Source organism: Microcebus murinus, chromosome 5 (genome assembly GCF_040939455.1).
Source record: "Microcebus murinus isolate Inina chromosome 5, M.murinus_Inina_mat1.0, whole genome shotgun sequence".
Lineage (NCBI taxonomy): Eukaryota > Metazoa > Chordata > Mammalia > Primates > Cheirogaleidae > Microcebus > Microcebus murinus.
Genome location: NC_134108.1, coordinates 29,397,609 through 29,469,154, shown reverse-complemented (window position 1 = coordinate 29,469,154; position 71,546 = coordinate 29,397,609). Strand labels below are relative to the sequence as shown.

The 71,546-nt window shown below is 38.5% G+C and overlaps 3 protein-coding genes and 4 non-coding genes across 9 annotated transcripts in view; 4 read left to right on the top strand and 3 right to left on the bottom strand.

The window, feature by feature from the left end:
• The window catches only part of LOC105855558 (pantetheine hydrolase VNN2), a 17,251-nt gene extending 7,471 nt beyond the window's left edge, over positions 1 to 9,780 (bottom strand). The window contains exons 1-7 of one of the 2 annotated variants that reach the window (XM_012736632.3): positions 9,663 to 9,775; positions 7,965 to 8,153; positions 6,535 to 6,683; positions 3,646 to 3,877; positions 3,391 to 3,521; positions 1,186 to 1,378; positions 179 to 467 (exon numbers count right to left, since the gene is read on the bottom strand). In XM_012736632.3, the coding sequence (XP_012592086.1) occupies positions 179 to 467; positions 1,186 to 1,378; positions 3,391 to 3,521; positions 3,646 to 3,877; positions 6,535 to 6,641 (952 nt within the window). In that variant the 5' untranslated portion in view covers positions 6,642 to 6,683; positions 7,965 to 8,153; positions 9,663 to 9,775. Of the gene's footprint in view, positions 1 to 178; positions 468 to 1,185; positions 1,379 to 3,390; positions 3,522 to 3,645; positions 3,878 to 6,534; positions 6,684 to 7,964; positions 8,154 to 9,662 lie in introns of both variants that reach the window. The other variant, XM_012736631.3, reaches the window with a different exon arrangement.
• An 8,252-nt stretch (positions 9,781 to 18,032) lies between these two features.
• On the bottom strand, positions 18,033 to 45,620 carry SLC18B1 (solute carrier family 18 member B1). 2 transcript variants are annotated; one of them, XM_012736642.2, is made up of 14 exons: positions 45,420 to 45,620; positions 44,225 to 44,364; positions 38,408 to 38,503; positions 38,000 to 38,073; positions 36,170 to 36,317; positions 32,633 to 32,789; positions 27,707 to 27,843; positions 25,294 to 25,395; positions 22,979 to 23,070; positions 21,756 to 21,851; positions 20,512 to 20,586; positions 19,401 to 19,494; positions 19,252 to 19,304; positions 18,033 to 19,027 (listed from the first exon to the last, which is right to left on the bottom strand). In XM_012736642.2, exons 1-14 carry the CDS (start codon positions 45,457 to 45,459, stop codon positions 18,961 to 18,963), a joined length of 1,371 nt encoding a protein of 456 aa, XP_012592096.1. In that variant the 5' UTR covers positions 45,460 to 45,620; the 3' UTR covers positions 18,033 to 18,960. The 2 variants fall into 2 exon arrangements, with proteins under 2 accessions (XP_012592096.1, XP_012592097.1); XM_012736643.2 differs by having other exon boundaries at positions 19,421 to 19,494.
• A 1,593-nt stretch (positions 45,621 to 47,213) lies between these two features.
• Positions 47,214 to 47,373, bottom strand: LOC142871149 (U1 spliceosomal RNA). Its single transcript, XR_012919424.1, has one exon. It is a non-coding gene; the product is annotated as a U1 spliceosomal RNA (small nuclear RNA).
• Positions 47,374 to 57,024: 9,651 nt separating this feature from the next.
• RPS12 (ribosomal protein S12) lies at positions 57,025 to 59,811 on the top strand. Its single transcript, XM_012736644.3, has 6 exons — positions 57,025 to 57,131; positions 57,277 to 57,327; positions 57,478 to 57,594; positions 58,665 to 58,767; positions 59,208 to 59,309; positions 59,719 to 59,811. The coding sequence occupies exons 2-6, from the start codon at positions 57,314 to 57,316 to the stop codon at positions 59,779 to 59,781; spliced, it is 399 nt and encodes a 132-aa protein (XP_012592098.1). The 5' UTR covers positions 57,025 to 57,131; positions 57,277 to 57,313; the 3' UTR covers positions 59,782 to 59,811.
• On the top strand, positions 57,836 to 57,908 carry LOC142871280 (small nucleolar RNA SNORD101). Its single transcript, XR_012919531.1, has one exon. It is a non-coding gene; the product is annotated as a small nucleolar RNA SNORD101 (small nucleolar RNA).
• Positions 59,052 to 59,127, top strand: LOC142871311 (small nucleolar RNA SNORD100). The gene has a single exon (XR_012919561.1). It is a non-coding gene; the product is annotated as a small nucleolar RNA SNORD100 (small nucleolar RNA).
• LOC142871309 (small nucleolar RNA SNORA33) lies at positions 59,464 to 59,593 on the top strand. The gene has a single exon (XR_012919559.1). It is a non-coding gene; the product is annotated as a small nucleolar RNA SNORA33 (small nucleolar RNA).
• Positions 59,812 to 71,546: the final 11,735 nt, after the last annotated feature.

The following is a 71,546-nucleotide window of genomic DNA, read 5'->3' as shown; positions in this document are numbered from 1 at the left end:
TCTTAGTAAAACCATGACTTGTAATCAAGCACTAGCTTTTCTTTTTTTCTGCAAAAACATAGCAAACACAGTGAGGAGGTCCAACAAAGAAGCAAAAATGTAATACAGGGCATATCTGAAGCATTAATTTCTCTGCACTTAGAAATATAAGATGAAACCTATGCTGGTCAAGAATTACCTGTCATATTTTGGCTGACATGATGTATGTTGGCCACAAGAAGATTAACTCTCATGCCCACTGCCCAAGCCGAATGGAATTCGATAGCTGTCAAAAGGGGCAAAACATTCATCCAGGCTGTGGGAAACAGTATGGTGTCCACGTGGAAGTCTTTCACCAGAGTAACGGCAGGATCATGGAAGAGTATATCAAAGCATGTGAAAATGCCAAACCTTCCAAAGGTAGTGTTGAAAGTCACCAACTCCGGCTTTTCAGGGACATCAAACTGAGGCTCAGAGTAGAGGTGGTACTGTAATAAGTGCATAGAATAAAACTAGTAAATGCTTATTTATTGAAGAGGTGACTCATAAACTCCACCCCTCCAAAGTCAGTAACAGATTTGGCTACGGTCAAGAAGGAGGCAGGACAGGCACACTGCCTGTACATCACATGCCCATGTGAAAGGCCAGCCTTTCTCCCCATCCAGAGTAGTATAAAATTATGAGTTAAAGGTTATTCTACTCTTGTTTCAATTCAGAGTTTAAAGCAAAAATTTTTTATGGTTCTAGTTTAAATCTACAAAAGGGTAATTAAATTAACTGGCATAGAAAATGTGTTTCTATGATTTGATACAACTTAACTTATGTGAAACTGAGTCATACAATTTTGAAACATCTTTACACCATTTCAATATTAAATAGTATCCAAATTACAGTCACTTTAGTATCTTTTGCATCAATATTAAAATTACTTTATACACATAGGCATGAACATGGGTGTGTGTGCACACATACACATACACACAAATTATCTCAATCCTGAACCATTACAACACTTTTCTAAGAGATTTCTGTCTACATATTTTTCCAGATTAGTTTAATTTCTAAGATGTCATTTTCTTTATTGTTCACTTACATTAAAAAATCTTTAGTCATGTCATATTACATAGGGAATAAAGCTCCAACTCCTGAACCTCGGCATTGGCTACTCTCATATCAGCCTCCATTTTACACATCCGCCCCCCTCACCTTATGGTAACGCGCCACCAGTTTCCCTTTCGTATCATACACCACATTGGTATTGTATTGGTAGTAGCCATTAGAAGGGCATGTGGAGTTGCGGGAACTACATGGCTTCTTATCCCCAATATTTGCTAAGACATAGATGGAGTTGTTCTTGGCCAGGCAGCTGAGTCTTGCTTGTACTGGTGTATCACCAAATCTAAACCAAATTTTAATTAAAACATTTCAATTTTATTATTATTATTTTTTTTATTTTAGCATATTATGGGGGTACAGTGTTAAGGTTACATATATTGCCCATGCCTCCCTCCCCCCTCGAGTAAGAGCTTCAAGCGTGACCATCTCCCAAATGTTGCACATCTTACTTGTTGTGGTTATATATACCCATCCCCCCTCCCCCCTCCCACCCTCCCAACACCCGATAAATGTTACTCCTATATGTCCACTTAGGTGTTGATCCATTAATACCAATTTGCTGGTGAGTACATGTGGTGCTTAAAACATTTCAATTTTTAAAAAGCATTTTAGTCACTTCATACAGAGACTGTAACAACTTTAAGAGCTTACGTGTAACTGAAGTCAATATAAAAACTACTCATAAAAAGATATTTTAAAATCCATAAATGATACTTAAATTTGATGACTATTTTCAACATATATCTATTGCTCTAGCAATTCATTATTCACTCTCCTGCATCATTAGTTGTATCCTCTCTACTGGAACATTCCATTAGCATGCCTTATGTCATGCTAATTTAAAGACCCCTTATAGGTGGTTCACGCTTATAATCCTAGCACTCTGGGAGGCTGAGGCAGGCGGATCATTTGAGCTCAGGAGTTCAAGACCAGCCTGAGCAAGAGCAAGACCTGCATCTCTACCAAAAATAGAAAAAATTAGCTGATGCCTGTAGTCCCTGCTACTTGGGAGGCTGAGGCAGGAGGATCACTTGAGCCCAAGAGTTGCTGTGAGCAAACCTGATGCCACAGCACTTTAGCTGGGGCAACAGAGTGAGACTGTCTCAAATAAATAAATAAATAAATAAATAAATAAATAAATAAATAAATAAATAAATAAATAAAGGCTCCTATCTTTAAAAAAAAATTAAAATAAAAATCTCTCTTGACCCCACATGGCCTTCCAAACATTGCTTCAGTCCTCAGCTCCCTCTTAGAGCAGAACACCTCAAAAGAGATGTCCATCCTGCTGTCTCTAGTTCCTCCTCTCAAATTCTCTTGTGAAGCACTCCAAATAACTTTCATCTCTAACACCCCAGCTCTTCCTAATGCTAACAACAATCTCCACATCTCACCTGATCTCATCTTAGTTGACTTACCTGCAGCAGTTGACATAGTCAATTACACCCTCCTCCTGGAAACACTTCCCTCCCTTCCTGGGCTCACCTTCTCATTCTCCTACTCCTTCGTTGTTCTCTGACTCCTTCCCTGTTTCCTCCTCATCTCTCCTGAGTCCAGACATTGGAATTTCCTAGTACTCAAGCCCATACCTGTACTCTTCTCTAACTTACTACGTATGCGAAATCATTATGTGTTAAAAACAGTCTATACCCTGTTACCTGATTCCCTATCTCCAGATACACCCTTGTCCTTTCCTGAAATAAATCGTATATGTAACTGCCAGGTTGACATCTTCACATTGACAGTAGCATTTAGATGTTCACTATATATTAGATATTTTATATTAAAAGGTTTCTACATAACCTTCTCTCAGGAAAATTGGCTTTGGGAGCCTAGAGAAATGCAATTTCAAAGCAAAAAGCCTTATGATTCACATGAAAGGACATGATGAGGCTCTTTCTGCCTGGGAAGCAGATTCTGGGACACAGAGACTCTATGAAATTGAAACATAGTCCCTTCAACAGAGACCTTGGAATATTTTCCTAATACAACCAGCTGTCTACTTCAGAAATTAAGTTACAACTTGTATCCATGAGATCCTCTTCCTTTAGCTTTTCTTCCTATAAATGCCTTGTTTACATATTTCCCCAAATTTAATAAAGCTATTCAATCATGAAATATTGTTAAATGGTATCTAAGTAAAAATTTTAAAAATCTAACAAATGCCAAGATAAATATAATCATAACATACCCCACATATATGATAATTCAGGATCACTCATTTTGCTTTGGTGAGCATGCACATTTTAGAGAATTACAGCACTTTTGCACAAACAACTAGGATAGTTTAAATACCTGTAGGGGTTTTGACATGGAATCCAGTTCACCTGAGGGTCTGGGATATCCTCTAGATAAGGGAAAACAGTTTCCCTGGTAAATTTCCATCCATAAAGTGCATCTTCTGGTGTCACAATGATTCGCGCCCCCTGTTCAAAACAAGTAAAATCAAAATTATTTTTCCATGTGCAACATAGATAATTCAACACTCCCATCTTCCACCAGCCCCCATGTCCCTCTCATCAATTATGATTAGCAGAAATAAAAGAATACCTGCTCAGCTGCCAGCTTAATCACTCTCTCCAGAATATCTATATTCCTGTTCATGAGACGCAAGGCATCATCTCGAGAAACAGGTACTTCTGTTTTGTTTGGCAATACAACAGCATGTTCGTACACTGCAGCTATAAAAGTGTCCTGAGTAGCAGCAGGCAGAGTAATTAGGGCAAAAACTGCCGCAGAGGTTAGAAAAGAGGAAGTGATCATGGCCAAGGTGTAGTGATTTCTGAAAGTGAAAATAACATCCACGTAGTATTTACAGAAGGGAGAACATTTACGTAACATACGGCTGCCAGCTGCTGGGCTTGTATTTTATTAATATAATCTTATACCTGACCAATTTTGAGGAGAAAAATGTTGCAGATCAATGAACACAATCAGAAAGTACTATCAGACTTTAATAACATGTACTATTGATAAGATTTAATGTCAAATTTCCAAAAGAAAAAAATCCAAAATTCAAATATAGTACAATCCTACCTTTTATTTACAGAAGATAGTAACTAAATTAACTTTCATGTGAAAAATTATATCACAACAAACATTTCATTTATTAAATTAAAAAATTGTCAATAATTGTTTTGTTCCCCTGAGTGATTTATATCTTGTCTATTTTTAGAAGAGGAGAGAAATATTAAAATATTTGCTACTAAGAGAATGCATCATGGAATAATACTAAGAATTTGCCCAAATCAAGACTCTGACTTACTTATTGCTATTAAAGACTAAGAGTGTGTGCTCCCTAAAAGCTGGAATTCCTGTCTGTGACTAAAGCACTGGTCCCCCAGGACCTGCTCCCTGAGGTTAGGCCAGGGGAGATATGGAGACCTCTGCTCAGAGGCCCCAGGCCTCAAGAAACCCAGCTTGCTTGCTTTTTCTTTCTTTCTTTCTTTCTTTCTTTCTTTCTTTCTTTCTTTCTTTCTTTCTTTCTTTCTTTCTTTCTTTCTTTCTTTCTTTCTTTCTTTCTTTCTTTCTCTCTCTCTTTCTCTCTTTCTCTCTCTCTCTTTCTCTCTCTCTCTTTCTCTCTCTCTCTCTCTTTCTCTCTCTCTCTCTCTTTCTCTCTGTCTTGCTCTCTGTCTTTCTTTCACCCTTCCTTTCTCTCCTCATCCTTCTTCTCCCTCCTTCTCTCTGTCTCTCTCTCTCTCCCCCCCCCCACATACACCCATTCTCTTTCGTCATTCTGTCTTCTATGGGTGTGGAAGGAAGATATCAGGAAAGGGGAAGTGTCTAGGACTAGTGATAATAAAGAGAATCACTGTTGTAAAAAAGATAAGATATAACGTTCATTTTTGTTAGAGGCAAATAACCACAAAAATGAGTTTTAAAACGATAACAACATATATAGTATGTGATCTCTGATGCCCTCCTAGAACATCCATGTTCTCCCTTTCCCAGTCTCAATCCTACCAGGTAAAAGCTTTGTTTTATTTTATCTGGGCCTTTTAGACAGCATAGAGGAGTAGATACAAATATAATCAACAAAATTCATTCTGTGCTTTCCCGCATACTGAGATAATATTTTGTTAAGAATGAGATCTAAGGGCTATAAACAAGATCTGCTCTTATTTTCTGCTTTGAATAGAAGTTTCTATTAAAGGAATAACTTTTCTTACCTCTATAGACTGGAAAACTGAAAATAATTTCAATAAAAATGGTCAAGCCCTTTAGTGGAAAATGTGAAAGGATAGATATTTTTATAAATTTTTAATAGATTGTATAATTGATTATTGGCATATAATTATACCATATATAGAACATATATAATTAGTAAATTACCATGATATTGGCATTTAGTAGATAATGAGCACCTTTAGAGTTTAGAAATCATGTGACCCAAATGCCCTCATATTACAGGATAGGAATCTGAGGCATAGAGAGGCAGTAACTTAAAGCATGACGTGTCACTTCTCACTCTTGCTTCTAGAATCTTTCCCTCATTCCCAAGACATCATGCATGTGTCTGTACTCTGTTGTTTTTTTTTTTTTTTTTGAGACAGAGTCTCGCTTTGTTGTCCAGGCTAGAGTGAGTGCCGTGGCGTCAGCCTAGCTCACAGCAACCTCAAACTCCTGGGCTCAAGCAATCCTCCTGCCTCAGCCTCCCGAGTAGCTGGGACTACAGGCATGCGCCACCATGCCCGGCTAATTTTTATATATATATATATCAGTTGGCCAATTAATTTCTTTCTATTTATAGTAGAGACGGGGTCTTGCTCTTGCTCAGGCTGGTTTTGAACTCCTGACCTTGAGCAATCCGCCCGCCTCGGCCTCCCAAGAGCTAGGATTACAGGCGTGAGCCACCGCACCCGGCCTGTACTCTGTTTTAATGTCTGCATCCAAGTGTCTGAACACCTATGTCTTTTAAAAAACCCAATTCAAAATGACCACCTTGTGGTGGCTCACGCCTGTAATCCTAGCTCTGAGGCTAAGGCGGGCGGATTACTCGAGGTCAGGAGTTCAAAACCAGCCTGAGCAAGAGCAAGACCCCGTCTCTACTATAAATAGAAAGAAATTAATTGGCCAACTGATATATATATATATATATAAAATTAGCCAGGCATGGTGGCACATGCCTGTAGTCCCAGCTACTCGGGAGGGTGAGGCAGTAGGATTGCTTGAGCCCAGGAGTTTGAGGTTGCTGTGAGCTAGGCTGACGCCACGGCACTCACTCTAGCCTGGACAACAAAGTGAGACTCTGTCTCAAAAAAAAAAAAAAAAAAAAAATGATCACCTTAAGAAGAAATTTGCTAAGTGCTAACTGAATATTTGATGCAGTTGATGCCTAGTAAAAAAAACTAAGCTCTTCCATCTCTGCAAGTTTAATTTGGATCATGAACTATCTTCATGTGATTTAATATCACCAATTAGTAACAAATATTTCATTACCTCTTTTGCTTGGAAGTAGTCAGGTCCACAGAGGAAGAATCACTAACAGTGTTTACAAGTTCATGTTGGCAGTAGGAGTGAGGACAAGGATATGTGTCATTCACCATTTAGTATCCCCAAATTTCCAAGATGTTTTTCTCTGTTCATGGCTGTAGAAGATAGAAAGGATGTTGATTAGAGATTATAGATTTGTTTTTGTTTTTCTGTTTTTATTGGCTGTAAGGGAAATGGGGAAATCACTTCAGATGTAAAGTCAAGATAACTAAGTTTCCCTGTTTTTCTTGGTAACATTTCAAAATTGTGTTGCCCTGGAGACGATGAGCTAAAAAAAAAAAAATTCAAAATTGTGTCATTGAAACTGAGAATCTGAGTAACAAAGGAAATTGCATCAGAAGTTAGTAAATGAAGCAGCAATTTAAATATATGAAAATCCTTGAGCTATAAAGAAAACATTTGACATAGAGGCTGCTCATATTGTTTTAAATCTTCAGAAGTAGAAACCAATTTAGTACATAGCACTTCAAAAGATGGCATTTTTGTTTATATAAAGATGATTGATCAACCGAACTCAGGAATCCCAAAGTTGGTTGCATTGTGCCATTGGTTTAGAGGCTGAACATAGGAACTGTCTGCAGCTGAGTGAACTAGATGTATTTGGGTTTGAATATTTGTCACATACTGAAATGTAAGTCAGCCCTAAATAATCAAAACACTTTATTTTACTTTTCTTTTTTTAATAGGAACTTTCTGAAGTGGTGTGTAAAACATTTGATATTTAAAACAATAAAGTTTTTATCATTAAAAAAAATGATTGATCAAGTAAGGCTTAACTTCTTTAACAGGGTCATAAAATAAGGTAACTTTATTTTGCCACAGGGAACACGAGTTAATTATAATTCACTGCTAAAAGAGCCTACTTTCTAAATTACCATTTTGTGATTAATAGATTTAGTTATTAATAAAAGAATGAAAAGTTAAGAGTCACCATAAAAAACAGTCATAGCTCATATATTTGTTTCTATAATAATTGTGACTGTGATCATCTCTTAGAATATTATTCAGTTGGGCTATATATTATTCAATTATACTTTTTGAAATCTCTCTTTTTTCCACTTTGTCAAGAGAAGTGTGGAGCTGTGGTTTCAGGTTTGTACTCCACTTCTTTCAACCTCTATTTCTCATCTAAAAGTGGAGATAATCATACCGGCTCTATCTCCTAAGGATACCTGAAAGTCCTCTGTAAGATTTTGATGGGAATGACAATAATTAACAAAAGTGGGTGACAATTTAGTAATGTAATGATCTTGACCATTTAATATTATTTCATTCTTAGGCCCACAGAACTGCTATTGTTCAACTAAGTAATTCTAGTCGATCTGGAGTACTATGCTAAAACAATTGTTGGGGATGGGATGAGAGTGACAGGGTACCTGGGCATCAACTCCTAAATCATGCCAAACTCAGCATAGTGGACAAACTTCAGTGGAGCAGCAGAGGTGAAGCAAGAACACCAAGGAACTTGGCCACAGGAAGGAGAAGGAGCAGCTCCAGGCTCCGACACCGGTTGCTGGGTTTCCTGGTCTGACCCCCCTCCCAGCTAGGAAATGATGACAGGTGAACTGAGAAACAAAGAGTCAGAAAGAAATAGCATGTATAATTATTACCAATGTTGTTATCAATAGCATTCTCATAACCAGCAAGAATGGCATATCAAAATAAAAGGCAAGAAGAAACAGAAAAACCAGGCCTTTATTTTAAAACCAATTTCTTTTGATACTGTATCCATTAAAAGGACTTAGTGACAAAGAACAATGTTTCTGTAGTCTTGCATGCCTTTAGGCAGACTGTTTGAATCAGCCTCTGTGAAAGGAAAGATCTGCTTAAAGAGAACCTGCCTGAACTGTAACCATCTTTTGGTGCCAGGTCCCGTCTATTTAAGGTGATTCTCCAGCTCTGGACTTGGATGGATGTTAACTCTTTAGACAGTTAACGCATGCAACTGAAACCAAGAGAAAAATCCAAGAGGGTAATCATATATGGCAGCCTTGGATTCTCTGAACGCTATATTGAATAGAAATGATTGTGCCACCTGAAATTGCCAGTGATCACTGTTTTTGACCTAGTAAAATTAATTTCATGTGGTTCAACCAGCCCTTCTGCTTTCCTCTCTCAGAAGTTCAGGATTGAAGTTGCAGAAGTCCCTCTAAGTTGGTGGCATGTCCCCCTACTTTCTGACAGCTCCCACTTCCTTAAAAGAAAAATATTAACCACCTCTCTTTTTGGAGATTTCACCCACTATGCCCATCATTAACGCTGCCAAAAGTTTATTGTATTCACCACAGATCCTTTAAAAAATCATCTTGGTTGGCTGGGCACTGTGGCTCATGCCTATAATTCTAGCACTCTGGGAAGCCAAGACGGGAGGATCGCTTCAGGTTAGGAGTTTGAGACCAGCGTGAGCAAGAGTGAGAGCCTGTTTCTATTAAAAATAGAAAAAATTAGCCAGGTGTGGTGGCACATGCCTGAAGTCCCAGCAACTTGGGAGGCTGAGGCAGGAGGATGGCTTGAACCCGGGAGTTTGAGGCTACAGTGAGCTATGGTGATGCCATTGCACTCTAGCCAGGGCAACAGAGCAAGACTCTGTCTCCAAAATATAAATAAATAAATAAATAAATAAATATTAAAATACTCTTGGTTGAATTTAAAGCTTTTGGTAAAGTTAAGATGAGGTCTAAGGATGCTATAACAGAAATAAATCTCAAGGAGCTGGATGAAAATCCCTTGTTTATTTATGCAAGTTGTTGGGGAGACATGCATTTGAAAGGGTACTATTCAAAAAGGAAACTAAGAAACTGAAATCCCAGACACAGGAAAAAATGAACAGATACATTTAAAAAAGAAAAGCATAGACTTGTGGTGTATTGTTTTATTGAGCAATAGGAGGATGTCACAAGAATTTGCCAATAATTCAACTTGTTCATTTTTAAGTTGAAAAACAAGGACATAAAGAAAAAATATGGTCTTCCTCTCTCTTCTCCTTCCTTCTCTCCCTCCCTCAAAAAAAAAAAAAAAAAAAGAAGGAAAGGAAAGATATGTAGATATGTTTGCAGACTGAGATAACTACTTACAGCTCTTGCCAAGTCGAAGCCCCCCTGTCTTCTAGATCCCAGCTGCTTTCTCCTTTTCAAGGCTCTTGCTCCTGCAGTTGCCTCCGGCAACTCTCTGTTTTGGTTTCACTTTCTGGGCAGGCTATACCCTGCAGGACAGAGAGCAATCCAGCAGCAGCTGATTGGAAGATTCTCTCCCATAGGCACCAGGAGACAGAGCACTTGTTTTATCCTAGCCTTGCAATTCTGATTCCTGGGCTTTTGGCCAGTTTGCACTGACACGAGTTCTACGGAACAGTGATTAAGGTTAGCAGAAGAACCAGAGCAATAGAAGCTGGAGATGCTAGCCCATAATGCCAAAGTTGATGCTTATGTTTATGTCATGTTCTTTCTCTTTAGCACATTAGTCTTTCACTGTAACACAGATCCCACTCTAGACCTTTCTTCAAGATAGAGAGAATTATGGGTGGTCTTGCATCTAGTTATGATGAACACTTTTCTCACTATAGTTACAAGAGTCATGGTGGTATCTCATTTGCCTGGGTTTGAACCACTTCCTAGTTGTGTGACTATGAGAAAGTTAAGTGTCCTCCCAGTGCCTCAGTTTCCCTTACCTGCAAAATGGTGATGATGTGTGCTGAATAACATTTGCTGTTATTATCACCATGGCCTCATCCCCACAAGGTGGAGTTCTAATTGTAAGGGCCATCCATGTCCATTTGGCTCTGCCCCAGGTCTTTAATTTCCCCCTGGTCAGATGCCCTCCTGTTCTTGGTTACTATCTTGTTAAATGAGTCACAATGAGTGCAATTTCTCTATTTTCTCATTGTTCTTTCCATCTCCACAAAGTCTTTTTTTTTTTTTTTTTTTTTTTTTGAGACAGAGTCTCACTCTGTTGCCCCGGCTAGAGTGACATGGCATCAGCCTAGCTCACAGCAACCTCAAACTCCTGGGCTCAAGCAATCCTACTGCCTCAGCCTCCCGAGTAGCTGGAACTACCAGCATCCACCACCATGCCTGGCTAAATTTTTCTATATATTTTCAGTTGGCCAATTGGTTTGTTTCTATTTTTAGTAGAGACAGTGTCTGGCTCTTGCTCTGGCTAGATTCGAACTCCTGACCTAGAGTGATCCGCCTGCCTCGGCCTCCCAGAGTGCTTCCACAAAGTCTTTCAAGTTTCCTTTCTTCCAGGGCAACCATATCTGAATGGTTTCTCCAAAAATTATGATGGCTTTCCTTCCCACTGTACCACAGATTTTCCCTCGGATCAAGAGCTCTCACTCCACCTATTACAGGCATCATTCCATGAAAAAACCAAACTCACACCTACACAAAACAACTTGACATGAAACTAGATTACTCATATGTTGCTATTGGGAATATGAAATGCTATAAGACACTCTCAAAAACAGCTTGGCAATTCCTTAAAAAATGAATCACAGCCTCACCTCTTCCTTCCCAAGGTGGCAGCAGCAGGAAGGCAGGGTGAGGTCATGGCACCTCCTTTATATACCCTCCATTATATACCCACCTCCATTATATACCCTCCTCCATTATATACCCTCTTGATTCCTCTTGGGGGGAGGGGGGAGGGCCAACACGAAAGGATGGTGTTTGTGGGGAATTTAGAGACCCCCAATGCAGAAAGAAATGCTTTGTGAGCTGTTTCTTCAGTTTCTCATAGGCTATGCCATTAACCAAAGTGATGGCATGCAAAAACAAAGAAAAGGGGAAGTCTTGCATTTGTCTGCTTTAAACACCCATCTACAAGTCTTATGCCATAGTTCTGTGTCATGGAATTCATTTATATGGAAGATGAATTAATGTGTGATATCAGAAACTCTTGCTCTTCTGAATAAACTAACTAAAGCTTTGAACACTTTGTTACTGTTAGGTAGACAGTGAGGGGTTGCGAGTCTCCCAGGGACAAAAGTGGGTACTGTGGCCCCCATCTTGGTCCTGGTCCACCCTAATCCTCTCCTGAGTAACTGCCATACCAGGGGTAGGAGGAAACACCCTAGGAATCTGCCAATCAGAATTTAGCACACAAACTGTGAAAGAATGCAGAGGACTATCTAGTCCGCAGGCCAAGCAGCATAGGTACCATAGAGTCTGGAAATTGACCTAGAATAACTGGCCTGCATAGTTAAGACTCAGGTCATGTGACTCCCAACTGTCCAATCAAAGTGGTTCTATGGTGACCTCTGAACCACAAGGGAGGTCCTAATGTGGGCATCTGTTTATGTGGTGAATTACATTTATAGATTGATGTATGTTGAACCATCCCTGCATCCCTGGGTTGAAGCCCACTTGGTCGTGATTGATTATTTTCTTGATAAGCATCTGGATTCAGTTAGCTAGGATTTTGTTGAAAATTTTTGCATCTATATTCATAAGGTATATTGGTCTGTAGTTTTCTTTTTTTTTTTTCTTTTTCTTCTTTTTTTGTTGCATCCTTTCCTGGTTTTGGAATCAGGGTTATGTACGCTTCATAAAAGGTGTTGGGGAGGTTTCCATTCTTCTCGATGTTGTGGAATAATTTCTGCAAGATAGGCACCAGTCCTTCTTTGTAAGTGTGGTAAAATTCTGGTGTGAAACCATCTGGGTAGGAACTTTTCTTTTTAGGAAGATTTTTAATTGCTCTATTTTGGCTCTTGATATTGGTCTGTTCAGGAATTCTATTTCTTCCTGGTTGAGCCTAGGGAGGCTGTGTGTTTCTAGAAATTTGCCCATTTCCTCCACATTTTCCAGTTTGTGTGCATAAAGGTTTTTGTAGTATTTGTAAATTATATCTTGTATTTCCTTGGGATTGGTTGCGACATCTCCTTTTTTTTTCCTGATGGAGCTTATTAGAGATTTCTCTTTTCTGCTTTTCATTAGCCTAGCCAAAGGCATGTCAATTTTGTTTATTTTTTTGAAGAACTAGCTTTTTGTTTTATTAATCTTCTGTATAACTTCCCTGTTGTCAATTTCATTTAGCTCTGATTTGATCTTGTTAATTTCACTTCTTCTGCTGGGTTTGGGGTTGGTCTGTTCTTCTTTTTCCAGCTCTTTGAGTTGATTCATTAGATTGTCTATTTGTGATCTTTTTGACTTTTGGTTATAGGCATTTATGGAAATAAACTTTCCTCTCAGGACTGCTTTAGCTGTGTCCCAGAGGATTTGATAACTTGTCTCTCCATTGTCATTTTGTTCAAAGAATTTTTTATTCCCATCTTGATTTCTTCATTTATGAAGTAATCATTTAGTAGAAGGTTGTTTAATTTCCACATTTTTGTGTAGAAATGTGAGTTTCTGTTAGGGTTGATTTCTACTTTTATTCCACTGTGATCTGAGAAGATACATAGTATGATTTCTAGTTTTTAAAATTTTTTGAGACTTACTTTGTGTCCTAGGATATGGTCAATCTTAGAGAATGTCCCGTGAGCTGATGAGAAGAACGTAAATTCAGTGTATTTGGGGTAGAATGTCCTGTAAATGTCAGGCAGACCCTATTGTTCTAGAGTTTTGTTTAAGTCCATTATTTCTTTATTAATTTTCTGTTTGGAGGATTTGTCTTGTGCCATCAGTGGGGTGTTGAAATCTCTGGTTTTTATCGAGTTGCTGTTAATCAATTTGCTTAGATCCAGTAAGGTTTGCTTTATGAATCTGGGTACACCTAAGTTGGGTGCATATATATTTAAAATTGTTATATCTTCTTGTTGAACTTTACCCTTCACCATTATATAATGACTGTCTGTGTCTTTTACTACTTTTGTTGGTTTAAAAACTAAATCATTGGAGATCAGAACTGCCACACCAGCCTTCTTTTGGCTTCTGCTTGCTTGAAATACTGATCTATACTTCTTTACTTTTAGTCTATATGCATCCTTGCAGGTTAGGTGTGTTTCCTGAAGACACCATATACTTGGCTTGTATTTTTTTATCCATTCAGCCAGCCTATGTCTCTTGAGTGGGGAGTTTATGCCATTCACATTTATTGAGAGAACTGACAGGTGAGGCAGATTTCTGGATCTACCATTTGATCTCCATTACTGGATCTACCATTTTATCCAGCAATCCCATTATTGGGCATCTACCCAAAAGATCAAATGACACTCTATGAAAAAGACACCTGCACTCGAATGTTTATAGCAGCGCAATTCACAATTGCAAAGCTGTGGAAACAACTCAAGTGCCCATCAATTCATGAGTGGATTAATAAAATGTGGTATATGTATACCATGGAGTACTATTCAGCTCTAGGAAACAATGGTGATATAGCACATCTTGTATTTTCCTGGATAGAGCTGGAACCCATACTACTAAGCGAAGTATCCCAAGAATGCAAAAACAAGCACCACATATACTTACCAGCAAACTGGTATTAACTGAGCAGCACCTAAGTGGACACATAGGAACCACATTAATGGGGTATTGGGCAGGTGGGGTGGGGCAGGTATATAAATACATGAGTGAGATGGGCACCGTCTGGGGGATGGTCACCCTTGAAGCTCAGACTTGTGGGGGAAGGCAAGGGCATTATTTGAAACCTTTAAATTTGTACCCTCATAATATGCTGAAATAAAAAAAAAAAAAGAGGAAAAGGAAAAAAAAAACAACAAGATGCAGACCATAATCAGTCCCTTTTTGGGGGGCCCTTCCTTTTGCTCTCCTTTGCTGTTACAGTGGGTCCAGTTGTCATTTATGGCGTATATATCACACTCTGTAAACCTGTATCTTGCTCTTGCCCTATAATCCTACCTTTTTCTCCTCAATAAACCTCATTTTCATGCTTGTCTTACTTACTTTGGTGTATCTGGTCATTCTTCTGCCATGAGCGCACTAAGAACTGACATTTCAGACTAAAATCTGACGTCTATAGGAAGGAAGAACCATGGGCAGCTCTTCCTTTGCCATGCTGTTCTTTCCAATTAACAATGCTGCTTTACCTCAACAATATTTTTTCTTTTAGAAGATGCAGTAGCAAGCCTAGGCCCCAATGCTGTAGCTTCCTTCCTACATGAAATGATCTCTCACTTCTTAATTCACATCTGGGTCTTCCTCACTAAATCATGTTCCAAATCTAGAGACCGGACCCAGCCAGCTCATCAACACCCAGGAACGCACCCAACAAACAAGTGACTCAGATCGGATCTTTATCAGATAAGTAAACAAAAGACATAAATGAAAACCAGTAATAGTGACAGTACAACAGAAAACAATAGAGGAAGTAAACATAGGCAAAAGTTCTGAAAGTATAAGAAGAAAGGTATTAGTAGTATGTTCAAATGGAAGATTTATGTATAGTGGTTTTAATACAATTGAAAGCGGAAAAAAAAAAAAAACCTACCTGTATTATTCAACTACTGATATTTCATGGCTGTCCTTTTTGAAATAATGTAATACTGTGACAACTTATTTGGTAGTTAATTTTTACCTTCAATGACAAAAACTTGCAAGAGATATAATGTACTGCTTTTTGTATTTGTCATGCTACTGTGACTCATTGTCAATAAGAAATGCACTTGGAGTCGCTCCTTTTATTATTGATGGTAAAATTGTACTAAACTATAAGTCAAAAATTGTCACTGAACAGCATACTTTCCTGGATTGTCCCCTACAACACTCACCTATAAATAGGCTGGAATTAGAAGTGGAGCTGTGGATTTGCTAAAAGAAACTAGTGCACTATTTGAGTTGCAGATGTTCTTAATCAAGACTGAATACACAGGCTTTTTAGTGCTTTAGTTTCCTCTGTTAATACTTTATATAACATTTTATTTTTTCCATTTAAATATGTTGTTTCTGAGCCTTAGTCTCATATGGATCTATTTCATAAAATGGGGACATGTGACAATGATACCAAAGGAAAGATAACTATCATGGGACTAGTCTGTGGATCATTCCTTTGTTATGTGATTATATATAAATAAGTAGAGATAATTCCCAGTTATTAATTGTATTTAATGAAAATGAGTTGTCTATGTCAATATTTATTGACCTCTTTTGCCAGCAAGGTTTGAAAGAGTGTATGTAACATATTTAAATCTTCATAATTTAATAAACAAATGACATATTTCATTAATGTATAATATTTATTATTAAAATCAAGTTTCCTATCTAAAATAAATGGGTTATTTGAAGGAAAAAACAAAACAAAACTAATCATACAACTCACATACCACCCAGCTCTTGTATTCCTGGACATTTATCCCATAAAAACCTGTTCTTGAATGTTAATAGCTCTTTTGCTTGTAATAACTATAAATGGGAAACATTCCATATGTTCTTCAACAGGTGAATAAACAAGATATCTAGACGATGGAATACTACTCAGCAATATAAAGAAAGGAACTATAGATGCATGTAATAATGTAGGTAGATCTCAAGGGCTTTATGAATGAAAAAAGCCAATCCCCAAAGGTTACATACTATATGATTACATTTATACAACATTTCTTGAAATATCCACATTAAATGGAGAATGGATTAGTGGTTGCCAGAAGTGAAGGTGGGAAGGAAGTGGGTGGCTCTGGCTACAAATAGCAACCTGGGGGATGTGGTGATGTTCCATATCATGATTATGCTATTGTGCTATAGTTTTTGCAAGATGTTACCATTGGAGAAAACTGGGGAAAGGGTACACATGATCTCCGTGTATTATTTCTTACAACTGCACGAGAATCAACAATTATCTCTGGACTTGCAAAATCATAAAATGAGTAGGAGGTAAATTTGGTTAAATACTGGTACGTATCCAAGGCATGTATCGAGAGCAGCTTGTTGAGAATGGGAACAAAGGAAGTTCCCTCACCAGAAAGGCTAGAATATTTGCCTTGACCGTTAACTCTCAACAGCCTACTGCGCTGGTAACAGTAAAGCCTGGAGATGCAGAGGGATGTCCAGATGCCAGGTTGGGGAGGTGCGAGCCGGGTCACAGCAACCCTCGTGCTTTAATGGCGGCCCCACGCGGCAGCGGCGGGAACTGCGTGTGCTCGGCAGCCCGTGGGCTGAGGGGCAGGCGCCCAGGGGAGCCGGCACCCAGAGTGGGTAAAGCAGTGGAGGGCGATCCCAGCCCGGCCCTGCTCTGCACTCCTCCGGGGTGCAGTGCTCTGTGCCACTCTGAGAAAGGGACTGACAGGCCATTCGTGCTCCTCACGCGCTGGACCACCCTCTGGAGGTCCAAGGGCGAAGGGGCTCCAGGGAACAGGGACATGAAGAGACCAGGAGACTGATGGACACCCAACTTTGACGATTAATGCCAAGTAGTCTTCCAAAGCGATCCTCCCCAACCCTTGGTGTCGTCATCCTTTTCCATTGTTTTCATTCTGGCATCCCATCTTGGTTTCAATTCTTCCCCATCTCACCGCCCCCTTCGTCCCCATCTCACCGCCATCCACCCACGCCCTGAAGCCAAAGCCTGGGAGTCACCCTAGATTCCTCTGTCCTCCCCCAACGTGGACAAGTCCTGTTGGTTCCACTTCCAGATAAATCCCTTTCTCTCCAGCTCCACCGCCACCTCCCTGGTCAAACTCATTATTGTTTCTCTCAAAGCTTCCTAAGTTCTCCTTCCATTCGTATTTACAGGCCTTCCTAAGTTCTCCTTCCATTCATATTTACTGTCTCACAGTCCACATGCAGACAGAATGGGCTGCCTGAGATGGGGCTCAGGTTTTGGCATCGCCCTTTTATTATAATAATAAAAGCTGGCTCCTCCCCAACCCCACCCTCGGGTTTACTAGACTCCAGCCGGCTGACCACCACCTGTCTCACCTTTGACAGTGCCAAGCCCTTCTGCACAAACTATGGGCTGTTCTCCCTCAGAATGAATGAATGGCAGTCTCATTCTCACCCTTCAGATCTCAACTCAGAAGTCCCACATCCATGGACAAGCCTTACCCAAATTAGGCACCCACCCCTAAATGACCTCAGCCAACTAGCCCATCACATCACCATGTTTTCCTTCTTAGCACTTCTGTAAGATAATTAGAGATTCTGTATTTATTAATATTTATTACTTGTCCCTTCCACTGGTATAAAAGCAGAGATTGTGTTTATCTTGACCACAGCTAAATCCCTAGCATCTAGCACAGTGTCAGCCCAGGCATTCAATAGATATTTTTGAATGAATGGATAGATAAAATCATTCCTTCTTTTAAAAGAAAATTACTGTAAATGTGGCTACTACACCATGAAAATAGATCAGGAGGCATGAGAGGCTGCAGAATAGGCATTTGCTCATATCAAACAACAGCATGGATTTCAAATGAAGTTGGAAAAAGCCTTTCACGGGGAGATAGGGAGTGACCTGCTGATGGAATACACCCACCAAGAATATGGGGGGAGAAAACAAAACCAAAACAGATGGCAGAACTGAAAAACAGGGAAATGAAATACAAGGGAAATGAATAGTGTTATATATCAAGTAATGTTTATAAATTCAGATTATAATTGAAAGTAGGTTACAAAAATAGAAATCGTAAATATTGTTATTCCTGTACTTTTCACACAAAATTTTTAGAAAAGCTTAAGACCAACGATGCTATAGAGTTTTTACACAAAAGGCAGGAATTTTGCCTTTTTGAACAAGAACAAAAATCTCATGATACAAAGTCTATCTTTTAAAAACTGATTTTATAGTAATTATTCTATATATTTTGAGTTATTTTTTATATATTTAGATCATATCAAATCAATTCATCTCTTTCCCTGTTAATAACAAAAAAAAGGTACATTCACAGAATTAGTGTACTTGGAATAAAAAGTAAACAGAGGAAACAAGAGACCTAAAGAGAGTCAATAACAACATCTTCCAGGACAAGTTTGGTCACTTAAAAACACAAACTACAACCTGAGCAAGAGTAAGACCCCCTCTCTCCTATAAATAGAAAAAAATTAGCCAAACAACTAAAAACAGAAAAAATTAGCCAGGCACGGTGGCATGTGCCTGTAGTCCCAGCTACCCGGAGGCTGAGGCAGGAGGATCCCTTGAGCCTAGGAGTTTGAGGTTGCTGTGAGCTAGGCTGACACCACGGCACTCTAGCCCAGGCAAGAGAGTGAGACTCTGTCTTGGGAAAAAAAACAACACAATCTTGTGCTGGTTTTCAACTACAATTCTCACACTTAATGTTTCAAGTATAGCTGGTTCAGCCGGCCAGCTTTTCAGGACAACAGTAAGTGCAGTCCAACACAGGATTGTCCAAAATGCTGATGTGGTGCCCAGGGAGGTCTGTGCGTAAATTAAGAAAACCCTTCCAACAGCGATGTTCAAAGCCAGTGATGTTCAAGGCCGGGAACATTGACCTCCCAACCTCATATCAATCCAGGATTTGTAAAGCTACAGTTCATTAGGCAAGAGAGCAGTTTTTTCCTCTTCTGTGCTGAGGATGGTTAGATATTTAGATCTACAATGAGGGAAAGAAGAAAAGAATTTCAATATTTCTCATCTTAAAAAAACCCCAGCATCTGCATCTCTATTCAAATACCCCCTTAAAAGTGTCTATCAACTGATGAGCCTCAGAGTGCCCAGAAATCCAGTGACTAGAAGAATGGATATAAAATGTTATTTCTTTTCCATTCATACAGGCTGACTTTTAAAGGGAGAAAAAAGTCCAAAAGTTGACCATACCTCCTTCTTCTCCTTGAGTACTCCAGTACATAAAATAAGCCCATGGCTAATCCCTTTAACACAATTAAAGGTATTGGTTAATGTAAATTCTTCAAGTCAAGTTTCTCCACAAATGTGAGGGAAATGAAAATAAAAGACTGATTACTCACACTTATCAGAGCCCACAGACCTTGTATAGCTGCTGCCCATTCAAAACCAATTTTCTCATAAAGAAATCCACCCAGTGTTGGTCCAATGAAAGCACTAACAATAGAAAGAAGAAAGAGTATACAATAGTGCAAATTAAGTATTACTTCATAAAAGTTGCGTGATCCCTCAATCACAGGGCTTCCTTAAATTGGAACCATAAATACTAAAAAAAAAAGCCAATTCCTGGGCATAACATTGGGTATTAGAAAACAATTCTGGCCGGACACAGTGGCTTATGCCTATAATCCCAGCACTCTGGGAGGCCAAGGTGGATGGATTGCTCAAGGTCAGGAGTTGGAAACCAGCCTGAGCAAGAGTGAGACCCCCATCTCTACTAAAAATAGAAAGAAAATTAATTGGCCAATGCACACGCTTGTAGTCCCAGCTACTCAGGAGGCTGAGGCAGAAGGATTGCTTGAGCCCAGGAGTTTGAGGTTGCTGTGAGCTAGGCTGATGCCACGGCACACTAGCCCAGGCAACAGAGTGAAACTCTGTCTCAAAAAAAAAAAAAAAAAAAAAAGAAAAAGAAAGAAAAGAATTCTACCTGATAACGATGATGCTTAAAATTTTTAAGCAATTATGAAATTATAACTGCTTCTGAAAAGTTGGTAGCTTACATAAAAATAAAAAAGGTGACACACATTTAAAAAATTCTTTAAAGTATTCTGTTCTCAGTACTATATCTAATATATCTCAATTTAATACATATTTATTAACTATATATACTACATTGCTAGCATACAGTTACCCTTCTGATAGAGGATAAGAAAATAAACAAATGATGAATAATTGAATAAATTAAAAAAATCTAAGGCATATTTCTGTTAAAGGAACTTATAAATATCACTTGTATAAGGTAATATGAAACCATTTGATTAGGTATTAAAACTGCTGGTATAACCACTGACTGTGGAGTCAGAAGGTATGGATTCGAACTCTGGCTCTGCTCTAGATGAACTATTTATCTTTGAGAAACTCATCTGACCTCTCAGCATCTCAATTTCTTCACCTGTAAAATGGGAATAGTATTTTCCATCTTTCAGGTGTGAATAAAGTTGAATGACTACTCACCCAACCGACCACATTGCACTAAAGAGACCTGATACAAGTCCCAACGTACTTAATCCCTCTTCAAATCCATTTTCACTGCAAAGAGAGACATGAGTATCCATTATTAAAAGGAAAACCTGTATGAAAGAAAAAATTTACTATAGATAAATTAAGATAAACCAGGGATAATCTGGACAAAACCAATATCGAGAACACTGTACTTCTAAGATAAATAATGAATCTAATTTGAAGGAATTATCATAGTTCGGTTTACTACATGGTTTTCTAAAAATAATTTTATTACATATATAAGATATGATATCAAGAATCATGAACCATTAGCATTAAATGCTTATAAAAATATATAATTAAATAACAAATTCTTAAAATGAGATGAAGATATAAAGAGAATAATGGCAACTTTTAGCAAACACAGAGGCAGCTTCTTACTCCTAAAAGAATTGTTGAACTGACCTGGCACAGCCAGAGTATCATAGTGTTCTTCATTATCTTCTACTAAACAAAAGAATGATGGCCAAGTGACAGATGCCTGGTAGCTCTGTGCTCTTGTATGGACTTCCTCCATGAAAGAGGAACAATGTTGAGCCCTTTCCATTTTGCTTTAGATTTTCAAAATTATATATATAGTGAGACATAAACCAAGCCAACCATCTATCCACAACTCATTTTAGCTATTACTATGTTAATATTACTATATATTACCATTTATATTATTGTGATATTATTTATTGATTTTTATTTTTTGAGACAGAGTCTCACTTTGTTGCCCAGGCTAGAGTGAGTGCCGTGGCATCAGCCTAGCTCACAGCAACCTCAATCTCCTGGGCTCAAGCAATCCTACTGCCTCAGCCTCCCGAGTAGCTGGGACTACAGGCATGTGCCACCATGCCCAGCTAATTTTTTGTATATATATTTTTAGTTGGTCAATTAATTTCTTTCTATTTTTAGTAGAGACGGGGTCTCGCTCTTGCTCAGGTTGGTTTTGAACTCCTGACCTCGAGCAATACATCCACCTTGGCCTCCCAGAGTGCTAGGATTACAGGAATAAGCCACCATGCCCGGCCAATATATTATTGTGTTATTATTTAGACTATTTATATCACAATATTATAAACTATGAAATCATGAAGATTTAATATTGTGGAAAAAATATCCGACATTCAAAAATGTTGACAAATTCTAGAAAGCCTATGATGCTCACTGCTATTTATAATACAGCTCTTCACACAACAGCAGTAACTTACTATGCACAACTGAGAATTTCCGGGAAAGTTGGAATTATACTCATTCCAGCAGAGATGCCATGTACAACTAATATCAGCACGAGCAGCAAGAGCTGACTATAAAGGGGTTTTGGAGAAAACAAAAACAAAAACATTAGTATTTTAAGAGACACGAAGCTTAATGTTAAAGAGGGCAGGATCCAGAGAAGTTAGTTAAACAGATTCTGCGCCTAGTCTCATTCTCATTCCCATTTGACCCCATCTCATTCAGTTAGAGCTCCCATTAGCCTCTTACATTTTGGGGGCAAAAAAAAATCACCCTAATATCTCAATCTCTTTGGTCACATAAATCATATGTCTGAAGACAACCTGCCTTCTCACCATACAAAATCTTTTCAAAATTGGTTAAAATGTCAATAATAATACCATTCATTTGATCACTTGGCTTTGAAATTTAATCAACTAAAAAATAGCATAGAAGGGAAGTGGTAAAGGAAGAACAGGAGACTAACATTTGCTCCATGTTGGGGCACTATGCTGGTTACTTAATGTACATTATCCCATTTAATTCTTGGAACGAAAGTACTATTATCGGCTCCATTTTGTAGACGAGAAAACTAAAGCTCTTGGAAAGTAAGAGATTTGCCTAAGTTCACACTACTAGTAAGTGGCAAAGCTAAAATGCAAACCCAAGTCTGAAGAACTCTGAAATCCCTCTCTTTCTATGATATTGTGTTTTAACCCAGAAGTACCAGAAAAGATCTAAGGAGCTCACTTATTTTAGTAAATAAATTACACTAAACGAGCTTTAATGAACAGCTTTAATGTTGCATGCTAAAAATGACACAGAAACAAAAAAAGATTTAGTCCCTGCCTCAAGGAAGAAGGAAATGTAGAAAAAACAAAAATATATCCTGAGAACTATCAACTAAAGGTGGGTAGCAACAAATGCTATTTTCAAAATAAAGTGCAATCAAGTATACAATTGAAACAGAGGGAGAATAAGCACTTTTGTCATTTATATAGATTTTATGCATTCCTGTCTGTTTGTATCACTACTAGCTTCTAGGAAGGAAAAATACCATCAGTCTAACAAGCAATTCAATAGAGTCCTAAATCAAAATAATTATTTAAATATTTAATACGAAGGCTCAAAATACTAAGCCAAACCAGCACTTCCACAAAATTTTTGAAATAATTCCTAATGCTATTCAACCAAAAATACAGAAGAAGAAAAAAATTACCTTTGAATGTGCAAAATTGGGATAGGTCCTAGGAGCATGTAGCACCCTGCTGTGATTAAGTTTCCAAAAACCAGGAGCCATTTCCTTACATGCTGGTAAAGAGAAAGAGAGTCCAAAGAAATTCTCAGAGGTAAAGACCTCCACGATTAAACAATATGAAAAATTATTAAAGAACACAAGTTATGATATTAAAAAAATACAATGAAGAAAACAAAATTTTATATTAATGAGATAATAAGTAGATGATAAACTCCAAAGCCAGGACAATATTCCACAACATAGGGAGTGAGTAAAGGACAAGGATTCATTAGAAACGGAGTGTACTGCAGATTTTTCACTGGATGAATTATTCCAAATGTAACAATTTAGAAACAATGACCATAAGGAACCCACCAAGTAGTTACAATCCCTAGAAAAATGACACTATTAGAAAATGGTCCCTCTATAGATTGAATGCCTATGTCCCTACAAAATTCATATATTAAATCCTAGCATCCAATATGATGGTATTTGGAGGTGACTTTGGGAAGTGATTAGGTCATCAAGGTGGAGCCCTCATAAATGGGATTAGTGCTCTTATAAAAAAGGTATCAAGTTGGGCACCATGGCTTTTACCTATAATCCCAGCTACTCAGGAGGCTGAGGCAGGAGGATCACTTGAGCCCAAGAGTTCAAGACCAGTCTGGGCAATACAGCGAGTCCCAGTCTCAAAAGAATGAATGAATGAATGAATGAATGAATGAACAAAGGAATGAATAAATAAAGCCCCAGAGAGCTCCCTTGCCCTTTCGGCCAAGTGAGGTTACAGTGAAAAGACATCCATTTATAAACTAAACAATGGGCCATCACCGGACACCAAATCTGCCAGAGTCTTAATCTGAGACTTCTCAGGCTCCAAAACTGAGGAATAATTTTCTATTCTTTATAAGCCCCCCAGTTTATGACATTTTGTTATAGCATCCCGAACACACTAAGACTGTACCCAATTTATCCCTTATAAACTACTTGAATCAGCCCCCAAATTACAGGGGTACAATATCTGCTCAGTTATATAAGACTACTTTTTTTTTTTTTTTTTTTTTTTTTGAGACAAGAGTTTTGCTCTGTCACCCAGGCTACAGTGCTGTGGCATCAGCCTAGCTCATAGCAACCTCAAACTTCTGAGCTCAAGTGATCCTTCTGCCCCAGCCTCCCGAGTAGCTGGGACTACAGGCATGTGCCACCATGCCCGGCTAATTTTTTCTATATATTTTCAGTTGGTCAATTAAGTTCTTTCTATTTTTAGTAGAGACAGGGTCTCACTCTTGCTCAGGCTGGTTTAGAACCCCTGACCTTGCGCAATCTGCCCGCCTCAGCTTTCCAGAGTGCTAGCATTACAGGCGTGAGCCACTGCACGAGGTCAAGACTACGTCTTAAAATCAAATTCCAAACACTGTTTAAGATACTTGCTTTTTGTCACCTGGGTTACTTAGTAATTCCCATGTAATTTAGGTCTTGATAAATATATATGCAAATCTAATGAAAAGGGGAAATGCCAAAAATGAGCACCAAAGCCGTAGAAGTTTAAGATTTAGCTAATAATACCAGTTCCGCATATTAGTCGTCTGGACTGAATGGTTGAGACCTAGTTAAAAGAGAACAGAAGGGAATTTCTGTCAGGATGGCTATGGCATGAACAATGCATATTTACACTGCCAATCCTTTCACTCCCACAGAAAACTCAAACTATCTCCTCCTAAAGTAGAATCTCTCAATTTATCAAGTCCCATAGTAACCTCTGGGACTCTGCCCTAATTATTAAGATTAATCCATTTTTTTTGTATCAAGGGAGTAGCTGGAATTATAGGTGAAAGTCACCACACTTAACTTGGGGCCTCTTTTATAAGGGCCTCCTTCATGACCTAATCACTTCCCAAAGCCACTCCAAATACCGTCATATTGGATGTTAGGATTTAACATATGAATTTTGGGAAGATATAAACATTCAATCTATAGAGGGGCCATTTTTAATAATGTAATTTTTCTAGGCATTGTAACTACTTAGTGGGTTCCTTGTGGTCACTGTTTCTAAATTGTTCTATTTGGAATATAGTTTTCAATGGTTTAGCATAAGACTCCTCTTTTCCCAGATGGAGTAATGAAAAGTGCATCTGCTCAGGGTGATGGCTGATCTTGGAAGACACTGGAATTTCTCCATCAGTCCAGTTGAATATGTCGATTCTAACCAATGGACTCCTAGAGATGCAGAGGAACAGTTGGAAAACCACTGGTCTAAACATACAAAAGCAACTAAAATATAAGTTAAGTGTACGTACTGGCTTTTTATCACTTAGTAGGCCAAATAGTGGTGAAGAAATGGCATAGGACAGTGCCAAACCGAGGAATACCAGTCCCACATATCCAGCTGGTAAATTAAACTGCAAAAGAAATCCTACATTAAAATTACATGATTAAGTCATTTTAAATAAACATCCACCTTTTCCTCCTACCATTTCTTCAGCTCTTGTTATTACCATGAGTCTACTAATAACACTCAGCATTCTTCCTAATGTTTGTGTTACTTTTGTAAATGGGTTACTTTCTCTCCATGAGAGGGGGGAAAAACCTAACCTGAGGTCAGAAGATCTAGATTTTGCTTTTAGCCTTTGACACCAAACAGAATTCTGCTTCTCTGAATCATAGCATTTTTATAGGTAAACTGGTGTTTTGCAAACTTCAGTGCATAAAAATTACCTGGAGAGCTTGTTAAAAGAGGTTCCTGGATCCCAACCCTAAGATTTCTGATCTAGAAAGTCTGGGATGGGACCTGAGAAATTGCATTTCAAACAAGCTCCCATGTGATTCTGACAGACAACAAGCTGCAGTTTGAGGTATACTGGTGTAAAAAACATTACTGATAATAGCTCCTTTAACCATCTCAAAGGGATATTCATATCTAATTTAAAAATTGGATGACATGACATGTTTTAAAAGCCTAGACAGCTTAAAAGTAAACTATCACATAACTCTGATACTGTTAATATTAACAACATGATATAAGTGCCTGTCTTTTTTGGTTATCTAAGTTGTTTCCAATTTCCTTAATTTTCTTAACTCATTTTCTTATTTAAGCCCACGGGGTTTATTTATGAGTCAATATGTGTTTTAACAGTTTTTATGACAAATATGAATCTTGCTAAGAAATTAGTCCTTTAAAGACAGGCGCAAGATACAAAAGTCAGAAATGTCTTCTTCTCATTTTATAACTGGAGGGATAAAAGGTAGAACCTTCCTACCCTAAAAGACTGGACAACCAATGACTGTACAGCAAACTACCAATTAAATAAAAAGAAGTCCAAAGAGAGGCAACAGGATAAAAAAAATGATTAAAAACCAGGAAAATAAATTTCTAAACATGTCTTAGGCTGGAGTTGGCTAATGGGATGGCACAGCAGCACTCCAACCTGAAAACTGCCAGTAGTCCTGTGTCACCACCAACAGCCGTGGGGTTGTACAATGTCTGACGCAGTCCATCATCCAGACATGAGCAGGACTGATGCTACCTACCTACCTACCTACCTATCGTGCGACAAATGGTCAGCTACAGTTATCTTTAGAGAAATCTATCTTCCTCTTCTCTTACGAATAAACTACTTTTTCTTGAGGAAAAAAAAAAAAGATTTCTTATAAGATATACACTAACAACTTGGGTTTCTCAGCGATTACAGATTTGTTTTCACTGTTTAGACGCAACTTGTTAAGAGCACAGAAAAAACGGTTCAGAGAGACATGTTGTTGATGATATAAATGAACTGTGTCACCATAATCACAAGGTATTTTCTTATGAGTTCCCTAATAGATGCTCATTGGCTAAACACAATATTATATTATTTTCTAAATCTTACCTGTGAAATACCCAAAACTGTTTTTAGTGACTTTGAGGGGTAGTGTGAAATTATAAGAAAAATTAATTTTAATCCTTATGGTCTATGATAGGTCAAAGCATTTGAAATGACTATATTAGATACTTAAATGAAATGTAAGTTTCTGGCAATTGGGCTATTTTAAATCTAGTGCCTCAAATAAAATGGGGGCAGGCTGAAGTTATTCATTTTCTCCTCTTCCGGACACACATTAATTCTCCAGTATAATTAACTACCAGACTTGAACTTTATTGCATTATTAACAATGTTTTTTCAAAAATACTTAAGAACAAATTTCTATGACATCAAACTTCCAGAATTCAACATTTATTTTTCAGCACTAGGGATTCTTGGTTCCCTTCTCCCATCCCAGATTAATATAATCCATAGTTCATCTGATTATATGAAATAGACTAAAAGGTAAGTGAGTGGACCCAGAGTGGATTTGTTAGAGATGAAGAACACCTCACATTAAACGAGCTACTGAGGACACCAATGCCTACCGAAACTCAAACAGAGGAAAAGTGTCCTTATTAAGTAGCACAAAGTATGCCCGAGCCAAACCTACAATGACACAAGCAAGGTCTTGGAAAGAAGGAGACCAATGTTTTGGCCACTTAGAGAAAGACTTCTTTCTTTTATACTAAATCAGATCCCTAGTTCCTGGGGACGTCACAGAGGGAAGGCACAGGCTACCTCAGTGTGCAGTTCCCATTCTGCCTCCATTCCCTGCCACTCAAAGATCTTTCCACAAAGCAGAGCCTAAGACCAAGCAATTACATCCACCTGCTACAATGCAAAGGTCTTCAATAATCAGGCTACTTACCTTTTCCAAAACAAAGAGAGACAGAGTAGGATCAAGGAAGCCAAAACACGAGCTGAGTGAGTTGATGATGAAAACCAAAAAGCCAACCTTGGGTAAGGAGATCAGTTTCCAAAATGAGTGTTGACCTGGATCAGACTCTTTGGAGTAAAGGTGAAAACAGAAAAAAAATAAATAATAGCAATTTATTTATCTGGTAATCAAAAAATAACTGTACCTCTAAGTTTGCCTAAAATTATCATCTACATCTGCATATAACTTATTCAAACCTAGAGGCCACATCCAATTTTATCAAAAATAATTTCCCAGATGTATGAAGAATCAACTGGAATCAGAGTGTGAGGGGTAGAAAGGGTCTTGGGTTGCAGGTTATAACCTAGAAGTAAGGCCTTTGTCAGATGGGATAGAGACTATGGCAAGTTTGCTTTGGTACACGGGAAAGGCATCGACAGAACTTTACCAAGAAACAAAGTCCATGTGTACTTAGGAGGAATCTAAATTACTTAAAAAAAAAGACAATTTTTTTTCTGCTATCAAAGCAAACACTGGATTAAAAGAGGGGCTATTGAATCCTACATAAATTACATTTAGTGTTCAAGGTCAGTGGAGTACCAACCTTACTTCCCACTTCTTCACTGCTCCAAACAGCAGGTATGGTTATTTTCAAGCCTCCAGTCATAAGAATGACTCCTTTCTTTTTTCCCTGCTCATTTTTCCAATTCTATTCATTCTATAAGTCTAGCACTGGCCCTGATTCTTCCATAAATTTTACCTTTACCTGGTTTCCTACTGCACTGCTAGTCTACACTACACGACTTAACACCAAAATTATATTTTGCTTTGTATTGTTTACTATTGTTTGGTGGCTTTCCTATCTTCCAATTAATATACTGAGCAAAATCTTTGCTGAGCCAGGAGTCATGCAAAATGCTTGTCATACAAAAACATACAAGACAGACCCAGCTCCTGTCCTTGCAGTGAAGTTCCAATAAGGAGGGGAAAGAGCTGGGATGGGGCTAGGAGGGCACCTATGGGAGCAGAGGAAAGAGCTACCTGAACACAGGGAGGGTGTTGTAGGAAAGACTTTCTAAAGCAGCAATATATAAAGCTGGTGCCTAAAGAATGGGTTTGCACTGAGCAAGCAAAGAAAGGAGAAAGAATAATGCAGGTATATTATTCGAAGAAGTGAAGGGAAACTATTCTGTGTTTGAGAAAATGAAAGAAGAGAAGCAAAGTTGGAAGACTGAGATTGGGGTAAGGGACAGCAACATAGCAAGAAGAGATCATACTGCAGAAGGATGTATGAAGAAGGAGGACCTTGTATGCTAAGAAGCTGGAGAAATCATGAGGGAATTCAAGCAGGGAATAGGAATCAGATGTATGGTTTAGGAAGTTCTCTCTCTGACCCTGTGGAGCAGGGGTTCTCAAACTTTTTAAACAGGAGGCCAGTTCAGGGTCCCTCAGACCGTTGGAGAGTCGGCTGCTAAGCTAGACAGGCAGCGGCAGCAAAAACACACGGAGGGCCGGATAAATGTGCTAGGCGCATGTGGCCCACAGGCCGTAGTTTGAGGATGCCTGAGAATGGAGGCAGGTTACGAGTCAGGAGACTGCTATAGTGACCCTGGCCAGAGATGATATTGGGTTTGGACACGGAAGCTCTTTGACAGCCAGGATCAGCCTTCATATATCCTCATGTCTCCAAGAGCACCCAGCACAGTTCCTTATTCCACAAATATTAATACTTGTTGGATAATGGCCAAGTATGGAGCCAAGTACAAAAAACACCATGAAGTGTGGTTCAACTATTTTATGTGCTACACTTAGACTTTTTTGGGATACAAGAGGTAAAGTTAAATCTAAATAAAATTTCTTAATTATCAGCCAAGTATCCCACAGCGAACCAAATCTGAGCACAGCTCCCATTGTGCAACCACAGAAACAATACAGTTTGACTTACAAAGAGGACAAGCACCACCGTGTGGCTCAGTGAGGTATTGCCAGCAGGGAGATTTGTGTGAATTTTGAATTGTATACTAAGGATGTTAGTCACCTTTAAAAGAGAAATTACAAAAGATTCCAATTTTCATTGGTTACATTATTATGCATATAAAAATTATTATGTATTTTCAGTATAAGACACACTATTATAGTATAAATTGTCCCCTTCTCTAAAATCCAGGGTGGGAAAAGGGGTTACCATAATAAGAATATATTTTAAAAATCCATGAAAATGAACACACAACTAATATAATTAAGCAGTGGAAGAAGACCAAGTAATGAAAACATGGGGTGGTACCTGCTTCAAGGGACACATAGCAGAATTACCTGGGGAGCTTTTCAAAGCTACTTGGTACTCTTTGCCTCCTCCAAATTCTCAAATACAGTTGGCCCTCCATATCCATGGGTTTGGCATCCATGGATTCAACCAACCATGGATCAAAAATATTTTTTAAAAAATTGTATCTGTATTGAACACAGACAGGTTTTTTTTCCTTTGTCATTATTCCCTAAACAATATTTTAATAGTATAACAACTATTTACATAGCATTTACATTATATTAGGTATTATAAGTGACATAGAGATGATCTAAAGTATATGGGAAGATGTGCACAGGTTATTTGCAAATCCTACACCATTTTATATCAGTGACTTGAGCATCTGTGAATTTTGGTGTCCACGGAAGGTCCTGGAACCAATCCTCCATGGATACTGAGGGACATCTGTATTCTTCTTAGAGGGATATGATTTCCTGGCTGACAATGCCTGCCACAGAGAGCTCCTGTTAGAGATGGGACGTGGGGTGGTCCTCAGTGGTGGGGGAGCAGGAAGAAAGCTGAGCCCTGTAACACTACTTACTCAACATCTAATCCAATGATCAAGATTTTAAAAACTCCCCAGAAAAGGTAATACAAATTAAGTTTTCCGGATGAGTAGGGGTTAGAATGCGAGGGAGATATTTTAGACTGTGTGACTCTTCTACTTAAATCTTTAATAGTAGCCTCTAATGGCTTCCAGGATAAAGTTCATATTTCATGGATTTAAGGATTTTTTTTCAAGTTGACAAGTAAAAATTATATATACTTATAGTATATAACATGATGTTTTGGTATAGATATATATTGTAGAATAACTAAATCAAGCTAATTAATGTGTGCATTGCCTTATATATTTATTTTTTGTGGTAAGAACACTTAAAATCTACTCTATAAATTTTCAAGTATATATTGTTATTATTAATAACTAGAGTCACCATGATGTACAATAGATCTCTTAAATGTAATGGATGTAAGGATTTTAATAAGAGGAGTGATATGTCCATGGCTCTGTTTTAGAAATATTTCTTTCAAGTAGTATAGAACAGGGGACATGGTGAGCAGATGTAAAGGAAAAGGAAGAGGGACTCAGCCACCCACAGCTAAAGCCACATTGTCCGTGGTTCTAGAAGGAGACAAGGGAGAGGTAGAACTTAGAGAATATAAAATTCTGCCAATGTAAGAAAAATCAAATTTGTTTAATTTTCTAGCTTCTATCTATAAACTCTCCTAAAATAATTTTTAAAAGTACTTCTAAATGGGAACACTGAAATGTATGTTTACAGCTTTAATATTATCAATCCTCGAGAGTTTTTTAAAAATACTAGTTTTTTTCCAATTCAATCTAAATTAAAAAAGCCTTCAGTAGATAAACAGTGAGTTTGTCAAACTCTTATGTTCATAAAAATATAGCTAACTGGGATTTTGTTAAGTTCAATAAAGAAGCAGGGAAATTTTAATTGAGAAATAACAGCAAAGAAGAGAAATAAGTACCAAGTAAGCAGGCTGGTGGCGATTAGAAAGGGCTGCAAAAGACACCAAGGGGAGGGAGGCAGAGATGGGATGAGGAGTGCAGGCCAGGCCTTAAGGGGTAACAGACGCTGGGGCCAGTCCGGCACCTAATCACAGAAGTTCTAAATACCCAGTTCTACCATTAATTAATTAGTATGTCTTAGCAAAGTCTTTTTTCCTTATCTCGTGTGGTACAGAGTTAACAAAGGTTTTTTTCCTGCTTCATGAGAATCTGCCCTAGTGTCTGCTTCTTAACAGCCAAGTATCTAACAAACCAACCTGAGCACAACCAGGATGTTCAACTACAAAACCAACAGCCTTGTCACACTCAGAAAGAGGACAAGCGCCACCGTGTGGCTCCCTATGGCACTGCCTCTCTAAGGCTGTTCACCAACTCTCAGTTAACTTTCCAGCTCTGGCTGCCCGTACAATGCCCACCATGTTACTAGGCAATGTTGTCTACTATAAGCATAACTCTGATTGGTACATTTCATCTGGACAAAAGGAAATCTAAATAAGCCATAAACACCTGATGAGGACAAGATGTTTTTGTGCCTCCCTGATTGCGCTGATTCTTGCACCTGGCCTGTCTCTCCATAGAGACTCTAGCAGCGATTCCCATGCATTTATTACAGGGCAGGGTGACTCCTGTGGAGCATGACGTTTTGAAGCCAAGGTGATTCCCATTGCCGCCTAATGTGGACCTGTGTCCTTGTACCCGGGCATCACTGCATGGACAGCTGCAAGGGCTGCTGGGAAGAAAACCTTCTAGGAAGACTGGGGCCACATGTGGCCAATGATAACTCCTTGTTCTGACATTTAATTCACTCCAAGAAGACCTCTGGTGTGCATGTGGTAATGGCTTATGATCAGAAATTAAATATTTGCTAGTTCTAAAGGTTGGAAAACAATTTGTGATATATAGAATTCCTATAACCTAATTGCCTACAGTATTTCTGAAAAGAGAATCAGTTCTTTAAGCATGTTCTAAAAAGCTATTATTGATTATATAAAATAAAAGTGAATATCTGGTAAACTGTTCTCTTACAAAGGCATAGAAATATATTCAAGATTCTTAAAATGAGTAATAAGTGTGGGCTTACCATAACTGGGTAAAATATACATGTTGAGTGGTACCATCAGCAGAACTATGCATCCCAGAAAAATAAAAGGTACCTCATAGCCAAAGGATTGATACAAAAAGCCACCTACAGGAGGACCCAGTATTAGTCCTAATCCAGAAAAAATCTCAAGACTTCCCTAAAAGTGGGGGGAAAAAAGCTGAGTTAATATATTTCATTTGAAGAATTAACAAGATACTATCTGAAAAAAATTTTATCTACTTCACAATTTACACACACACACACAAACACAAGATGGACCAAAAACTTAAACATATATATTAAAATCATAAAGATATAGGAAAATAAAATATGGGAGGTTTTACTTTTTTAATTCTTATGGTGGGGAAGATATTTTAGTTATGCCATAAAACTCAGAAGACATAAAAAGATTGATAAACCTGCTTACATGAAAATATGAAAAAACTATAGATAGAAAAATACATCAAAAGACAAATGAAAAATAGAAGAAAAAAAATACTGACAAGAACTAATTCCCCAAATATATCAAGAGCTACTACTCATCAATGAGACAAAAAATAGCAATGCAATAGGAAAATGGGCAAATGGTATAAATAAACTGTTGACACATAAAATGAAATACAAATAGCTCTTGGAAGAGGCAGCTTGCCCTTATTTTTTAAAAGAAGTGAACAAGGCTGGACGCGGTGGCTCACGCCTGTAATCCTAGCACTCTGGCAGGCCAAGGCGGGCGGATTGCTCGAGGTCAGGAGTTTGAAGCCAGCCTGAGCAAGAGCAAGACCCCATCTCTACTATAAATAGAAAGAAATTAATTGGCCAACTAATATATATAGAAAAAAACTAGCTGAGCATGGTGGCGCATGCCTGTAGTCCCAGCTACTCGGGAGGCTGAGGCAGGAGGATTGCTTGAGCCCAGGAGTTTGAGGTTGCTGTGAGCTAGGCTGACGCCACGGCACTCACTCTAGCCTGTGCAACAAAACAAGACTCTGTCTCAAAAAAAATAAAAATATAAATATAAATAAATAAATAAAAGAAGGGAACAATTTGAGCCACAAGATACCAATTTTCACCTATCACTTATCAAACACACTATGTTTCCAAGGATGTAGGGTCAGAGGCACTCTCATACACTGCTGGCAAGTGAACATGGGAGGGCATTTTGGCAAATCTATCAACATTAAAAATGCACATACTCGCTGACCTAGAATTCCACTTTTAAGAATTTAGCTTACATCTTTTCTGACAGAAATCTGAAAAATAAATAAATAAACAATTTTTTTAAAAAATTAGAAATTAATTTTATTAAATAAATATAAAATTATAAATAAAAAAAGAATTTAGCTTAGAGGTATACCCATTAAGATGTCACATGGTATATATATATATAAGCTCATGCATTGTAGCACAGTTTGCAATAGCAAAATATGTGAACAATCTAAATGTTCATCAACAATGTAAATAAACTAGGTTGTGTCCACACAATGAAATAGTATACACACAGTAAAGAAAAGAGTAAGAAAGCTCTTTATATGTAGGTACAGAAAGATCTCCAAGATGATTTCACTGTCAGTATAATCAGCAAGGTGCTGATGGTATTTGTGGTATGCTACCATTTGTATAAAAACAAGGAGGGAGGGAAATCATGTTGTGTGTGTGTACATGTGTATATGAGTGTACATACATATATACATGGAATCTCTCTGGAAGAAACCTATAATATCTGTTGCTTTCCCAGAGGGGGACAGAGGGTTGGGCACCTGGACAACAGGTGTGTATAGGAACACTGAGCAACAGTAATATGTAGAATATACTTACTATATTCTATATTCCCTTGTTAACACATAAAACTGTTTTGTTAATTAAAGTTAAAGTAAACAAAACAGTGCTATGGGAAAAAAAAAAGTTTACTACTACAGCAACTGTACCATTTCAAATCAATCTAGTTTTTAGGGGCTTTAAACAGAGACCCGTGGCTTGCAACCTTACATCCTCAGACCTCATGGAATGCACAAAAGTAGTCCATTAATAACATTCAGCATTTCATAAAGAACATATGAATTCTATCTTTAACCACAACAAGGCCATCCAGATCAACTACCATGTCAGGCGTGTTGGCTAGTGGCTGCAATTTCATTTAGAAACATCATATGGCAACACTGGTGTCCTTTCCTGATCAGGAAATCCAATGGAGTATTGCCAACAGCACAGGACTTTCTTGGACAGCACTTTCCAGAATGTTCCACAGAACACGAACTGTTTTAAAGGTCAACAAGTCTTATTTGAAAACAATGGTTCCATGGTCAAATTGAGTTGTGGAACAGTTAATAAAGTATCTTTACTCTAGGATTTCCTGAAGTCTTAAAACACTAATGTAAACTGGACATCTGTAAGTTGGAGGACAGCACACAGTACACTCCAAACTTGTTTAGCCACAAACCCTTGCTTCACAGACCATGTCAATAGACTAGAGTTCTTCTGAACCCTTTTTGAGAAACACATTTCTGGGTAAATAGTATGCCTCTCACTGTGCCCAACCCTGCATGGTAAGGTGTCAACCTAAATTGAACCTATCCAGCTGTATACCCAAGTGCTTAATGAAAATGTGGGGAAAACTGCACACCTATAGCCAAGGACTCATGCATTACAAAAATGATCCATGTAATCTAAAACATTTGTACCCCCCTTAATATTTTGAAATTGAAAAGTGGGAAAAACTATTTACACAGCAAATAGTTTATCAACAGTAAAAAATTTTAAACTATAGTATTAAATGAGGGAGTATTAAATAAGGGAGTCCTTGGTACTAAGATGATTAGACTCTGAAGTCTAGAGAACAATTATATGCTATGAGGGTGGCATTTGGTAGTGTTTGGTCTGACAAGACGAGCTCAGAGAAAGTGCTATGGGAAAGCTTGCTTGGGGTCAGGGAGGCAGCTGCACAGAGCTGAGACAGGAATCCAGTGTGTCATTAATACCAGGTCTACGTGCATCTAGGCAATCAATACACAAGAACGTATGTCAATATGATACCACCAGGTTCTGCGCTTTTATGTCAAAATGAGAGGGCACTCCTCAGATAGACAGCACAGAAACACTTAAAAACTTCAAGATGAACTCTAAGATCCCTTGTACAAATCAGGGGAAAGTGGAAGAAGGACTCATATGAATTGGGTGTTTTGCCACAGGGATAACTCTTTTTCTTAAAGCAGAGGAATGCAGCTCAGGCAGCTCAGCCACAATCTAGGCTACAGGGAGATAGAAAAAGTGGTAGAAAGAATAGTTGGTTTGGACCACATTTATTTGTCAAACTGTCCAGTCAGGAAATTCTAAGACCAGGAAGAGCACCTAAGTAAGACTAATGGTACATTTAGGGACAGCCTTGCTGACAAGTAGAAATTGGAGTAAAAGCTAACCAAAACAGAGTAAGTAGAGAAAACCAAGAATAGAGGAATGGATCCCAGCTTTAACTTGGAAGATCAAAGAAATATTTTGGCTTACACGCAAAGGAAAATAGAAAAAAATGTATAAAACACATACCAATACTGTAGCCACATTATTTGGAAAAGCCTTTGCAAGGATAGAAAACGACGCAGTTATTGCTGCAGCAAAGCTTATTGCATCCATTACTCTCACTAGAAAACACATAGCAATAAATATTGGTCCTTCAGGAACTTGATCCAATATACTAAAAGAGAATAAGACAATTCTCAAATGTTAAGCTGGTTTTTATTTGTTTTTCCTTTTTAATTGTGCTCAAAGAAAAGAGTAGTACATCACCCACAGTTATTAGAATAAATCTATTCAGAATATAAATGTTTTGAAGAGTTATTTTGTTATATTTTCAGTAGAAGGAAATTACCTTCTTATTTTTGGTAACAATTTAAGTCATAATGACAGCTTAGGTTGCCCTTTTCTGCTGATACAATTGGTCTCCTAGATGACAATAGTAAATAGGCCTTTTTGGAATATGCAGAATCACTCTGACAAGACCTATATAGAAGGACTTCTTAGTTTCAGGTCTCTCCTATGGTGAGACTCAAACTTTCAAAAAAAAAAAAAAAAAAAAGAATGAATGCAGAGAACAGAAAACTCCCTGTGCAGAAAATTTTTAAAAAACATCCACTTCATTTAATGGTTTTCCTGAGTTTATTTCATCATAACTTTACCATACTACCGTGTTTCCCCCAAAATAAGGACTACCCATAAAATAAGCCCTAGCAGGATTTCTAAGCATTTGCACAATATAAGCCCTACCCCAAAAATAAGACCTGGTGATGGGCGTGGCTACGCAGCTTATCTGCACAACCCATGCATTTCCTGTGGAGCGGTAAGGAAGACCAGCAGCCCTTCTCATCTGCCCCATCATGACAGCTACTATCCCACAGGTGACCGGAAAGGTGCAGGCAGCCCCACCAACAAGGTTGGCTCCCCTGTCAGGTCCCGCCATCCTGTATGTGCTGCAAGCTGAGGTTTTGAAGGGAAAATAACACATCCCCTGAAAATAAGCCCTAGGGTGTCTTCTTGAGGAAAAATAAATATAAGACCCTGTCTCATTTTCAGGGAAACACGGTCCTATCATTCCTTTATGTTGCCCAAGTATTTGTATAAGCTCTTCCATATTATTTGCCACTATGCTGCTGGTTTAAGGACTCTAAGTTTAAGAACTTCGATAGCTCTTTTGCCTCTGGCACTCATTTCTTCTTTTTCTGGAAACAGCAACAGGGAAAACCACGCTGCTCCACCCTGAAGTGAGTACATGACCCAGCCTGGCCAATCAGAACATTATTTCCCGCTGGCTACAGGGATGGGCCACCCACAAAGATCTGGCCGCTGGGGCTCCAACCCGAGGCCCTACCTAACAGGAACTATTGAGAAAGTGGCACTACCTATTGGAGCTGGTGGGGCCATCTTCCCACCACAAGGGAAAGCTCAACCAAGAACAAATCACTTTCCATTCCAGTTTGGAAAAAAAAAATCACAAGAAGAAAAAAGTAAAGCCAGTGAAGTCAAGAAAAATTTCTAATGACACTGTTTCAACACCCGTATACTGAAATTTTTGAGGTGATTTTTAGGAAGGAAATTCACTTTTTAGCTTAAGCCAAAAGGTTTCTATCACTCACAGTCACAGGAGTCCTTAAGAATAAATTCAGTGACCAGTGTAATGGTGGTCCCTGGAGGACCGTTTCCTCAAGAGCAATGCCATTCATTTCTGTTTTCTACTCACACAGCTCCTTCTGCCATTTGTCTCATGATAGGTATTCAACAGACAATAATGGTAACATTGACTTAAAAAGCCCTTACTATTTCAAACTGAAGATAGACTATGAAATCTGTTCAAGCTCCCAAACATATCAGAAAATGACTTACCCAAAGAGAATGGTAACTCCTCCTGAGACAAACATTCCTGCTATAAACATAAATTTTGCTCCAATATGTACAATCTATAATAAATGTCAAAGAAGAGTAGTAAATTGGTCACTTCTATAAGTCTATATTGACTCAAACAAATCTACTACAGGAAAATACAGGATTGGGGGAAGACATGTTCAGTTAATATAATAACTCTTTAATGGAGTGCCAGTACATATTGCTTACAAACATGGAAGGAATTAAAAATCAATCAACCCTAAGGAGGGAACTGTCAACAGTGGCACAATTTATAAAACTATAACAGTGGTTATTTCTGTATCAATGCAAATTCTAGACTTGTAAATCAGAATAACTCATTACACAATTTTTAAAAATTAAAACATGTACCTGAACTTTAATACTTACATAGTTTCCAAATACAAAAGATGCTAGCAACTCAAACAAAGCATAACATCCAAAAATCATACCAATAATGGTATTGCTGGCTCCCTTCTTTTCAGCCTTTAAAGAAACAAAAATGAGAACAAAGGTTGAAAGACAAATTAGCATCAGTATGGAAAAATGGAATATTAGATCAGAGCATCATCTTTTTGTGACCTTTATCCGTATAGCAATTTCAAAGATTATTATTTTATAATAAACAGGATAGGGAAGGAAGGGTAACTAGTTAAGACAGTAAAACCTAGTCCCTGACATGAAATTCATTCACCTTGACTATAAAGTATTGTTAGCTTTAGCTGGGAAAAGTCAGAATTAAATAGCATAAACAAACACGGAAAACCTTTGATGTGGAAATTTGGGCTCCATTTCTCAGTCACAGGACTGAGAAAACAGCTGACTTAGACACAACTTCCTTTTTGGTATCACATTTTATTTATAGGAAACAAACAAAAAATGTTTGCCAGTCAAAAAAACTTAAGAATAGGAAGTCCCGTGAGCTGGCATATGGGTCACCCCAAGGCGCATTCAGTCTGGTTCTCTATTTCTGGCATCAATACCAATTACCTGACAGTTTGGAGAGTAGTTTTCCTTCCTGACACCAACAACACAGACAAAAGATGTTCCCTTAACACTCTACATTCTCCAGAAACACCTTGGGTAGTTTAGCATTCATCAATTATAACAATTAATGTTTGTTTATAGCCTATTCTATCAGTGAGCTTCTAAATCTGCTAAAGTATCAAATCTTAAATTTGATAAAGTATTTATCTTAAATCTACTTCTTTTGAATGTCAAACACTACTGTTGTGATGTACCACTAAATTCACATAAAAAAAAAAAGGAGAGGTTTAAAAAACTTCTTCAAACTCTGGAAATATGGCAAGTCCTTACATCAGATTCTAACTATAGCAATTTAAAGAGGTAAAATATGAGTTTAATTTCTTTAAGATAGAAGAATTGTTGTTATGTACCACGAAATTCATATATAAAAAAAAGAGAAGGTTTAAAAAACTTCCAACTCTGGAAATATGGCAGGTCTTTACAACAGATTCTAACTGTAGCAATTAAAAGAGATAAAATATGAGTTTAATTTCTTTAAGATAGGATTGACAACTTAGCACACTATGAGGTGCAAAGCCTGAGCTACACAACTCTGCCAGAAGTCATTTATTGAACACCTTCTGTGTGACAGGCACAGTACCAGTAGTGAATATTTATGATATTAAGAGTCCAATTTAGTACCATTCTCTCACCAGAGTTTCAGGTTTTTCACAAATAACTTCACTCTTAATACTGAAATGTGAGAAAAGAAATAAAAAAAAATACTGAAATGTGTGTGTGTGCACATGCAGACACACACACTCCTGTACCATTCAAAATCCATTCTCTACGACAGCCATAATCACATTTCTTTACCTTTTCTCTCTAACTATAATTTTTACATAAAAATTTTCTCCATCCCTTCCCATGTAAAGATACCATCATCATTCAATCCTTGTCTTTTTCAAGGACATTCTTTTCATGTCAGACTATACCTCTTTTTTTTTTTTTTTTTTTTTTGAGACAGAGTCTCGCTTTGTTGTCCAGGCTAGGGTGAGTGCCGTGGTGTCAGCCTAGCTCACAGCAACCTCAAACTCCTGGGCTCAAGCAATCCTTCTGCCTCAGCCTCCCGAGTAGCTGGGACTACAGGCATGCGCCACCATGCCCGGCTGACTTTTTCTATATATATCTTAGTTGGCCAATTAATTTCTTTCTATTTATAGTAGAGACGGGGTCTCGCTCTTGCTCAGGCTATCTTCGAACTCCTGACCTTGAGCAATCCTCCCGCCTCGGCCTCCCAGAGTGCTAGGATTACAGGCCTGAGCCACAGTGCCCGGCCTAGACTATACCTCTTTAAACCCTACATTTTTCATAGTATCATACTGCAGGAAACCAGATAGGTGAACTCTATTGGTCTAAGCTAAAATTTAGGAAGGGTCCTTCCTTACTCTAGGAAGGTCCTTAGAGATGTGGCCCCTAAGTACTTGGTGGTGGGTGAGGGCAGAGAATGGGCCTACCGTTCTGCAGTAATTACGGAGGCAGGATTTGAAGCTCATAATTCTATTGGCTTCATAATTGACCTTGCTCCTTCATGTACTAACAACCACATACGATAATAGTGTGAAGATAACAGAGGTCTCATTATTAAGATGCCTTTAACAGCATCGTAGGAAAAGGTTATGCTGTATGTAGACAGGAACGTGAAGTCAACATTTCTACTACACATGGGTCAGGTTCCTCAAAGGGAAAGTATTATCAAAAGAGTCAATTAAAATGTAGGCAGAATGTTCATTGGTCAAATTACATTATCCATGTTCTTTGCTTAATGGATCTGATAAGTATTTAATTCTAGAATCTAGCAGGAAATATACGATGGTTATAGCACCTAATATTTACTGGACCCTCACTATGAGCCAGAATCTCTAGTAAGTGCTGTTTTACGTGGTATCTAACACCTATCAAATAAGGAATGTATTTTTAGGTGGCCCCATTCAGAGATGAGGACGGGCACTTGCAAAGGTTATGTAGTCATGGAGCCACTACGGTTTCCATCGCGTACATGTTCCCGCACTGACTGTGGAAATGGAACGATTACACAGGACGTGCTAGACTCACACACCGCGGCAGCAACTAAACGCCACCTTTGGAACGTGAGTCCTGCTTCACATTAGGAAAGCAAGAATGGCTATTAAAAGCAATTTCTGGTTCACGTATAATCCTCTGACAAAGGAGGAGAGTGACCAGAAAAATGTTGATTAGAAGTAGGAATCCTGCCCCAGAATTTAAGAAGGGATCTATTTCTCCTTCCCCAGTGAGCTCTAGCTAATAGGAAGGACGACAGAACATACAGGAGGACAGAGACGCTTTACCATTGCATTTGTCAACCATAAAATTTTAGTGAGAAGTGAAAAACCAGAGCCCACTTTTCTTATCTATAGCTTTTAAAGTTAGAATGTTCTCTCCCTGCCTTTGTCTTCTCTCCCTCAGCCTTCACTCCGCAAGACAAAGTAGCCAGCGTAAGAAGCCATGTTTGTTCATTTCTGTTTGCCAGCTAATTTCACGAAGCCCCTGACCCTGTGCCGATGGGCAGCTCTCCAGAGGGATCCTTTGAAGACAAAACAGGAGAGAGCACACAGTCCCCCAAATCTCTTGCCTGAGTCACTACATTCCCTAAAACTGGGGGTCCCAACCCCAGGGCGTGGCCCGGTATTGGTCCATGGCCTGTTAGGAACCCGGCCACCCATCACCTCCTGAATTTCACCTCCCCCTGGAAAAACTGTCTTCCATGAAACCGGTCCCTGGTGCCTAAAATGTTTGGGATCACCACCCTAAAAGATAAATGACCCCAATCCTTGCCTTTTCCTGCAGTAAGATAATGTCTACCAGGGTTAGTGATTACACTTCTATAATTTATAACCAGATAGATGTGCTTTAGTAATCTATACCCAGGTGTACTCTTACACCCAAACTCTGATGTGATTTTACATGTACTGAATCTTCACCACCTGTATTTAAGCTCTGAACTGAAACACTGTGTTGGAGCAGTCTGGCAGAACTGCTCCCAGACTGTACATCTCAGTCTGTAGTCCTAAATTAAGACTTCTAAATACAACTAATTTTAATTCTTTAAAAGCTTGACTTGTTTTCTTTAGTCAACACCTCCTATAAGCAAAATGCTCGATCAAAAACTTAAAACTCCCACCCACAGCCTGGTTTTCCTTTGTCCCTATTCACTCAGAGGAAGCTAACATTAGTTGCATCCACTGAGTTCCAGCTGAGCTGGGAAATGCCCTTCGAACTGGTTGATCCATTTACTCTAGTTCTTCTCAATCTTAATTCCACAGACTCCCATTTTATTTATTTATTTGTTTGTTTGTTTATTTATTTATTTATTTATTACAAAATCCAAATCTGGCCAGGCTACTCTATCTTGCTCAATCACTAAGTCTTTGGCATGCATACAAGTACCCTTGCGTTCTAGCTCAAGCCTGCCTTCTCAGATCCTCTATCTCTTAGACCTCACTCCACCCTAGGCTCAAGCCACTTCAAACTGTCTGCTACTTCACAAGAACATGCCATTCGCTTTGTTATTTCTGTGACTACCTAGAATGCCAGTATCTCAAGATCCCCCTTAGATTTATCCCATGAGGGACCTTTCAGTAGCCCCCTTCTTTTCCTGCCCCCACTCTGCCCATGCCCCATTCCTCTTTCTGGAGTCTCATAACATTCTGGACATCCTTTTCTTAAAGGATATCCAAACAACCTGAAACCTTTTTTTTTTTTTTTAATATATTTTTCACTCCCAATGGACAGATAAGGGAAGGACATTTCCCTGATTTTTTTTTCTTCCCTAACACATAAAATGCCTAGCACACTCCAGAGTCGGAACTCGCTGCACCTCTAGTTAATAGAACTGAACTGGGAAAGTCATAACTTCTGAAATTGTTTCTTCATTTGTGACATGATGAGATTCGCACTATTCTATCTACTTTATGGGATAGTGGCAGGAACCGAACAGATAAATGGGTAGAAATGTGCACTAAAAACTAGGGAGTACTCTGTGACTACAGAGCAGTATTGTTCCTTTAGTAGAGAAGCCACTTTATCCTCTTTTGTAGCACACTGAATGAAGGACTACACTTTATCAAAGCAGTTAGAGGACTGAGAAGCTGCTAGTGCATTGTGAGCTGAGTATTTGGCAAAGAGGACAAAACAAAACGCATGGACATGCTATTTACATTCACCCAAGCCAGTACCATTCATGTCATATTATATGCCATTGACAACCAGAATCCAGCTGGTCTCACTAGGGGTTTTCTCTTTGAGTCTGTGCCATTAGTGTAGATCCTAACACTATATAAAAGGCTATGTATGATTAGAGGGAACTAGGCACTATTAATCAGAATTCCTCCTTTGTGTAAACATTGCCGCTAGAGTCCATACAAAATTCAAGTCAGAAACTCTTTATATATTAAAGACATTAATCCTGCATTACATTTGTTAAAAAAAAATTCAAATCAGAAAGGATCCAGTAAATCACAACTTCCTAATTCCAAAATATTAATAAACCAAAAACTCCCAGAGAGAGTTACTGTCTTAACGTAGACCTTTGCAATCACATTTCAAACTCTCACATTTAAATCTCTTATTCATGGCCGGGCGTGGTGGCTCACGCCTGTAATCCTAGCACTCTGGGAGGCTGAGGCAGGTGGATCCTTTGAGCTCAGGAGTTCCATACCAGCCTGAGCAAGAGCAAGACCCCATCTCTACTAAAAACATAGAAAGAAAACAGCTGGACAACTAAAAATATGTATATATAAAATTAGCTGGGCATGGTGGCACATGCCTGTAGTTCCAGCTACTCAGGAGGCTGAGACAGAAGGATTGCTTGAGTCCAGGAGTTTGAGGTTGCTTTGAGCTAGGCTGACACCACGGCACTGTAGCCTGGGCAACAAAATGAGACTTTGTCTCAAAAAAAAAAGATTAATCAACTATATGATATGAAAAGTAATCCTCAGAAGATCGATTATATTTAGGTGAATTACCTCCAAGAGGATGTTCCTTCTGATTGGATATTTTTTCCTGTATTTCCAAGTATTCTACAAAAACTATTCTGTTGGCTGAAGTTCTATACATTATCTGTACTATGTGCAGATTTTAACATTTTACATACTGTAGAATGAAATAATTCAAAAGTCTTTTTTAAAAATTAGAGCTCATAAGGATATAAAAATGTCTTACCTCCCTGGGGAAAAAGGGTCCAAGGATAGAATAACACATCATGGAACCTAAGTTCACAGAAGCTGCTGATATCAGTACATAAAGCTGTTCTCTTGAGAGTCGCCTGGGTGTCTCCCTTGTACTTCCTGCAGGGCCATCACCTTGAAGGTAAACACACTGCAATTAGGCATGTGATTGGACTACTGATGGAAATATACAAGTGCCATTTCTGTGCACAGAAGAAGCACTCTGAAGATAACATTTGCTGAGCTTACGGCTATTTTGAATACAGCACATTTGATCAAATGGAGCACAATCCTTGTATATTACTGCAATTTTGAAACCATATCACTTTCATTTACATACTATTCCCTATTAGAATTCAATCCAGAAATTATCAAGCCATCTGACCTGTTTTCCCTCCACCTTAAGGCCTATTTCTGTCTTCTTTCATAAGTCCCTTCAAGAAGGATGAGGCAGCAGGGTGATCTTCAAAGGGTACTGCTCTCTGAAGTACCATGTCCCTTATTTTCTCAAGTCACTAGTTTCATATGCCTCACGAACTCAATAACGTTTTAAGCATGTAATGTTAGCTATTTATTAAGAATTCTAAGACAGTATCGAATTCAAATGAAGTGTAGGCAGGGGAAAACAAGCTAAATCATTCAACTGGTGAATGAACACTTAAAAAGGTATGCTTCTGGAAAAACAAGTCTCACAAATCTGTAAATCAATAATTTTTTTACAATAATTATTGTTCTTATGCGTCAATTCATTTAATATTTATTCCCAAATAAATTTGATTTGCTCTATTTTTTCACTGGTTGCCACAGGAGTCCAGAAAAAAAAAATCCGTGCAACATGAGGAAGTCAAGAATCTTTGAAAAAACTTTGGAGTAGATAAGAAAGGGAAATGAGAAAAGTTAAAGAGGGGAATAACAGCGAGTATTCGAAAGATGTTTTACGTTTGCCCAATGGCATACTTATTTGAATGCATTCTTAAACACACAGTACGTTAAAGAAGACCTATAGGGAAGAAAGTCATTGGAGACCGTACCACAAACTGCCCTTGAACTTTACCCTTTACGGAGAGAAAAGAAACCTCATATTCAGGCCGCAGCCTTTCCAATCTCTCAGAAACAAACCAAACTAAAGCCAATTCAATCGCTGCTAAAGAGACAGGCCCGAAGCCACCGGGCCACGCCGCTGTCATCACCTGGTGGGCGCGGGCCCTCAGCGTCCCCCGGCGCGTCCATGCCCGGTGCGTGGACTCCGGCGCCGCCGGCCCCGGTTCCAAACCCGCGTGGCTGGACTCGAGCTCCAGCGAGCGCACGGGCGGCAGCCGCTCAGCCGAGCCCTGGCATCCCCGGTTCCCGCCGGCCGCGGTCGCCCGGGAGCTCCGGAGCCTGCCGGGGCTCTAGACACCCGGGAAGGCGGGCGGGGGCGGGGCGGGGCGGGGGCGGAGCTTTTCCCCCCTTAAAACCGCAATCCACCGTCTCTGCTGCTAGAATTCATGAGGTGCTTTTGAATTCCGTGTGAGGAAAAAGCAAGCAAACCAACCAACCCGAGTCTGTATTCCATGTAGTTGGGCCCCCTCTATTTTAAAATGAGTACAATATTTTTCCTACTGGAAGTAAGAAAGGTAAACCACAAAAGGAAAGGAGTACCTCAACTGAAAGACACAAAAGTTAATTCGAAAATTACAGGTATTTCTCACAGTGGGTAAACGAGGCGGTGTTTGTAACCGCTGAAGCCAGGCACTAGTAAACTGGAAATGAATTAACCAATGTGAAGCACCTGGCGTCAGAAAAATAATTGCAAGAATGGTAGTGAAAGTTAAGGAAGCATGGTGGAGTCGCCAGGAGGACGGCCTCTGGAGGGAGATGCCTGGGTTTCAAGCGAGGGCACTTACTAGCTGTGTGTGTGACTCTGGATGACAAGGTCAGTTTCTCCAACTGTGCAGCTGAGATTATACTGTTGGTCTTGTAGGGGGCTGTGAGCATTGGTGATAAAGCTTGTCACTATTTGGCACATGAACATCATGGCTGCTACCTTATTACTCCCACACTTAACAATTTTCTGACAGAAAATGTTTCATTTATCTTCACCTTATTTATTATTGGGGAAGGGTTAAAGTTCAGGGACTGGGAAATGCTTGTTTTGAAGCCAAAGCAAAATAAAAGACTGAGTTACCACCTTGTGCCAGGCATTGTGTATTTAAAGATGAATGAACCCCATCCAGCCTCTGCCCTCAAGCAGCACACCTCCTTCTACCAGATAAAACCAACACTAATGAATCATTTACTATAGGACAGGCATGGTGGCTCAGGTCACACTTGTAATCCCAGCACTTTGGGAGGCTTAAGCAAGAAGACTGCTTGAGACAAGGAGTTTGAGACCAGTCTGGGCACCATAACGAGACCCCATCTCTACAAAAAAATAAGAAAAATTAGCCAGGTGTGGTGGTGCGTGCTTATGCCTCAGTTACTAAGGAAGCTGAGGCAAGAGAATCAACTGAGGCTAGGAGTTTGAGGTTGCAGTGAGCTATGAATGTGCCACTGCACTCTAGCCCATTCAATGAACAAGACCTAGTCTCTAATAATAATAATACTAATTTACTATAATGCAATGGGTTATATAGAATCATATTGGAAGAACTGGTTTCTTGGGTGAAATGGGTCCTGGATGGCTTCCAGAGGAAGTGATGTTACCTTGGGTCTTGAAGTTTATGTAAGAATTCCTGGGCAGAAAGTAGTAGGGAGATCCTTTAGAAAGTGGCCTTACAGAATCTTTAGGATTTAACTGCTGTCAACTTTTCCGATCTCATTTAACTCTATGTTCTCTCTCTAATCTAATATCAAATTGTAGAGGGGGATTTTCTTGAATTATTTCTTCGATGACTACATTTCCTTTTTTGCTCTCTTTATACAGATGTTGGGTCACTCAAACTGCTCCTTTTACTTATTGGTCTTTTTAAATTTTTTTACATATTTTTTATTCTTTTTCATGTCACAAAAGAGCTCAAACACAGTCCTCCACTACCGCAAATTATGCAGCTGAGTTTCCCATATTTGGGGAACACAGGGGTGAGCATATCCGAGTGCAATGGATACACCTCACCCTGGGAAAATCACCTTTGTGATCACGGTATTTCCTTGCTGGGTGACTTATTGCTTTTTTTTTCCTTCTACTTTTCTTCTCTATCTCTTTTTCTCCATCTCCATCTTGTAGGAAGTTTTCACAAATTTATCTTGCAATCTTTCAACTGTATTTTTCATTTCTGTTGTCATCTATTTCCCTCTCTCCATTGCCATTCCCTTCCCCCATTAGCAACCATTCTTGCATGTTTAATGCAAATCTTTTTGTACATCTTCAAAAAATATGTATTCTTGTTTTGTGTCCATCTACTTTTAATTTATATAAAGGCTACTTATATTCCTGACCTTTCCACTTCTAATCTCTAGCTCCCATTATCCCTCCAGAATCAGTATTGCAATCAAATATATTATTGTGTTAGTTTTCTGTGCTGCTGTAAAAAAATCACTGCAAACTTTATAGCTTAAAACTAGGTCCTGTAGGCCAGAAGTTCAACATTAGTGGTGGCTATCGGTATTCTTTGTGCCAACATTATTCTGATCTCTGCCTCTGAAGTCACTTTGCCTCCTCTCTTCTGAATGTGTAATCTTCCTTTGCTACTCTCCTGTAAAGATATTGTAATTGCATGTAGGGCCCACCTGGATAAGCCAGGATGATCTCCTCATCTCAAAATCTTCCATTTAATCACATCTGCACAGACTCTTTTTTCAAATAAGGTAACATTTACAGGTTCTAGGATTAGGATATAGACATATCTTTGGAAGTCATTATCAGCCTACCACAATTATCTATTCATAGTTTTATATGATCATTTAGACATATATATACACATATGGAACATTTTTCTTTTCAAATTAAGATGGAATAACATGGTCTCTGTTCAAATGCCACCTTCTCAGAGAAATTCATTCATATCTCCTTATTCACAATACAGCCCCAGTCACCCTTTGTCCTTTCACCCTTCTTTATTTTTCTTCCTAGCATTTGTGTCAGTCAGTTGTAAAAGAAACAACTGTAGCTAATTTAAGCAGAAAACAAATTTATCATAGATTATTAGGTAGCATATAGAATCACCAGGAGGATCATGTACACCACATAGAGGCTAGTTACCTAAAATCACACCATCAGAGTGGTCTAGTATACATACCACTGTGACACTGCCGGACATAGATTAGCAGCACATGTTGCCAATATCACTGGAGCCAAGCACAAGACACTATAGTTAGAACCTCATCCTTACTCCCCTGGAATACTGCCACCCTCACCAGAAGAGATTTTAGGTAGTGCTAGCTTCTTCCACTCACTTGCTTCCATTGTTTATCAAGACTTGGCGTTTTTGAAGTCAGGTAGTAAAAATTCCCCAACTTTGTTCTTCTTTTTCAAGAGCAGTTTTAATAGTCTAGGTCTTTGATTTTTCCATAAAAATGTCAGAATCAGTGTTCAATTTCTCCAAACAACCTGGTGGTATTCTTACTGGGATTTTTTTATACTCTGTAGATCAATTTGGGGAGAGCTGACATGTAATCATTATTGAGTCTTTTAATCCATGAACATGGTAGAAAATCTAAAAGAATCTATACAACTAATAGAAATCAGGGAATTTAGTGAGATTGCAGGATGCGTTAATTTACTTTTATATATAATCAGCAAATGACTGAAATTTAAATGTAAAAAATCAAACTTAATAGTTTCTTAAACTAAGTTACTTAGGAACAAATTTAACATAATGCATGTACTACCTCCACAATGAAAACTGTGAAACATTTCTGAAAGAAATTAGAAATCTACATAACATTTGATCATCTTGGGATCCTTGTCTCTTGAGTATTAAGTCATGATAATTTAGACCATATCAGGCATTGTTAATGATACATTGCAGAGATTCTGGATTCAGTTATATTCTTCCAAAGAATATTAATTAAAAAAAAAAGTTTTAGGAGACAGTCTACCCTCCTTGACTCAAATTTTACAATTTGTTTGCCCAGTTATGGCAAGAGAAACAGCTGAAATCTCTGTGCATTTTGTTTAGCCCTAGCTGTTGCTTAGAGTCTACCCCATGATGTGTAGTTTAGGAAAGTCTACCTCATGATGTGTAGTTTAGGAATCAGCCAGAGATTTAGGAAAAATTTATACACATAATTTTGATCTCCCCCTCTCCAAATCTCTCCTTTCTGGGATTTCCCTCAATTTCCAGCACTGTGGTTGCTCTAAACTTTGTTCTTTGGTTTTTAAGGCAGTAAAACTGAGGAACTCTGACTATTAGTTGCTCCATGTGGCACTGACTAGGAGTGCCCTTATGCTAAAACCCATAAAAATGAGAAATCAGTCAGTGCCATTTCTTCCTCCCAGTGTTGATCCCCAGCTTCACCTCCAAGTTCTTTCTGCTTTTGGTTACTCTCTAGTATCTTCAGATAGTTGTTTTTAACATTTTCAGTTACATTTATTATCTGCAAGGTTAGTCTTGCACAACTTCCCAGTAATTAATATTTGCTGTATTTTATTAAACTAATAATCTGTGATGGATTGGGTGAAAAACCCTCAGGTAGATGGTCAGACAGTCAGTTTGAGAAGTAATGCCTTATAAGACTTTTGATGAGTTCCCTGGAACCATCCTATTCTTACCATTCTCCAGACCTGACTGCTCAGCAAACCCTTCTATTCTCTAAGCCATCCAGTACGTTTCTAATAAATTCACTTTTTAAATGTTGTCCATACCTCATTCTGTTGCATGCAAAGAATTATAATTGATAAAGTATTATCCACATTTTCTACAATGAGCATGCCTACATGTCCTGTTAAAAAGCAACAAATGTCATTTACAAATAAAGAGACCATCTGTAAGCTGGAGACACAGGAGGGAAGCTGACATTAGCTATAGTTCAGTGTCATGTGGCTGAAGTCAGGTGAAACCAGAAAACAAATGTATCAAACAGCATAGATTTTCAACATTTATTGACAGCTAAACTTATTTCAAAACAAGTTTATAATGACATAGAATGCCTAAACCAAAAAAAGTGCTTAAGGGTGGTATCTCGTTCAATTCCCTATTTCATTTTGCAGAGGAAGCACTTGGGGCTCAGAGACTGGATGTCTCTTGACCAAGGCTACAGAGTCAGAACATGATAGAAAGGAGAATATATATCAAAGAATCCTTGAATAACAGTCATCCCTTTACATATTCTTTTTTGGGGTTAGAACCAGTTATATAAGTAGGACTTTTTTTTTTTCAATAATGTAGCTCCAGTTCTCAGGATAGGAGTGATACAGACTTCATTCATTCTAATGATTCTTTAATAAGAAGTGAAATTATCAAACACATCTTTTTATAGCATCAAAACCCCATTTTCAATGTGGTATATACACACAATGAAATATTCACATTTTAAAAGGAAGGAAATCCTGTCACATGCTACATGGATATACTTTGAGGACATTATGCTAAGTGTTATAAAATAAGCCAGTCACAGATAAACATTGTATGATTCTACTTATATGAGATATTTAAAGTAGTCAAATTCATAGAAACAGAATGAATGATGGTTGCCAGGGACTAGTGGGAGAGAGAAATGGGGGCTTGTTTAATGCGTATAGTTGCAGTTTTGCAAGATGAAAATGTTCTGGAAGTCTGTTGCACAATAATATAAATATACTTAACACTACTGAATTGTATACTTAAAAATGGTTAAGGCCGGGCGCGGTGGCTCACGCCTGTAATCCTAGCTCTTGGGAGGCCGAGGCGGGCGGATTGCTCAAGGTCAGGAGTTCAAAACCAGCCTGAGCAAGAGCGAGACCCCGTCTCTACTACAAATAGAAAGAAATTAATTGGCCAACTGATATATATATATATAAAAAATTAGCCGGGCATGGTGGCGCATGCCTGTAGTCCCAGCTACCCGGGAGGCTGAGGCAGAAGGATCACTTGAGCCCAGGAGTTTGAGGTTGCTGTGAGCTAGGCTGACGCCACGGCACTCACTCTAGCCTGGGCAACAAAGCGAGACTCTGTCTCAAAAAAAAAAATGGTTAAGATGGTAAATTTTGGGTTTTATTACACAATTAAAATAAAATTACATACTAAAAACGGAATCCCATTTTCAAAAGAAATGTTACTCAGACAACAGTAGAGCTACTCTATAGGAAGCAGTATTGGGGGCTGGAATCCCACACACTCAGGCCCTACTTGTATACCAAAGGAACAAATCTAGTGTCAATTTAGACTTTGCTCTATCAGCCACTACTCTTTATTTCACTTATAAATTGCTGTGTTGCTGGTCTTTAATTGGCCTATTTATAAACTTTAAGTATTATCTCTAATTATCATCCACAGTATGTTAGTTCCCACAGACACCAAGTCAGCCCTATAGTAAGCAGCTACAGTACCCCAACAGTCTGGGTAGCATGTTCTAGAAGCAATAAAAACAAGTAAAGAAACATTCTTAGTAAGACTTATGAGAAGTTGTATGAGAATTACACAAAACCTTCAAAAAATAAAAACTATTGGCACAGGTTTCATCCTTAGCTATATAATAATCTAGCTCCATTCTCCCCCACAACCTTTTTTTCCCTTAATAAACTGGGTTTTGCAATGAAAGCTTTTACATATTAACTTTACAGGCTACTACCAACGGGCTTTATTAGTCTACACTCTTACTCATCCACCTACTTTCTTATTTTCTTTTTTATTTTTTTCCCTTACCAATTATTTTTCTCTTTTGATTCATCCTTTGATATAATGGGATTTTATCCAAACCTCTCTTCAACTATGACTAATTTTTCTTCAGTATGCTTGAACCTACACACTATAATAAAGGGTTAGACCTGTATTTTCCTGAGTTGCAGCAGGATATTTTTTAGTTTTTTCTCCTATTTTTTAGCATTCATTTCCAAGCATTGTATTTAATTTCTACCCCCAAAGGTAGGGACATTTTAAAAGTTTTCAAATTAGACATGCTTTTCTGCGGGACGCGGTGGCTCATGCCTGTAATCCTAGCACTCTGGGAGGCCGAGGCGGGAGGATTGCTTGAGGTCAGGAGTTCGAAACCAGCCTGAGCAAGAGCGAGACCCCGTCTCTACTATAAATAGAAAGAAATTAATTGGCCAACTAATATATATAGAAAAAATTAGCTGGGCATGGTGGCACATGCCTGTAGTCCCAGCTACTCGGGAGGCTGAGACGGGAGGATCACTTGAGCCCAGGAGTTTGAGGTTGCTGTGAGCTAGGCTGACGCCATGGCACTCACTCTAGCCTGGGCAACAAAGTGAGACCCTGTCTCAAAAAAAAAGAAAGAAAAAAAAATTACTGTACTTTTCAGGGATGCTGAAAGCCTCCAGCTAACTCACAACAGACATTAATTTATGATGATAGTTGTCAACATGGCTTTCCTTTAACTATGGCATCTACTCCATAGGCTTCTTTAATTTTATTTCATTCAATGAATTCAGTTTAGTGCTTCCAATATGCAAGTCACTGTTTTATGTGCAGTATGGTTTAGGAGAGGAGAAAGGTAATATGTAAGAACCTTTCCATATATTTTCATATGAAGTTCTTTATAAGGTAAATTACTTTACAGACACAATGGTAAACACTTTAAACAACCATCTCATTTAATCCTCACATCGGTATTATAGCATTATTACCATTTTACTGGCTCAGAAATGTAAATAACTTGCCAAAGGCCACAAGTGAGCTGAAATTTTAACTCATCTCAGGTGAGTTCTGACCACTCCAAGATACAAAATCTTTAATATGCCTTGGCCCAGCTTTTCTTCTCAGCTTTGGTCTTCCAAGAAAGTTTTTTTTTTTTTTTTTTTTTTGAGACAAGAGTCTCACTCTGTTGCCTGGGCTAGAGTGCCGTGGCGTCAGCCTAGCTCACAGCAACCTCAAACTCCTGGGCTTAAGTGATCCTCCTGCCTCAGTTTCCCAAGTAGCTGGGACTATAGGCATGCGCCACCATGCCCGGCTAATACATATATATATTATATATATATATATATATGTATGCTGTCCAGTTAATTTCTGTCTATTTTTTTAGGAGAGACCAAGTCTTGCTCTTGATCAGGCTGGTCTCGAACTCCTGACCTCAAACGACCTGCCTGCCTCAGCCTCCTAGAGTGCTCAAGAAAGTTTCTTACAGTTCAACTCAAAGATTCTTTCTATCATTTAATCTATTCTATATTTCCTCCTTCTTTGGCATCTGTTATGAGTTGAACTGTGTTCCCACAAAACTCATATGTTGAAGTCCTAACTCCCAGCACCTCAGAACCAGACCTTATTTGGAAAAGGGTTGTTGTAGATGTATTAATAATTAATTAAAAGGGAGCAGATGGGCCCCTAATCCAATATGACTGGTATTCTTTCTTTCTTTTTTAGAGATGGGGTCTTCCTATGTTGTACAGCCTGGAATGCAGTGGTTATTCACAGGCGTGATGATAGCTCACTGCAGCTTTGAACTCCTGGGCTCAAGCCTCCTGCCTCAGCCTTCTAAGTAGCTAGGACTATAGGCATATATCACCATGGCCAGCTTTTGGTATTCTTTTTTTTTTTTTTTTTTTTTTTTTTTGAGACAGAGTCTCACTCTGTTGCCCAGGCTAGAGTGCCATGGAGTTAGCCTCACTCACAGCAACCTCAAACTCCTGGGCTCAAGCAATCCTTTTGCCTCAGCCTCCTGAGTAGCTGGGACTACAGACATGCGCCACCATGCCCAGCTAATTTTTTCTCTATATATTTAGTTGTTCAATTAATTTCTTTCTATTTATAGTAGAGACGGGGTCTCGCTCTTGCTCAGGCTGGTCTGGAACTCCTGAGCTCAAGCAATCCTCCCGCCTCAGCCTCCCAGAGTGACAGGATTACAGGTGTTGGTATTCTTATATAAAGGAAAAATTTGAACACAAAGACAGACATGCACACAGGGAGAATGTCATGTGAAGATTGGAGTTATGCTAACACAAGTCAAGAGACATCAAGATTGCCAAGAAACCTCCAGAAGCTAGGGAAGAGGCATGTAACAGAATCTTGCTCACAGCTTCAGAAGGAACTAACCCTGTCCACATCTTCATTTCAGACTTCTAGCTTTCACAACTATGAAATGTTCAGTTTCTGTTGTTTATGCCATGCAGTTTGTGGTGCTTTGTTATGGCAGCCCTAGCAAACTATACCACATCGACACTTAGATCATTCAGAAATCCATAATTCTACCATGCTCTCTTTTTCTGCCTAACAGCAACATTCCCTTTCTATGCAACTTTTTAGCAGTGAGCTACAGCCAGTTGTGTCACTGCCAAATGTGAGATGTAAAGAGTCATCTTTGAATTCACAGAGATCTCCTTCCCACATTTGGGCAATTATTTAAGTGACTGAAGGGTTAGGGACAGGGGCTTTGAAGTCCCCTGGGCTTAAATACCAGCTTCCACATTTATTAGCTGTGTGATTTTGGGCAACTCTCTAAGCCTTGATTTAGCTGCCTGTTCTAAAAGGCTAGTACTGGCACTACCACAGGGTCTCTACGATAGTCAAGGAAGAAAATACATGGTAAGAATTTAGCATGTTACCTGGAATATCGAAAATGCTAAACAGAATTCCTACCATTATCATTATTGTTCCTAAAACAAACTTTAGAATACATTTATTTTTCATATGTATTTCAGACTCACAGTTGTATATATTATGTAAGTGTTATAATCTGCAGGTGTAAGAGTAGCTGGGCACTAACCTCTGTTTAGTATTGTCTCCCACCTTTGCCAATACCTGAAATTGAGAGGAAGTAATCTCAAAAAAGTGAACTCGGAGAATTTATATGAAAGAATCTTTGTTTCACTAGTGTGCCCTTTTAACTTCCTTTGGTGGGTTAGAGCTGGTTATATCACTGGATTTAAGTGGCATTAAGGCAGAGGTCCATGATATCTGGGTCAACAGAACAGAGTAAGGATTGCTAGAAGATGGAAAGCAAGTCTGAGTTAGTTGGTACTATGCTGGGAATAACCACATAAGCTAAAAGGCCCTTTAACATTTTCCTCCCACATAAATATGTCGTTTGGCAATGATTATTTTCCCCATTTAGGTTTCCCAAGTCTTTACCAAATTCCCTGCCTCTTTCTTAAAATTTTTTCAGGGTAAGAAATCTAATATACTTAGCTTATTAACTTTTATGTACCTTAGATGAGAAATGTACTGAAATAATATTTACCACGTTCTCTTTCAAAAATACAAATGTTATGGTAACCTCCAAAAAAGCCAAGAAAGCATTCATGTCTTGGCCCTTACACTTTCGTCCACTTAGGATACCCCCTCTACTTTCCTCCTATGCTCACTTGTTTGGAATCCTTTTTTTTAAAAGCCCTTTACAAACGCTGCCACAGCCTAAAGTCCTCTTACCTTTCCACATCACACCTGTTTCCTAACTCCATGCCCTGGAGTCCCTCATGTGTCCCCTGTAGCCCTGAGATATTCTAATCTTTGGCTCAAATCTTAAGCCTACCACAAAAACGCAGAGCGGAAAGAATAATTCTCATCGTTATAAAATCTGTGCCTTTTTATTTTTCTTTGAGGCAAAAGCTCAATGAACATTTGCATGAGTTGCTGATGGAGAGAAGCAGGTTCAACATTTTAAAAATGAAAACGAAACATTTGAAAATCTAAATATGAGCTTTATCAATATATTAAAACGCCAGTATGTCTCTATTCTGGTTAACTCTTCTTGGCACTCTTATTACTGTGGTACCTATTTTTGTTTTCTTCACAGCATCAATCTGTCATGAGCTGTTCACTGTATCCACAGTGCTGGCACATACCAAGCGCTTAATAATTGCTGAGTGGCTTGGCGACTTCTCATGAAAGGGAAGCTAGAGGAAAAGAAAAAAAAAGTACTGATAACATACAGCTGCGTTTTGTGTCTTTGCTTTGGAAGTGCGGGTAGGGAAATTGCCCATCACTTCAAAATTTAAAACTTTGCTTCTAAGGGAAAAAAGAGATTTGGGGTTCTCTTATTCCATCCCTAACTCCTCCAGGTCCTGGATGCGGGATTTTTCATTTCTGTAGTCCCAGACCCTATCCCTGTGTCAGGCACGTGTTAAGTGTTTAAAATGCACCTAAAAAAATCCTCATTTGCGCGGGACTACGAATCTCGGGCACAATCAAGTATTCAACACAAAACAAGAACAAAAATAGTTCGTTTAGAACGTACTCCCCGACTATATGTAGAAACCAGAACCGACCGTACGCTGGAGGGTCCACTTTACCAACACAGGCTAGGAGAGTGGGATTTGGGAAGTGCTTGGAAATAGTGAAAACGTGTTGGCTCTCCTCTTAGGAAAAAAAGATGAGATCACCCACACAACGACACATTCACGGACACTCCAAGTGACTTAGAAGCGAAGGAACAAAGTGTGCTTCTCAGGAAGGTTCAATCTAGTGGAGTCGAATGCAAATCACCACGTGGGTTAAATAAACTAGCGTGCTGAAGGAGCTAGGGCTTCGGGACTTAGGAGACCACGCGGACACCCAAATTTGCCCCTCTCGCGCTCCGTAGAAAGAGCTTTCTGGGCCTCCACAGGCCACGCCCCCGGCAAGGAAGGAGGACACGAGGCTGCCCGCGTGATGCCTGTTGCGCACGCCAAGGACTGGAGGAGCGCAGAGACAGAAGATTGGTAGTCATCTTGCCTCAGAACTGCCTCAAGCCGGAAACAGAAACTCCGAAGCCCGGCACGGCGAGAGCCACCTCTTTCGAGGGAAGGAGTGCACATGCGCACAGGGGGCCTAAAAGCCCTTAAATACCGTCATGCGGGCTCTTGCGGCCTCTTTCCCTGCCGCCGCCGAGTCGTGCGGAGGCGGAGGCTTGGGGTGAGTTGGACGATTTTGCGGGGAGTCTATTGGTGGTGGTTCGTGGCTCGGCGTGCCCTGGCCGGGATTGTTGGTGGGTATCTGAGTCAAAGCTGAGTTACTTGATAAGTTATTGTTTTTTTTTATTTTTCGCCTTTTTTTCCAGTGCTTCCAAGATTCGGCTTCACCCGTAACCCACCGCCATGGCCGAGGAAGGGTGAGCCCAAGGGCTGGGGTTGGCGTGCAGTGAGGCGTGGGCCGAGTCGCCGTAGGCGCGCCGGCCGTACGTCGCCTCTGCCTCTGCAGAAGCTAAGGCGTTAAATGGTGCGAGGATTTTAACCGGTCGTTCTGATTTGTCGCGTTTCAGCATTGCTGCTGGAGGTGTAATGGACGTTAACACTGCTTTACAAGAGGTGCTGAAGACCGCCCTCATCCACGATGGCCTTGCACGTGGAATTCGCGAAGCTGCCAAAGCCTTAGACAAGTACGTGTATCAGTCTCAATACTGTGGGTTGTTGCAACCGGAGCAAAACTGCAACCGAGGGAAGAAAGCGTGAAGTTCATGGTGTTAGCACAAAAGTTCTGAGTGGCATCCGTATCCGTCCTACAGGAAACCTAGGAAAAGGTATCGGAACTCAGATCTATATAGCCCACTTAAAATGTGTGGTTTGTCGTTTGGAGTGGGGATAAGCGCTTCGTTTTTAGCCAAAGTTAAAAACTACAGTGTTTGAATGATGACTTAAATTGTCGGATACCCCTTCACTCCCCTTATGAGTGAAACATAACAGTCTGACAAACCTGTAGGTTGTGGGGTTAGTTTTACATTTTTTGGAGCATAATTGGGGAACCTCGTTTAATTTAGTAAGTTTGCAAAATATTTGGTTAAACTAAAGGAATTTTGTGCTGATATTTGTTGTAGAAGCATTTGGTCCTAGATGAATTCAGTAAGTATAGTAGCTGTGAAAATTTGTTTGAATCTAGAATACTTGTAAAAATATTTGGGTTAGGCTGGTTCGAATACTGTTTAGGCTGACTACATTGGCAAACCAACTTTATATTTGAGCTGAGTTTAAATGCATTTTAAGGGTTTTCACCAGTTGCTTTGGTACAGGGTAGCCAGTTGTATCTCGTGGAAACAATACTTTAGTTTGATGTAGTGTAGTAGGTCTTGGTGTGAATATTGTGTAGTATTTACAACTTGGCGGTGCTGCACAGTATTCAATGTTTGGATCAGTAACATCACAGCTCTTACTTGGTAGTTGATATAACAGGTCCCTTATGGGATATGAGACTGGTTTATTACCGTGGTTTTGTTTTGGCCACAAGTTTTTAAACTAACTTCCTCTACAAACCTGGTATATTGGGGGAAATCTTACTGAAGATTTAGTGTTTCTGTAGATAAAACAAGTGAAGTGACTAATATTTATGCTGTAACAGATTGATCAGGCTTAAGCAGTTGTGTATAAGATTTATGATGTATTCTCCAATAAGTTGCAAGAGTGATGGATTTAGAACTGGATTTTAACTTCATTTTAATTACATTTTGAATTTCAGGCGCCAAGCCCATCTTTGTGTGCTTGCATCCAACTGTGATGAGCCCATGTATGTCAAGTTGGTGGAGGCCCTTTGTGCTGAACATCAAATCAATCTAATTAAGGTAAGTTACTAATCTAATTTGATGTGTCCTGGACTGTTAGTAGATGCTTTAGTGTTGTGAGAATTGGACTGGTTAAGGGTTGTAATGATACTTCATACCAGTGTAAGTTCTGCCAATTCTCACGCTATTACTTTATGCAGATGTGAACGTATAATCAATTTCACTTGTGGATCATGTTAAGGCTAATTGTAGAAGCATTTTATACCTGCAGAACTAAATGCTTATTTGAGTGTTGATAATAGTCAAAAGTGAGGGTAGAGTGTGTGTCTACGTGATGTTTTGGTGCTGTACATGATGACAACTGGCTCCCTCTACTGAACTGCTGTGAGGAAAATGCCATGTCACCCTTCTGACTACAGCCACCTTTTGGGTTTAATTATTGTCAGTAGCATAAATAAATGCCTACTAATGTGATTTTTTTTTTCTAATTCTCCCAATAGGTTGATGACAACAAGAAACTAGGGGAATGGGTAGGCCTTTGTAAAATTGACAGAGAAGGGAAACCCCGTAAGGTGGTTGGTTGCAGTTGTGTAGTAGTTAAGGTAAGTAACTTTATCTTTGGGGTGAAGCTTGTGCTGGGTAACTGCACAACCCTGTATTGTAATAAGTTTGAGGACCTTTTAAAGGAAAAAATAATCTCAAAGGGTTTAAAAATACTTCCTGTATTTTACAAAAGATTCATAGCTAATGATTTAGAAGCCAGTCAATTAATCTGCTTACCTGAATGTGTTTTTGCAGAAATTTTAACAAAGCTGGCAATAGTAAAGCCATGGTACGAGCCTTACGGACATTGAAGTCGTTAAGGTCCCTAAAAATGGCTATAACAGATTTTAATGATGGGACACATTTTCATAAGACAAAGTTAATTATTAAGGGTTCACTGTGAGTAGTGCTAAGAACTTAGTGAAATTTATAAATGTTAATAAGAGATTGCATGTAATTTTTTTAAAGGACTATGGCAAAGAATCTCAGGCCAAGGATGTCATCGAAGAGTACTTCAAATGCAAGAAGTGAACAAATAAAAACTTTGGCTCATGTTTCTTATCTCTGACTTTTTATTTGCAGTAGTAATGTGTTAGTGAAGGGAAAGGTAATTATAAAATGATTAGTACAGATTAAGTGGGAACATTCTATAAGAAACAAATGCCTGTTTGACCCTTCTGAATGAAAGAAAGGCTGATCAGTGACTGTTGGGGCAATTAAAACATGGACAGCCTAAGCAAAGATAGACCTGCTGTGTGAGGTACCTGGTAACAGCCAGATGTACTTGGATATGGGCATTTATCACTCACTAGACCAGGCATCCTCAAACTACGGCCCGCAGGCCACATGCAGGTGTTTTGGCCCGTTTTTTTTAGTGTGCATAGGAATTTGTTCATAGTTTTTTTTAAACTATAGTCTGGTCCTCCAACTGCCTGAGGGACAATGAACTGGCCCCCTGTTTAAAGCGTTTGAGGACCCCTGCACTAGACCAACCTAGAGCCTGGGGAAAGGCTGAAGTTAGGTAAGTGGGTGTTAATAGATTATAATCCTATGTTGGGACAGTGAGCAGCAGTTGGGAAGGTACAAAGGTGGGCAGGATCAAATTTAGGCTGTGGGATATTAGCAGTGCATGGTATCCAGGAATGCTTTTGGATGTTCCTATAGGGAGGGTCATTACCACCATAGATTTCACTGACATCAGTATTTTGCAGAGAAGCAAGTGATGTTTTGATGGCATCCCAGTCCTAGGAACCGTTCCCACAGGGAGAGAAATGGTACCCATATTTGTCAAGTTTCTATATAGCTACAGAGTCTTCAGGCCATGCACTTGGGCCAAACCTGGTTTTTGAATGATTTTTCTTTGCATTTTGAGTATTCGCAGGTGTAAGGCCTTTATTTAGAATTTACCATAAAGTAGTGCCTTGTATACTGGGTAGCTTGGTGCTTTTAATTGTAATCTGTAACCAAAAGCTGGTTGGCCTTAGTAAACTAGGATTTCACTATGGATTGAGTAGCCACTGATGTAAAGCAAGAAGCTATAGAGCTAATGTTCACATGAGTATAATGTTAGTGAGTGAGCATGCTAGATGGTGTGACCTGGGATTACTTGATAATATTCTGTCAACTTTAGGTGCTATTTTATTTGTTTTTCGTAAGAACAATCATTTACCTTTAATTCTACTTGTGTCACCATCTACTCTAAACACTACCTATTCTATCTGGTACTATTAGAATGTAATACAGTAGAAGAGAAAACAGGTAAATATCTTTTTCTATGTTTTCCAATCTTATGGGAAATTCTGCCATAATTCAGGCTGGGGGTATTTATTTTTGAATAGCACTGCTAAAAATTATAAATTGATATTTTGGTAGGCTCTCAAGTGTTCCTATTTTTTTAACTTGCATATTTTTGAAGTTATTAGGAAAACTGTCCAGCCAATGTTATGCCCATTCTGAAAATTTTACCCTCCCACCTACTCTTGGAATCAACAGTTGTCATTGTTTCAATGTTCTATATTATGTCAGCTGCAAAATTCAATGAGTGTTACTCTGTTGGCCAGGCTGGAGTGCAGTGGCAAGATAATAGCTCACTACAGCCTTGAGCTCTGAGCTAAAGCAATCATCCTGCCCCAACTGCCTCTGCTTGGGATTGCAGGTGGTGTGCCACAAAGTCTGGCAATTTTTTTTTTTATTTTTTGTGGAGACCTGGTTACCCTGGCGGGTCTTGAACTCCTGGCTAAAAGTGGATCTTGCCGCCCCAGCTTTAGAAAATGCTAGTGGCTTACAGGTGTGAGCCACCATGCCTACCAGGCTTTTTTTTTAATGCCCTGTTTTGTGTTCCCACTTTTAACCTTTGCCACTCAGTCCCTTATGTAGCTCCCTTTGCCCTCCGGTCAATTGTAATGGTTTCTAGAGGTCAGGCTGGGATTGGTTTACTTTGCAGTGTTCTGGGGCATTCTCCCACTCCCACAGCCTCCTATGATTCCCAAATCTATTTTCTTTGATCAATTCTAGACTCATGGCATATCCCAGACAGCTTCACATGTGCACCTACTTCCACTTAAAATTTTTTTGTATGCCTCGTTGTGAGCTTTGTTACCTCAGAGATGGTTATTGAAGAACATTGGTACTCCCTACCAATTCCAATTTCCGCAGCCAGAGGACATTTCAACTCCTGCCTCTACCTTGTCTTACAGCCATCTTAGAGGTTCATGCAGATGGTTTTCATGCTGTAATACATTCTGCCTCAGTTAAAAAGTGAACATGCCCACCTCTTCATAACTGTTCATTTCTGCTTCTGTCTGAACTTTCTCCAGCTGGATGTCTTGCCCTTCAAAACTCAGCTCAAATGTAACTTAAACACTTTGACTTGTATAGTTATATGAGATTTATGAGGGAGCTCATCAGAGTTAATGTGCCAGGGCAGAAGCAGATGTCTTCATTTTTTTACTGGGGAAAATCAGTTTTATGAAACTAGTTGCTGTGTATGCTCAGAATCTTGAAGACTGCTCATTCGCCCAAAACGTGGTATCTGAGCCAAGCTCTTGATGTTTTCTTGCTCCCATGGACAGTAGCGCTGGTGAGTCCCTCTTTATAAGAAATCTCCAAGCCAAATGTTTCATTTCCTTTCTGTTCTATTTATTTTTGCCTCTTTCTGATTGTATTAAAGTGTACATATTTCTGATAAGCCACTGTAAGGGCTTTAGAAAAATGGATCTGGATGTTCACAGAGAAATTGTTAAAAGGCTGTGTTATGCTGCTATTAAAAACAAGGATTTTAGATTTTAATATAAGAAGGAATGAAATTTTAATTTTTGTTTTAAAAAATTAATTTGTCAGCCTTTGATTGTTGAGGCAATGGAAGCATTTTATAGATGGAGGAGTTAACCCTAGAAAAGTGTGGGAACATCTTTTGGTCTACTAAGAACTAATCTAGCCCTTAAAGTGGAGCTTGTATTTTAGTTGAATGTACTTTTAAACAGAGGCTCAAGATAATGTGTTAAGTACAAGCACTCTTGAGAACTGTAGAGGGAAGGGGAGAATATCTGGTCAAGGAGGGGAAATAAGGTCTCAGCTTTTACCACTCCAGGAGGAGACTGAGTGGGGCAGGACATTGTCTTCTCAGCCAGGCCTTTTCAGAAAGCTCAGTCCACATGCCAGAATAACAGAACTGGCATCAAATCCAGTGAGAGTAATAGAGGCAGCATGGCTGGGCTAAGGAGGTGCTCAGAAGAGGCCACCAGGCTCTCTGATCCCCTTCTACAGAACCTGTTGAATGAAGTCTGACTCACTGCTGGTGCCCAGGTGCTGAGGGTGGAAGGGTCATTGAGGTTGAAGATGAATCTTCTAAAGGGTGATCAGGTATGTAGTGTTTGTGGCACATAATTATTGACACGCCGCTCTTCACAAGCGAGATGTATCAACCAGGGTTTTTTTTTTCCAGTCTATAGAGCCTAATCTTGGCAGATGAAAGCTGCCCCCTCTGCCTTGAACTAACCAAACTGAGTTATAAAGCATGTAAAGGTGGAGACCCCGGTGATCCTGGGGCCCTGCGAATCCATGAGGTTCAGTTAGCTTTCCATTTTTTGATGATAAAGAGAGAAACTTTGTTTTTGTTTTTTGAGACAGTCTCACTCTAGCCTGGGCTAGAGTACCGTGACGTCAGCCTAGCTCACAGCAACCTCAAACTCCTGGGCTCAAGCAATCCTGCCTCAGCCTCTTAGGTACCTGGGACTACAGGCATGCGCCACCATGCCCGGCTAATTTCTTTCTATTTATAGTAAAGATGAGGTCTCGCTCTTGTTCAGGCTGGTCTTGAACTACTGAGCTCAAGCAATCCTCCTGCCTTAGTCTCCCAGAGTGCTAGGATTACAGACTCGAGCCACCTTGCCTGGCCGAGAGAACCTTTGTAAAGTGTCAATTTGGAATGTCTTTAGAGAACACATTTATTAGACCGATTTCAAATAAAAGAATAGGTAGCTGTAAGTATATTAATCACAGAGCTATTCATACTTTTGTAATTTAAGGAGAATGATTAAGTGAAATGTATATTTACATGATGGAATATTAGGATGCCATAGAAATGGACAATATGGAAGAACATTTGTTAATAGGAATATTCTTTTAAAAGCAATGTTCAAAACATGCACGATAGCATTTTGTAAAAACTACGGAAAAATAAAAGAATATAGGCTGGGTGCTGTGGTTCATGCCTATAATCCTAGCACTCTGGGAAGCCAAGGGAGGAGGATCGCTTGAGGCTAGGAGTTCAAGACAAGCCTAGGCAACAGAGAGATCCCATCTCTACAAAATAATTTAAAAAATTAGCTGGACGTGGTGGTGTATACCTATAGTCCTAGCTACTCAGGAAACTCTGAGGTGGGAGGATCACCTGAGCCCAGGAGTTTGAGGCTGCGTTGAGCTATGATCTTTCCACTGCACTCCAGTCACGGTGACACAGCAAGACCCTATCCCTTAAAAAAAGGGTACATGCCAACAGAGAAGTTGAAAGGATATACATCAAAGTGTTAATGGCTCTGGAAAGGTTTTCCATTTACTTGTTTTCTATTTTCTTTAGTCAATGTATATTGCTTTTGTAGTATAAACATTTTTAATTAAAAAAAGTGAAATAATAGTACAGTATGTTCTTAGAGTTAATTCTGATTGTCAGTAATATAATGGTTTTTAAAAATGTTTGTTTTTTGAATCAAACTTGTCTAGTAAAATTGTGCTTGTATAAAACAACTGGTTAAAAAAAATACAACCTAAATTCACACGTAGCCAGCAGAGGGCAGTAAGAAGCTGATGCTGGTGAGAGACCTATCAGTGAAAGATAGGAAGATGAAGTAGGTAAGAAGCACTGACTACAGTGGATTTGCCCTAGAAAAATATCCTTCTCCCACTCTTTGAAGACTTGGGGAATTCCAGTCGTAGGATAAGAGTCTAAAGGACATTGCTGAGCTTTAGTTTACTACCACTGGTTGCATTTTTTTTTTTTGCAACAGGTATCATTTGGATTTAGTTTCATAAGTTTTCGATAATAATACCTGAATATAGATCTAATTAGCCTTGCCTTTAGACCATTTAAATTTTAAGTGCTTAAATTTAATGGACAATGGAATTTTCTAACTTGCAAAACTATTTCTATTAGTAATTGTGATTTTAAGTAATTCAATGAAGTTTTATAAATAAAATTATTAATAGCAGTACCAATTAGAATTCAGTAACTACTGATGGACATTGGTTGTTTTTCATCTTAAAAGGTTACTAATTTTGCTTAATTGCAATATATATGTATAAAATAAGGATTATAAATCAAATTATAAATATTTAAGTGGTTCATTGTCAGTAGATGCCTATGGTAAATCATAATGATGAAAGCCAGCTTGGCTTTCTCCTCACTTGATCTATATTCCTAATGCCCCTTCTTTTCCTTTTTCATGTCCTAATTCAGGAATAAATGGATCTCATTATGAGCTCTCTTTGGTTAATTTTAAAGGTCTTATTTTTTATAAGACAATATTCATACTTTGAAGCATCAGCAAATGTTAATAGGATAAATCATGTGTAGTTTTGTTTTTTGCTTGATTTTTTTCCTTCTTTATCTTCAAGATATGCTCAATACGTTTTTGCTTTTACAAAGAAATAAGTGAGGTTATATTTAGATACTGCCCTGTAACTTGCTATTTTTCATTTAACAATGTATCATGGATATTTTTCCATGTCAGCATGTACTCCTTAATCACATTTTAGATAGTTTCATTCTTTGTTTGTCTTGAAGAAGCAAGAGTATCCAGAATTCATCCCAGGGCTTGAAGTCAGATTGAACATTTTAACCTGTATTGCAGAATCCACACTCCTTAGTTGGTAAGGTCAGTAGAGGGTAGTGTTTCATCATGTGCTTTGGGAGCTTGTCAGCTGAGGTTACTACAGTTATTTCATATGTAATTAAAAAAATGGGCCGGGCAGGGTGGCTCACGCCTGTAATCCTAGCACTCTGGGAGGCCCAGGTGGGCGGATCATTTGAGTTCAGGAGTTTGAGACAAGCCTGAGCAAGAGCGAGACCCCATCTCTACTAAAAATAGAAAAAAAATTAGCTGGACAGCTAAAAATATATAGAAAAAATTATCTGGGCATGGAGGCACATGCCTGTAGTCCCAGCTACTCAGGAGGCTGAGGCAGGAGGATCGCCTGAGCCCAGGAGTTTGAGGTTGCTGTGAGCTATGATGATGTCACGGTACTCTAGACTGGGTAACAGAGTGAGACTGTCTCCAAAAAAAAAAAAAAAAAAATTTATAACATATTCCTAGAAGGAAAGGTTTTGGTCTGTAATAGTGGATTCTATGTTTTTATTAGGGTTTTTTTCTTCCACTATATTGAGAATATGCCCAGAGCTACCTGAAGAAAAAAAAGTTCCAGAGAAGGCCTAGTCTAGAAAATGCGCATCATCTGGAGAGTATAACTTCTACAACATAGCTCCATGAAAGTGTTGACTGTTCCGAGCTGTTTTCCCTGGTGCTTCGAACAGTGTTTGGTGTGGTAGTCACTCAGGTATTTTTTGCTGGATGAGTAGATTTCACCTGCTTGTTTGTTTATTTGTGGGCTTTCTTCTCAGACTTAACCTCTGCAGCCTTTTTTTGCCCTTTAATTTCTCATGTTCCTTTTTCTCTGGCAACAAAAGCGAGTCTCTCAAGTTGGACCTCTTTCAGACTAGTGTGGTGCCAAGCTGTCTCAACTTCCTTTCTCTCCAGCTCCACTCTAGGGAGCAGGGCAGAAAAACATATCAATATGGGGTACATGGCTCTAAGAGTCTGAAAAAATAATTTTAAAAGCCATTTTGAGACTTGGGAATAGTAAAAAGCATGTGAATTCAGGGAAACTATTTTTATATTGCAATAATTTCTTTTTGAAGCCTATTTATTAAGACATATGCCAACAGCACAGGATCGTACAAATGATGTGAATTAAACCTTACACAAATGTAGTATTTGCCTTTTTATTTTTCCTTCTCTCAACTCAGCCACCCCCCACTAAAATTTACAAATGGATATAAAAATCCTATGTGTACCTGGTTGGCTTGTTAGAGAAATACCGAGTAAAAGGCCTGTGATATTTCACAGTGCTGCCACCAGGTTAAAAGAAGCAAAATTCACATAAAAAATAAATAAATATGAGATCCATAAGGGGAAAATAAAATATTATCATACAAAATCTTAGAAATTAAAAACCTTGTTTTCTATTTTAGATTTCATGCTGGATAAACTTGGTGAATTCCAGGGATCAGCAGATGTTTTGCTAAATGGGTACATGTTGTGTCTTACAGGGAGGTACTCACCCCCTTTGGGTCATAAAGGGATGCAGCTATGCCATTATTGTAGGAGGGACCACATGTATAATTTTTAAAAAGAAAACCTTTTATACCTTTTCCTACAAACTGCATTTTGAAATAAAATCACATTCAAAATATTCTATTCCAAATTTCTATCATGTAAAGAGTAGAGAAAATTTTACTCTAAAATAATAAAAATCATAAAATATGAAAGATACTAAAGTGCAAAATTGGAATTCAGAGGCCTATGTGAAGAGGAAATGATATATATGAAAACTTTTAGATTTTTAAATATGATCAAAACATAAAAAGGATTCTTGTTATATTACCCTTGTTGCTTAGTGTCTTGTGAAGTGAGTCTCATTCAAAGCAGTTTGGGTTGCCTTGCTACCATCTGGAAGTGGTTGGGTAATAGAATGCGGGACAGATATAAGCTTAACATTCAGTTACAGTTTGAAACTATTGTGTTGGATTGCAGTAAAAATAAAACAGGTAAGAAATGAGCTGGTCTTCAAAGAAACTTCTGTTTTGTGGTAAAACTGCTGAGGTTTCTCCTGTCATAGTGATGGGCAACAACATGACCAGAAACCAGCCTGGCCAATGAAGCCAGTACACCTAACATCATGGCAATTTTAAAGTAAGTGTTCAAAGTTTATTTGCAGCAAATGAAGGTAACATTTTCAAAACAAGCAGTATTTCTGGAGGGGGAAAAAGGAAGAGAAGGAGTTATGGGGGGAGAGGGAGAGAGAAAGAGAGAAATGTTCAGTTCCTTATAAATTAGTACAAAAGATTTATTTATTTTTTTGCTCCATACTGATTATTTTGAGTTAAAAAAAAAATGAAAAAAGTGCCAGCATTCAGCTTTTATTTTGGAAGGTCAGAAATTGCTTGATGTTATAAATCATTACTTGAAAATAAGTATAAAATTGAATATTATCTGACCAATTCTACTTTTATTGTATTAGGCACAACTCCAGTAGTTATTTTTTCCCTGGAGATCACAGATAGTTTCAACTGAAATGGCATTTTATTGAAGTGAAAAGTGTTCATAATAATTGCCAGTCCACAGATTTGTATTTGTTGTGCTGAAAATTTTTCCTAGGGCAGCAAAGTAAAATACATTTTCCTACCTGTGCACTTTAACTTTGTCCTCCTAGTAAGATGTTCTAATTTGGAAATTAGCAGCTAGTTTGTATGAGAGATATAAACTGTTATTATAGAAAAACAATACATTTAATAATATTTATATTGCTTTAAATAAATTGGAAAATAGCCGAGCAAAAATCCTCCCATACATATAAATAACATGTAAATATTTAATAGAAACAAAACCTGATAGAGTTGAGTGGGAGATCAGGTAGAGTGGTTCCTTTTAATCTTGTTCTATGATTCTAGAATTCTATCAGTTTTTGATTTCTGCCTCAGTTACTTGGTAATGAATTAAATAATTGTGCAAAGAAATAATGGATATTTCTTTTATCATAATATCTTGTAATCTTAGGTAATTTTCAAATTGCTTCATGTTTGATTTTGGTCCTTTGAAGAGGATCTACCAGGAAGGGACTCTTATATAATTCCAGGGTCTTTTTTTAAGACTATTTACTGTTTAAAAAAAAAGTTTATTATGTTTACATAATCTCTATCATGTTTCCCTCTCAAAGTTAGTTTACTGCTAAATGATACAAAATTTAGGGAATTAAAGCAAACTATTAAAGTATTCTTCATAATGACATAAGTGATATTTTTTAACACTGTCGTCACCTAAAGTAAATATTAATGGCAATTGTGGTAAATTACTTTTCTGAGAGTCTGTAGCCACCTTGCCTCTATTATCATGATCAGTTTTGTTATTTTCTAGAAGTTACTATATGGCCTGAAGAAAATGTGACCTTCCTACTTTCTTCCTTTCTTTCTGGAGAAGATGCTTTCCCTTGCCTAGAGAGAATTTAGGCCTGCTGTGACAATGTTTTCCCACTGTAGACTCTACTGCAATTAGAATCTGAGTTTTCAAGATGAAGGAAACCTAAGAAATGATCTTGTTTGATTCCCTCACTTTCCAACTGAGAAAACAGAGCCCCAAGTCCCAGGATATACCCCAAGAAGCCTTTGAATACATGGTTAAACTGATTATAGGATTTGTCATTTTGAAGATCAGAATATTCTGTATTTAATATATGTTGAAAGATTGTATTTTATAAATTAATGTTTGTTTGTTGGTGAAGAATACCAGTGATGAGAACTATAAACATGATATGAATACATCAACACTTTTTAGTGCCTGAAAAATAAGCTAACAATTATTTTGCATGTACAAGAGGCATGAACAGAGTTGGAAGAAATCTGCTTATACAAAGCTAAAGCTAAAATGTACAAACATAATCTTCCACAGGTCATTCATTTGCAGTGCTGTGCCCTTGAGTTTTGCTGTGTAGCACTTTCTTGATCTGCACTTGTTCCGTATCATCCAGACCCACACCAGTGGTTCAGAATGGTAAAGTCTCTAGAAAGAGGGATCTACAACAGAGAGCTCTTTTGGTCCCTCAGTAAGGGAGCAACACAGGTGAATTAATGGGGCCACGAGGTGCCTTTAAAAAAAAGGGATGAGATAGGGAGCTATTTGTCCAGAATAGAGTGATTTGAAGAAAACCTGTCTTGAAGTATATGATGAAGGAACATTTCATAAAAGATTTACAGCTACCTTTTTTGCCTTGCCATCAAATAAAGTAAATAAATTAGCCTTAATTTTCAAAGTAGGTTATAAATAACTTTAGATGAGGAGTGTTGTCACTCCATTTGGTGAGGGAATTGGGCTTTATACTGTAATACTGGTTAGTCATCCATTCTTCTGAGACAACTGTCAGCAGAACGTTGCTAATGTTTGCAATCTGAGAAGAGAATGTCTCTCTCTCTTTTTTTTAGACAGAGTCTTACTCTGTTGCCCTGGCTAGAGTGCCAGTGGTGTCAGCCTAGCTCACTCACAGCAACCTCAAACTCCTGTGCTCAAGCAATTCTCCTGCCTCAGCCTCCCGAGTAGCTGGGACTACAAGCATGTGCCACCATGCCCGGCTAATTGTTTCTATATACTTTTAGTTGGCCAATTAATTTCTTTCTATTTTTAGAAGAGACAGAGTCTCACTCTTGCTCAGGCTAGTTTTGAACTCCTAACCTTGGGCGGTCCGCCTGCTTCGGCCTCCCAGAGTGCTATGATTACAGGCGTGAGCCACTGTGCCTGGCCAAGAGAATGTCTCTTAAGGATCTCTTTAATGAATGAGCATAAAAAACAGATTCCCATCCTAGACTAGAAGGTAACTCCTACTCTCAAAAATCTGTGGAGTATTATTGCATTAATACTCCAGTGTTACTGACTTATGGCAAGAACAAGAGCAAAGGAAAAACTATATTCTATAAACAGAACATTTGAAGATATAGAACTTTCTAGTGGATATGTTTTCAGATTCTAAAATTTAGAGATGAAACATTTTTGAAAAGGTTACTTATTTTGTATCTGCTTTGGTAAAAATTCCAAATTAACTATATATTAGCTAATGTTTAGCTAATATAGCTATTATTTTTAAAGTTTTATAGTGATTTATGTTTATATTATAAAAAACATTGAAATTTAGGTAATAATGAGAACAATATTCAGAAAAATGAGATGAACCACCAATTTAATGTTTAGGTAAAGATTCTAAAACTTCTCTAGAATAACTTCTATTAAAAGACATATCAGATTAAAACAATTTTATTATAACATTGACAATTTGAATAAAATTGGTTTTAATCTATGGCTAAAAAATTTTATAAAAGAGCGTCAGTCTCTGGTTTGTAGTTTTATCGAATTCTACTTTCCATTCCTTTGGAGGGTAATTTCATAACATTCTATTCAGTGAACAGGAGATGGCAGCATTACTTCAGCTGTTCAAAAAAGTCGCTAAAATTAATCCCTTCTAAAAAGAAGTTTAGGAGCTGACAGCAGAGTTTTAGCAGCAGGTGCTACAGTGTACACAGGACACAGGAATGTTTGTTTCCTATGTACAGTACATAGGAAACAAATGTGAAATAAAACTGTTTAATGCCTCTGAATGGTGCAGATTTTTATGCATATTTTCCAGTGTAATAGGCCCTTCCCTTGTAAAAATGAAATGGGTCAGATGTTGAGATTTTTATGGGACTTAGAAAGCTGCGCATGTATAACAAAGAGCTTGGCTCTACAGCTGTGGGATTTTTAATCTCTTTTTTTAATGGAATAGTACTTTTCTGTGAACACTAGACACTAATCTTCTTTATTCTTAAATTTCTAAGTCGATATTGATGATAATGAATAAGGAATTTGGATCTCAGGTCAATAAAAATACATACATGAACCCAACCATTAATTTCTGTTTGTTACAACTGTAATTCAGCAGAGAAAATACTAGATTGGTAAATTCATGAGCCTCAAAGCCTCAGCTCCTTCTTTGTATTCAAT

Coding starts and splice junctions, on each gene's coding strand:
- SLC18B1 (XM_012736642.2), bottom strand. CDS start 45,459: ATGGACGCGCCGGGGGACGCTGAGGGCCCGCGCCCACCAG. Junction 25,396..27,706: donor CTCTCTTTGTTTTGGAAAAG/GTAAGTAGCCTG, acceptor TTTCTTTTGCAG/TTTAATTTACCAGCTGGATA. Junction 19,495..20,511: donor AGTGCAATGTGGTCGGTTGG/GTGAGTAGTCAT, acceptor TTCTATTGTTAG/TGCTTTCATTGGACCAACAC.
- RPS12 (XM_012736644.3), top strand. Junction 57,595..58,664: donor GCTGCCAAAGCCTTAGACAA/GTACGTGTATCA, acceptor TTTGAATTTCAG/GCGCCAAGCCCATCTTTGTG. Junction 59,310..59,718: donor GCAGTTGTGTAGTAGTTAAG/GTAAGTAACTTT, acceptor ATTTTTTTAAAG/GACTATGGCAAAGAATCTCA.